At 37.3% G+C, this 72,089-nt stretch overlaps 1 pseudogene; it reads right to left on the reverse strand.

Moving 5' to 3' along the window:
* Window positions 1-14,812: 14,812 nt before the first annotated feature.
* Window positions 14,813-19,351, reverse strand: LOC131067052 (uncharacterized; annotated as a pseudogene).
* Between the last annotated feature and the right edge of the window lie 52,738 nt (window positions 19,352-72,089).

Below are 72,089 nucleotides of genomic sequence, written 5' to 3' on the forward strand. Positions count from 1 at the left end.
AATTTTATTTCATTTTATTTAAAAATCATTAAAATTCAAATTAAATCTACGTGGGGAGCTGTTTGTTTTGTTTTGGGGAATTTAGAAAAAAACATTATACTTTTTTAGCAAATTGTACTTGCGGGTACCACCATGCGGACTCGCATGCCCCCGACACTTTTATATATATATATTTTAAAAAGTTTTTTATAATAAAACTTAAAAAATTAAAATGATTTTTTTTTTAATGTTTTTTATTAAGTTTTTTAATAAAAACTTATAAATTTTTAAATGTTCAAAAATTAAAAAAAATTAAAAATTTCTTTATTGATTTTTTAATAATTTTTTTTTTTAATGAAAAATTGTGTTTTTTCCCTTATTTTTTAATTAAGGTTTTTTTGAAAAAAAAAACTTTTAATTTTTCTTTATTAAATTTAATAAAGTTTTTTAATATTTTTAATAAATGTTTTTAATGATATTTTTAAAATCTTTTAAAAATAAATTTTTCACAAATCAACAAAAATGGGAACATGTTTTTTTTGGTCTACCTATCATACCTGTCTTGCAACATTCTCCAACCAATAGCCAAGAGCGGGGGGGGGGAGGTCAATTTATTCATACATTTTACTTGGCAACATACCAATCAGAGGCATCTTCATCTGTAGTCTTCTACATGGCATCTTTTGGTGGCATCATCTTCATGTTTCCAAATTTGCATCATCATGTTGTATTCTATTGCATGAGCTATGTTGTATCACACTAATATAAAGTGCACACCTCTTTGTACTTTATCATTGATGACATATTTGATGTGATTATCTTATACTCTATATATTAGGAAATATCTTGTGACACTTGGTGCATGGCTCTAGTTGAGACTTAGATTATATTAATTTGTGCATGGCTCCAGTGAGACTTAGATTGTACCAATCTACCATTAACGAGTATTCAGTTGATGCTCAAGCAGGTGTCTCCATGCTTGATCTTCATTTTGTTCTAGTGAGTGATTCATCTGTTGTTCTTCATTGACATCGGTACCTGGTTTTGTCACACTTTGACATTCTTGGTGCAACATTGACTCTATTTCTTCCTAATGTGGAGGAATGTTTGTCAACATCATCAAACCATCTTTGTAGGAGATTCTACATTGAGGGGGGGCTTCATGGTCTCTCTTCTTCTCTCTTATAGGGAGGACTTTTTCCTCATATGAGGTTTTTTCTTTTCTTCTCATACATCATTGAGAGCATTGTGTGTTTTCATCTCTCTTTTAAGGGGGGTTCGTTTCCCATTGGGTTTTTCTCTCTTTCTTCATTTGTGAGAGATTGCAATGTATTTGTACATGGATACCTAACATGGCCTAGTAGCTGGGACCCATCTTGCATTGTTAGCTTGAGTCTTCATTCCCCTAAGTTTCACTTAAGGGGGGGGGGGGTATTAGTGTAAATTAAGTCTCATAATTGAACTTTACTTAAGTTGACATGATAATGCATTCATTGTAGTTTTCATATGAGACACTTAGGGAAGAAGGTTGTAGGAGAAATTCCACCTTTTGTGTTGTTATCTTGTTGTTATATTCCACCTCCAGTGGGCGATCCACCTTTATTGGAATATTCTATTATTTCTCCTACCTACCCCTACCTACCCTTGTATCTCATTGAGCCACATGTCATGACTATGTGCTCTCATTTCCCTATGGCCTTGCCTTTATAAGTAGGCTCATATACACTGTATGGTTGGTGAATCCAGTTGTTTGATCAAGTTTTGCATCTTGATGAGAATATAGTTTGTTCTTGTCTATCTTTGTCTCTCTTGTTTTGTGCAATTCATTGCCCTCTAAAACTGGGTTGTTATTGGTAAATTCTTTCACAATCAATATTTGTAAGGGACTGCCAAATTGAGGAGATAAAACTTACACATCTAATCTTGAATGTTAGGGGTAGCTCCAGAATATGCAATAAGGAATGGCCTTCGTGTAATAATAGATATGGGTGCATTGCTGAGTAATTGGATAATCTAGAAATAGAGAAATAATTCTTGCAAGTATAACACATATACTCTAGCAGGGGATCGAGAACTCTTGAGTTGGTTGGCTAAATCAACCATCTACTCCAAATTAACAACCAATTTATTGATCTTTGTTTCTTCTACTCCCATTTATTTCTCATAACTATCCCTAAGTGCTTGCTTTTCCTTTTCCCATTGATTTTTGTGCCATTCAAATTTCAAATATGCCCTCCATAAAGCAATTCCAAGGGTGAGTGTAGTGAGTGGTGCTAGTGTATCCTTCTCCTTAACATGGAACCCTTTCTTCTATAGTTCCACAATATCCAGATTGGCAAACGTATCCAATCCTAACCATTCTTATTGTTGGAGTGTCAATTGTGTCTCTATCTCTTTAACTCTTCCCTTTAACTCTACCTTTCTCTCTCTCTGTACTTTGTTAGCTGTTGTTCCAAATCCTTTATCTTTTTAAGGGCTACTTGCAGCTCATCATCATTTTCATTTTCTTCCAGGGTGTGCTCTAGACCAATAAATGTGTTAGCCCTTGCATCAGTTTCATCATTGCCACCATAGTCTTCCATTGGGTTATTATCTCCTATTGCTTTGGGCTTGATGTTTTAGTGGCTCTTTTATTTGCAATGGAAGGGTCATCTGTTGGATATCATTGTTGCTAGGATATGTTGTTGTCATTGATGTTAACATATTCCCATGTTTTGGTGTTGCAGAGAAATGTTTTGGTGATCCGGTGATAGTAGTGAGTTGATCTAGTTGGTTTATCTAATTGCTATGTTGAATAAACTAGAGATACATCATTCTTTATTGATTCCATGATGCTATGTGATGATTTGATTGAGTTGAGGATTTCAGTATGGAGATTGGTTTTTCAGTGTTCAGTGTTGCAATGTTCTAGTGTTTGATCCATTGTGCTTCGGTATGATCATATCCCATGTTGCAGATTTGGGAGAATATTTGGGATGTTCGTGTGTATCTTCATTTCAGATGGTTCGTGGTTAGATGCTCTGCAAGCTATCTTTCTTGTCTGAGTTGCCGTTGTTAGGTGTTCTTGAGTGTTGGCACATTGATCGATGAATATTTGATTAAGTGGTGTTGGTGCAGCTATTGTCGATTGTTCTAATGTTCTTGTTGGTGTTTCCTAATCATGTTCTATTTTTTTTGATTATCCGCATTGATCCTTGTGCGTGTTATTGAAGATCTTATGGGTCCGGTGATATTCTTCGTGTTATGCAGTATTTTTGGTGGTGTAACATGTCGCGGTTGATCTTGGCAAGATTTTTGGTGATGGTGCGTGTTCAATGAATTGATTTAGGTCCATTCTATGTTGTTTATGATATTGTATTGGTTTGGTGGTTTATTTATGTATCGTGCGATTTAATTTTATAATTAGGTTTTAAGGGTTTGGCCGACCTTGTAGTCAAGGTTGATGATTTGTATAAATGAGTGTAATTTGTGGTTCGGTGAGGTATGGATGTTGAGTCTGCATTATCGGAAGTGGTGTATGTGTGATCAAGTGAATTCACCTTTCGATGTGGTGTATTGAGAAGAGATTAGTGAAGGGCAGACGTATGAGCTTAACCAGAACTGTCATCAAGCATTAGAAAATGTTATTTTTGCAGTTCATCTTTATCGAATTGTAGTTCACATTTATTTGTAAGGTAGTGAGCCTTCCCTGAGGGTTGCAGCCTTCTGGGTCATTGGAATTTGAGCAGTGAGCTCTAGGTAGTGTTCCTGAATGCATGTGCATTTCCCATTATAATATTTACACATACTACTATAGAGTATCATCTTATTGTGGGTAGGTTCCCACCATGGTTTTTCCCTTAACCGTGTTTTCCACATCAAAATCTTGGTGTTATGTGTGTTGCTATTATTGCTGTTATCTTTCTTTTTGTTGTAGTTAATCAAATCTGAGTTAGTGCTTAATTTTTTTAATCTGGTGAAAATTGATTTACCCCCCCTCTTAGTTTTCCTTGTTGTTGCCAACAAGTGGTATCAGAGCTAGATCCTCCAGAAGAAGCTTAACCGCTTGAGGTGATCCAAGATGACAACCTATGTGTTCAAGAAGAAGAGTCCTAGATTTGATGGAAACAATTATATTATTTGGAAGGATCGGATGAAATTTTATTTGAAGTGTCTTGGAGAGGATTATTGGAGGATTACAAAGAATGTCTACAATGTTCCTCTGAATGGACCAGGAACTGCTAATGAAATCAGGGAAGTTGAACATAACATAAAGGCTAAGGAAGTGTTGTTAAGCTCCTTGACCAATTCAGAAATGACTAATGTAATAGGTTTGAAGACTGCACATGAGATATGGAAAAATCTATAGGTCTTGTATGAAGGAGATGCACAAGTTAAAGCTGCTAAGTTGCAGAGTTTGAAGGGAAAGTATGAGACATTCAAGATGGGAGAAGATGGGAACATAACATCCTTTATGGCTAAAGTAAATGATCCATCCTGATGATGGATCATAGAGTGTGATCCGAAATGTTGATGCAAACAAACTCACACAATCTAATCCAGAAGCTACAAAAAGAACTATTATGGATTATGGAAAACTATTATCTTTAAGTAAATGAACTAGTTATGAACATCAGATGTGCCGATGGAACTCTTGAGGAAGATGAGATTGTTGCTAAGGTGTTGAGATCCTTGCCTTTTGCTTACAAAGCTAAAGTTGCTGCTATTGATGAGATCCAGAGTGTGACTATTGTGACAAGAGATATGTTGGTTGGTAAGCTAGCTACATTTGAGTTGAGCTAATTTGGAGAATCACATAGTAAATCTGAGACTGCATTCAAAGCCTTTATATCCGGCAAGTAGTTGTATGATCTGGGAGAGAGTTTGTTAGTGAACAGATTTGCTCTTTGCATTTAAATGATTAATTGTAAAACTCTGTTACCTTCTTTTAAGAACAAATGGTTCACTGAACAGTTGGGTAGGCGTTTGTTCAAATCACCTCCCTCTGAATTTTTGCCTAGGTACAGCTCCCTATCTAGATTTTTCATAAAATGTGTTTTTGTTTTTACATTTATATCCAAATGAAAAGATTTTAACCAGAAAGCATATAAGGCCGCCTATTTCATTCTTGGATGAAGGCCTATAACTTTCCTCATATCTCATAAATAATGAAAACTATCTTCTTAATTTTCAAAGTATGTAACTACAACAACTGAAACAAAGCTCAATATACTTCCTCCAAATAAAGACGAACAAATTCAAAGAAAATAAATCCACCCGCAAATATGAATCTTTTCCAGAGTAAACAACACATTCAAAGGAAAGAACATCAGAGGAATAATGAAAAACTGCAATGAAATAATCAAATACTGTTACTTGATCGGATGAACATATGCAAAGACATGTTATCTATTCGGATTCAAAATACACAGAACTTTCTTCTCCCCAAAAACAATATGATCAGATTTCATATATATATATATCTTTATGTAATCAAAGACATAATGATACATCTACCAATCTTTTTCCACCACAGATCTCAACCATCTGATTCCTCCTTTGATTAAAAATAGAAAATATCAAAACAAACACATGTCCAAGTTTTTTTTTTAAAATCCGTTACTAAAAATCTATCCCTTCTACCATCGGTTCTACTTAATTTATAGTCTAAATGGGGGGGTCTCCCTGAAAACTCGACCACTCCCCAATAAAACAGTTACGAAACCAATAGAAAGTATTTTGGGACAGTTGTCCCGAAGTTTTTGCATAACTATGAAAAATGTTTTGAAAAATAAAGAAAACTAGCCCAAAGCGGATGCATTATGTCATATTTCATCATCATCCTCTTCTCCGTCTTCGCGAGCGTCATGAGCAGCTGTGAGTTCCTGGATCATTGATTGGCTTGGGACTTTCATTGCATTAAGTTTTGCCTTTGCCACCTCTTTATTCCACTTGTGTTGCACCATCTTCTCTGAGTGCTTTGGCAGTTGATCATTCCCAATGAAAACCATAGATTCGATCCTAGCCACTTTGGTTATATCCTTCAGCGTGAAACTACTCCTAACTCTAATCTTCTCCATGTTCAACCGGAAAGACTTGACTACTTCCTGTGTACTTAACCCGCAGATTCCTAGTTCCCAGTCATGATCGGGATTAACCACTTTATTATCTTTGACTATACTGCTCTGCAATTCTTGGAGTTCATAGACGGAGGTTTTTGCATCCGTAATTACCGACTGAAAGGTGAGCACCCGCCACATGATAGTTTTCTTTAGCATGAAAAGTTGGCATTCATCAGATACCAGCTTAATTGAATGTTCTGTCAGAAATCTGGTAGTTCCATACTCTTTGATTTTGGTAAACAAAGGTAGGACATTTTGCCATTTGTGCTCTTCTTTCTCCCATGGTACAAGCTGATTTTGGATTTCAGAAATCAGGCTCTGTACTTCATCACACAACTTCCGGGAGTCGATAATGTATTTTTCACCATCTTTGATTACTTGTTCAATCCATTTTTCAACCACTTCAGCGATGCTCTTCGCCCGTTGAACTTGATTCATCAACTTCTTGTTTTTTGGAGAAGTTGGGTCAAAATTCTCAGTGGCATGGGATATTGGAATTGCTCCAAGGCAACCGATGCTATCGATGAACTGAGCCAAAACACTTATATGTCTTTTAAGTTCTCTTTTCTCCCGTCCATCCTTCTCTAACCGGGTAAGCATTTTCTTCGCTGACACTTGGAGAAAATGGTTATCTGTATCCCTGCTCATCTTTCCCAACTCTACTTTTGTGATTTCAAAATCATTAGAACCGACCTCTTTGTTCTTGTGTAGGGGAAAAAGCGAGACTAGGACAATGTACCCTAATCCTAACTTTTGACACACATTGCGGAATACGAAAGAGCCTAGAGATATCGCACGGTTGGCTACTTCTTTTGGTGAAAGAGAGAGCCATGAGATATCTATTAGGATTTCTATTCCCTTGTTGAAATTGAAAGCTAAAATGATACAAGTTCAAACCCTAACCTCGAAATGTAAGTATGAACTAGTAACAAGTTTGCAGAATTGAGATTAAACAATGAACAGTTGTAAATGTAAGGATAACATAAGAATGCAGATATGTACCTGGAGTCGAAATCAGACTGAAAATGTTCGGGACGGGGGCACAGGCGCCACTGTCCTGAAAACTACACCGGAAACCACTGTTTTGCACCCTGAAACACTGTCTGGAAACTGTCGGAAAGCTATCTGTTCGGAGGACCAGGGCGCCCAGCGCCTCTGTCCCAAGGACCAGGGTGCCCAGCGCCCCTGTCCTAGCAGGACCAGGGCACCCAGTGCTCCTGTCCCAGTCTTCTGAGCTGCAATTGCACACAGAGTTCTGTCTCAGTCTCCTCTTTCCGGATCTGTGTCCTGCGGCGTCGTCCGAATCCCGTAACCTGCAATAATATCTGAAAAGGGGGGAAGGGCGGCTATATAGGGTTTTGCCTTAGTCAAACCCCCGCTTTGGTGATTTCCACCTCCATGAATAGCCAAGTTGTTTTGTAAAATGTATTGTGTGTGCAGACCTAGTGTGTGTGCAAGGTCCAAAATGCAAGAAAGCAAACTAGAGCAACCTAGAAAGTAAACCCTAATTGCTTGTAAATGATAATGCAAATGCTCTAAATCAAGATGCAATGTGATCTAAAACATGAATAAATGATATATCAAAGCTTATGTAAGGACATGAAAACAATATGAAATCATACCCAACCCTCAAGGGAGGAGTACAAGCCAATCTTCAGTCGATAATCTCCTATTGTTCTTCAATGTCTTCCAAGCCCTAATTGGATGAATGAATGAATTTGATAGATGCTTGATAGAATGATGTTGAGTATTGTTGAAGTCTTCAAAGATCTGCTCTATCGCTGCATATGAAGTTCCTGGAAACAAAAATCCGATCCCTTCCAATGAGGAAAGAGAGCTTTTATGTATGAAACCCTAGGTCGTAAATTCGTATTTTGGCCGACCTAGAGATTGAATATCCCACCAATTTCTTGGGGTTAAGCTTTATTTTATGATTGGATCGTGCTCCCAAAATTTCGGGAAAAATGTCCGGGACCATGTTGCATGGGTGCCATGGTCCCGACAACTTTTCACCAAATTTTCAGGGCCGTCGGATATGATGATTTTAGAGAGAATCCCGAAGTTACAGGTGATTTCGAGATGTTTAGACCCTGAAACCAAGCCCCCAAGTTTGAAATAGGACTTAATTAGGGTTTTTGATTAAGTGATGTATTGGAGGAATAAAATGCGAAGGGCGCGCTTTAGTGAAAGGGCCCTACTTTATGATGTAGAGAATGATGAAATAAGACTTTAGACCTAATTAATTTGATTAATTAAGTGCTTAAGGAGAAATGCAATGCAGAATGCAAAATGCGCTAAGGCGGGTGCTAAACTAGGTGTGAAATTGTACCACCCTAGCGAGTGCGTACAATTTACGACGCTACAGTTCTCATCTTTCGGTTTGTAAGAGGCAATTTCCGCCATCCATTTACCAGTTTCCTTGTCATTGTTTAGGTGTGTAGTGGTCTTGAACCTCTTTGGCTTCGGATTCTTCTTAGAGTACTTGGCAACCATCTCCTAAAGTGGAATGGTCATAGGAAGAAAGCTCCTTTTCTTGTTCACTGAGGTTGTTAACCATTTAGGAGTCGCAGCAGAATGAGAAGTTCCTTCAATCATCTTTGGGGGTGGCGTCATAGCCACAGTCACCGTTTGGGAGTCTAGAGCACAAGCAACTTCACCATCCAAATCTTCAATTTCAAAGATCTAAGCTTCAAGCATGACATCCTTTACTCCCATATCCTTGACCTGGTCCATCCTCTTCTGGGTGACACTACGTGATCAAGTATGCCGAGGGGTACTGAAATCCAGAGTTGGGCTAGGTTTGAGTCTAGGCTGAGCCAACTTGATTTCCTTACCTGCACGAATAAGAGCACTGTTAGAAGGACGTTTTGGTGAAGAAATACTTCTCATAGAAAGGGACTTGGCGTCTGGCTTCTTTCTTTCTTCTTGACTACCCATGCCATGGTTCTGTCCAGAATTCGTTCGGTTCTCAATTGAATGTCATCATTTTCCTCCTCATCCCAATTAATTGGGGGCATTTCAGTCTTTGCGTGGGCTAAATACCTTGGTTCAAAGAGTTCAAGATAATCTTCTTCAAGCCTTTTAATATCTATCTTTATTTGCAGAGAAATAACCTGTTCCAGCACCAATCTCATATTTCCTCTTTTGAAGACTTCAAGTTCATCTGAACAGTCTTCCCAGAAATCTTCTAACTGTGGCATGGGAAGATAAGGCATTAAGGCTAGGCTCCGAGAAAATCCTTTGTTGTCAAACCCTTTTCTTTCAACATACAGAGAGAAATTAAAATTTCTAAGATCTGCTCCTATACTTAGTGCATCAGACATTGAATTATAGGATAACACTCCTAGTTGTATTGGAAAATGACATTCCCACTTGTCCTTAGGATGTGCCTTCTTGACCACGGAAGTCAGTTGTCTGTATACTTTTGCTAGGACAAAACAATCGAAACAGAAATGCGGAAGCTTGAAGGGTTCCTCTTCAAAGCCTCCTACTCGTATATAGAAAAAGCGTGGGAACTGGATTTAAAAGCTTCCGAACTTCTTTATCAAGGACTGTGCATCATCTGAAATCCACTTGGCTTTTGTACCTTTCAGTTCATGACACATATCGCCCAAGAATGCATTATGTATCCTTCTGAAATCTTGTAGGGCATTGTCTTTTTGTAGCATTGGATAAAACTCATACACCAGAACATCTTCCTCAGTGGGCTGCTTGGGTATACCCGTTAACTCCTTGACACAGGCCAGACAATACAAAAGATACGAGGACATGAAGAAGTTTTGTTGAAATTGCTTGGCTAGACTCAACTGCTCTCTCATCGAATCAGCAATTAACTCCGCCCAATCCAAATATTGTTTTCCTTCCAGAACTAATTGTACATAGCAATATATCCAATCATCAAAGCTATAAGCTTCAACAGAACCTCTGGCTCGATGCAATAGAAGGATTACATCGTGGATATGTGGCAACATGTGGTTCTTGTTAGGGTTTTTAGATAGTCTAGAACCACCTCTCTGAGGGACCTTCAACCAGAACTTCGCGACATTATTCCTATGTCCAGCTCTATCTGTATTGAACTCACTAATTGACTGAGCAGGGGAGAAATTAGAAAACTGATAATCTAGTATCTTGAACACTGAAGCAATCACTTCGTGGTTAATGGCAAGAAGGGTTTTGCCATTATCCCTTTTAATAGTTTCAGATACAGGGTCATATCTGGCAATACTCTCTCGAACCAGCTCTGGACAAGGAATTGCTGGAGGAAAGGCTGCGGCTTCTAAAAGTCCACTACTCAAAATCTCTATACAAAAAGACTTATCAACACCCTTGAACACCCTTTCTTTCAAATCTTCAAGGTTCTCACCCTTCAGGTCAGTATCACTAGCTATGGCTTCTGTGGACGCCATGCTAAAGATGTTTCCAAACAAATGCAGGGTGGACTTCATGATTTCAAAACAAGAAACCTAAACTTGATTGCAGTGAAACCTTCTATATGAGAGAAAATGCAAGGGAAAACACAGGAGAAAATAAGGAAAGACTCACCTTCACAGCTGTATAATCAGACGACGACAAGAAAGACTCCTATTCAGGGAAAATATAAACAAAAATCCAGCAGCAAGTAGCAAACGCAGAACACAAATGATTTTCATACCTTATTGAGAAAGGTAATAATACAGACACATTAAATGCAATGATTTCACAATTTCATTCCGAACGCAGCAAATTGGTAGATTAGACCCCCGCACGCATGCATTGGATGCGTGGCGGCGTACTTTAAGAAACTGCTAGTTCCCAAAATGTTCACTTACTTCGAAAAAGCCAAAGAATGACATCACTTTACAATATGGTTATGCCTTTCCATATTTAGCAATAAATGCACTTCTCAAAACATTATAAACCACGGGACCCACCAGCATTGAACCCGTATGAACATCTTGAACCAACTTCTTGAGTGTTCAAGTAGTTCAAGAGGTACGCTGCATCAAACTATTGACCACTTTGCCGTGTTGAACACGTTGAACATATTTGAACCCTTTGAACTTGGTTCAACATGTTCAACACAAATGTTATATCACCGAACAGGAAAAACTTTATTAAAGAGCCGCTGCAAAAACTTAGAGAAAATGTTAGTACGAAGAACCTTTTCTGAACGCCTTGGAACCTATTGAACCAAAATGAACATCTTGAACCCGGTTCAGAACGGTTCGATGTGTTCAAGGAGTTCAATGAATTATCTGAACTTGACTTAAATGACTAGAGAAAGGATTTGAGGCCGCATTTAAAGACTTGAACCAAGGTAATATGGAATGAACTAGGACTCCAACATAAAAAGGAAAAGATGACCCACTCTCGCCATGAAGAATAACTGACGCGGTAATAGAGTTCATCTAGTGTTTCTAGATATGAAAGAGAGATGAGAGAGATGGAAGAGTAGGAAAGGGAGTTGGATGAGCTTAAAGCATTTATTGCTTGGAGATTGTCTAAAGAAGCTTGTAAGTATGATGGAAATTTACCTTTGAAATGTTTCTCTTGTAATAAGATATGACACTTTGCTTCTAGGTGTCCTGAAAGAATGTCTAGATACGATAAGCATGATAAATTTGAAAGACGTGATAGATATGAGAAGCATGATAGATATGAAAAGCATGGTAAGTATGACAAGCCCTATAAGCCTAATCGGAAGTACAAAAATCAGAATAGATGTTATTATGTTGTTGATGAAGGTGTGATAGATGAGGAGTCAGACAATGAGAATTCAAAAGATGAATTTGTATTTATTGCTATCAAGGAAGATGATCCGGTACCAGTGAATCCTACAAGCTGCATTGTTGAGGAGAAAGCCTTGTCTGCTAAGATTGAAGAGAAAGATGAATGGGTAATTGACAACGGTTTTTCACATCATATGATAGGTGATAAAAGTAAAATTGTGAATATGGAAAGGTATGATGGTGGTATAGTAAGATTTGGGGATGATAAAAGCTTGTGTGATTCGTGGGAGAGGTTTAATATCTTTTGATGGTAAGAATAATATTGATGATGTCTTATATGTTGAAGGTTTAAAGCATAATCTTTTGAGTGTTGGACAGATGGTTGACAAGAGATATGATTTGCAATTCAAGAATGGTAAATGTTATATTTTGAATGCCTCCGGTATTGCAATAGGGACTAAAACTAAAGGTAATATCTTTCACTTGAATGTCGGTGAGAAAATTTGTTTGATTGCTTAGATTGATGAAAGTTGGTTGTGGCATAGAAGGATGTGTCATGTTAATTTGACTGCATGATAAGGATAAGTTCTACTCAAGTTGTTAGAGATTTGCCTAAAATTGTGAAGCCCTCTAATCTAGTATGTAAAGAATGTCAGTTGGGAAAGAAAACAAGAATATCATATAGAAGTAAGTTGTATACATCTAATAGACTATTAGATCTTGTGCATAATGACTTGTGTGGTCCTACAAGAGTGAGAAGCATGTAGGGTGACATGTATTTCAAGTTGTTGATTGATGATTACTCTAAAATGACATGGGTGACTTTTCTAAGGGAGAAATCAAAAGCATTGGAGAAATTAAAAATATTCAAAGCAAAAGTGGAGACTAAGACATGATTGAAGTTGAAGTGTCTAAGATTTGACAGAGGAGGAGAATTCACGTCTAGTGAGTGTTGTTCACCAAAAGTGATAACCCAAGAACACCTGCAAATCTTTCTATGAAATGGCCAATTTCAGTCTACAAAACACATTAGGGCTTGGACAACATAACATAGGATCCTAATTGATCCTCCTGCACTTCAAGTTCTGCTAGACCTAGGGGGGGACACCCTCTTGATGCATTGAATACAACAATTACAGACACATAACTGCATCAACATTAAGCAGATAGATCATTTCACAAGCTCAACATATTAGGAAACATTACAGATTGGCTAGATCTGTATAGACAATAGGATGAAATAGAGCTTGGAAAGAATGGAACACACACCCCTAAACACAAAGGGAAATAGATTTATCTTTTAAAATGTTGATCTGAAACCATCCCCAAACTTGCAAGACCAGTGCCTTGTTCATTGGGCAACAGAGTCACAGACATAACTACAAATATGAATCATAGGTGCAAGCTTATTTTCCTTAAACAAGATATTCATGCATCAATACCTTATATTAATGCACTATTTGATTCATTCACAATTTTATCAGATCTGGAAATATATTTCATCATTTATGATTGACTACAGAGTTTAAAACCTTCCTTGAAGGATACCTATAAACAATCATACAATTTCTTTGAAATTGACAAATCTTATCCTCCTTGAGGATTCAATTCATAATAATGAAATACCTACATAGAGACAATACTATGAGGAATTTACTCATGCTTGACACAAGCAAGTCCTGCAACTAGAATCACATTTACAACATTGCCCTGCAATCTCTATACCCTGAAACAAACAAAAAGCAATTACAAATTTGGGTCATGACATTCAGAAATGGAAGCCATCAAATCTGGAGCATTTCTCCAAATTTCTGGAACCCTTACAACTGAGAAGAATCGGGAATAAAAAGAGGAGGGAAGAAAAACAAATTCACAACTAAAAATTGCCAAGTGTCTCTCCTCTCTAACTGAATTTTGTTCCCGTGGAAACTGCTTCTAAAATATCCCACATTTGTCCAAATTAACTGCATAATCGGATTCCTCGCTCCGAGAGCTTTCCGAAAATATATAACACTTTACACTTTGGCCCAAAATTGAGTCCTGGGCGAATTAATTCCCCAATATGCTCAAACATTTAAATTTTTCATTTATTTATATAGTCTAAAACTATATAATAAACAATTTTAAATTTAAATTTTTTGCTTCCATTTGTGCTCTGACGTCTTGCCACGTGGCGGGATCTGATTGGTCGATGAAGTCTACTAGGCGCCACCTGGGATGACACCTCATCCTTTGCCACTTGACCGCCACGTCATCGCCACTGGATTGCTTACTCGTATGCCACGCCATCGCCACTGGATGCCACCTCACCGGGACCCGCTTGCTGAACTGCCACATATCACGACACGTGGACGGCTCACGTTCATTTTCGCTATTTCGCTGGGTTTAAACTTCGTGCATCTTCCTTCGCGAAATAGCGCGAGCCGTCGATCTCTCTCGAACATGCTCGCTCGTTAACCCCGCCTTCGTCTGCAAAATTTCACCTCTTTGCCTCGGAAAGCGTGCCTGCGTGGAGTCCACCTTGGGTTTCGTCCAGTCAATTTTTCATTCGCCTCGGGAAACGTGTTCACGCGTGGGCCCACCTTAGGCGCCCATGGGCGTCTTATGTCAAAAGCCTTTAAGGCTTAGACATTATGATAATGTGCGTTTTTGTATATAAACATTAAAAAAGAACATTTCCCAGTGCATGTGGGATAATGATTAAGCCTGGGACTTCATTTTTTACTTTCCCTGAGTGCTTTCATGGTGATTTTTTGAAGCTTACATTGCTTGGAAAAGCCAGCTCGATTTCCCCTGTTCCACACAAATTGTCAACAATCATTTGCTATTCTTTTCCGTTTCAGTAAAAACCAAAACTCCCTTTGCTAAATATAGCCTCATAGAAGATTCAACACACACAGACAGACGCACAGCGTTCCGTTTCAGTGCGATGTTACGCGAAACTACGACCATAGCAAGTCACACGGTTCAAATTTACAATCACGGACTTCTGCACTTTCTTTGTTTACCCGAGCAGCACCAAGTTCAACGGTAGCCACCCTTATAATGTAGTGCTCTTGTGGGATCTCTTTCACGCAGCCAACCTGCTGAAGATGAATGATTTGGTCCATAGCCAGATTCATTTCCTAGTGACCATGATATAATGCATGAATGGTTTTTGTCTCTTTCCATCATGTTTATTACACGGTCCAACATGGAATGTGCCCAGATCGGCTGTGAGGTAGGATGTGTTTTTTGGCTAAGTGGTATTGAAGAATAAAAACCATGTGTTTCTATATTTGCTTCATCAATCATGTACATTCCAAAAAGGTCACATAGCTCATACCAACGAGGATGCTGTGGATAATGGCTATTTCTTACAGCATTAATGTTATGTTGCTTCATAAGAACCAAGTCCTTAATCATGCAAGATTCGATGTTAGTTTTTCCCCACTCGTGGATGATGTTCATGTCTATTGACTCCACATATGAGAATCGGTTTCCCATTGACAAGTAATTCTTTTGGTCTGAACGAAATCTTCCGAATGCCAACTTGGCAAGCTTCACAGTCTATCAAATTGCCTGATGAGTCTTTCAGCATAACTAGAAGAATATACAGGGCTGGATGTTCTGCAGACCACAGACTTGGGCTTTGAATTGTTCCACTTAGCATACCATAACCCTGAGTACCAACTTTATTTTCAATCTTTTGGCAGGGATTTAACCAAGTAAATTCTGTTGAATGTAAATCAAAATGGTCACTGTCCTTGAACAATTTCCGTGAATCACAAAGACAAGCTTCTGCTGAATAAAGGGCTAGATCACCACTTTCAACAATTTTTCTTTGCGCTTCAACTACCAATTGAACTTGGATGTCTGCAGAAGAAAAATCTTCAGTCACATGTGTCTTAAAAAAGTAATCTGATATAGACACCTGTGGCTTTGACAGAAGAATAACATCACGGTGAATACCAGATAGCCACCAATGATCTTGATCTTCCAGATAAGACCCATCACTCCACCTTATCACTTGAACCGCTAATATATTTTCCTTGGAAGAACCAGGTTCATAACAAATTTCAGTGATCTCAAATTCTGCAGGAAGCCGACTATCCTGGCTGTACCCCACAAGTACACCATTTATCCAAGCATAGAATGCTGAATCAACCGCCTCAAAGTGTAAAAACACACGACGACCTCTCCATTCATCCGGAAGAATGAAAGATTTTTGATTGGCATCCAGTGGTGTTTTCAGTGCTGACAAATGGTGGATTCAGTGGAAATGGATACTCAGTGTTTGTGTAAATTGGAATATCAAAACCATGCATTTGCCAATTTGATGGAACTGGCAAGGTTCTCCATGTAGAGTCGTCAAAGCTGATCTCATAAACTTCTGAGGAGCTTCTTCAAGATTTGGAACTAGAAATAAATTCTAGTAGCCACTCAAAGACATAACATAAGGTAATTCTTTGACCCAAAATGCAGCACTCTCAAGAGAAGCCGAAACAGATTCATCTCCCCATGCTGCTGGCGAATTACAATCAAACTGACATGGAGATGCATATATAGCCAGGAAAAAGAACATTTCGCCATTAAAATTAATGCACGGGCATGAGCCAGGTCGGGCCCTGAAGTGGGTCCGACTAAAAAAATTTCCGTTTTCATGCCACTGACCTCTGGAATGCTTCACGGACCTCAAACATACCTTTGGGAACGATCGGCGTCGTTTTCGGATCATAAAATTGCATTTTACATCCTTCAGGCAATTACGTCACAATTTTCGCATTTAATCGCGAAGACGTAATTTTCAATGTGGTCAAAACACCTTTTTGGAGCTCGCCGTCTGACAGGCGTGTACTCTGATATACAAGGATGACTTCTACCAAACGGTTTCTCAAAATGAGTCCTGAGCGAAGAGATATTAATTTCCGAAAACGGCCAACTGGCTTTGTCGACACTGCGGACCTGATGAAGTCAATGTTCTGGCAACACATGATGCCTTTCTTAAAAATATCAAACGACCTCCGTGGGTCCTCAAATTCGGAACATAGGTACCTTTAAGTACATATTAAATCTTTGAATTCTCAGTTCAGTCACCAGATTGACAGGATGCAAACGAAGCGCTTACCAAAATGGCTACATTAACTGATATAACACTGGAGTGCGGATAACTGAATTTGATGGCAAAATGAGCTCTTTTGAAAACGATCAAACGGATTGATAAAGGCTTGAAATTTGAAATGTAGCTCACCACTTATACTGACATCAACCTGGAAGAAACATTTTGGCATGATGCTTACTGAGGCAATTTTTACACTTATGCGAAACAGGGCTCCGACTAGCTGTCGAAACAGGGACTTGCCAAAACACACAAACTGCAAACGGAATTGGCTTCAAAAACTGAGCAAATGGATTCGTTAAGACTTGAAAATTTGCGAGCTCACTCACATTTATGCATAGAATTGAATCCAATTTGAATTTCTTCATGACGATCAACAGGGCAAAAGATGTAATCGCTCAAAGTAGGCTACTCAATAAAATCTGCATTTGTGCCTAAAGTGCACTTCCAGCTCACCCCTCAAAACAGGTACCTCATAAACTTATCCAAACTGAATTTTGAAAGTTGTACATCACTGAATAGGCCAAATGAAAGGTGTGGGACATGAATCCCGAGCCTTACCCTCTGAAAATCAACCAGCTCTACTCTGCCCTCTCGCAGACTAGGCCATTCAAACTGACTTATTTAGGTATGCAGAGCAAAAATTTGAAATGGGCCTATAAAATTGACTCAATTTTAATCAGTCCCAACAGTGGCTCTGATTGGGGATGGTTGATTGCGAGATCAACACAAGAATCCAGATATCTTTGGTTAAGCAGACCACCCAAAAGACGGGTCATTCTTCTCTTCTCAAAACAAGGCTTCCTTATTCTACCCAAACAGCAGGGCACTTTATTGAAAACCACACAACTGAAAGCAAAGCAACTGTACGAAATATACAACTTATCAATGGCCCCAGGCCATCAAAACTGAAATCAATTCTTACCTCTGTCAAACACTTGATTTTCATTTCCACTAATCGGAGGTAAGTTGAGATCATCATTCCAATCTGCCTGATCAAAAACACTTCCATTTCCAATCAGCTGATCACATAAAACATAATCAGCAGCATGTTCATAATCATGATATCTCTGAAAATCAAACACATGCTGAAAGGACCGATCACTAGGTGACATAAGAGTGTCATACTCTTTACCATTCTTTCCCAGCTGAAATGAAAAGTAGTCTAACTCATTCTGAAAGTTGAAAACATCAGGCACATCTATATTACTAGTTTGCTCAAATGATGAACACTCTTCCACAATGACAGCTTGCAAACTAGAGAGGAAAACTTCCTCATAACATGACTGCACTTCCACTTGCTGATCACAGAAACTATCAGCATTTTGCACACATGAAAGTACATGATTTTTACTTGCCAATGGTTCGTTTCCTCCTTGCAAATCTGAGAAAACTACTTCAAATTTGTCATTCTTTTTAACAGCAAGATCCACACAATGCATACCAAAATCTGAGTTCATATCAACATATAAATCTACATTATCACACCTATCAAGCATATATGCATCTTCATCTTGTCCATCACTCAAATCAAAAATAGGGAAAGAATCAATAGCATATGTATCATACTTCACACCCTCAAAAATATCATCAATATCTAAACAAGTACTGGTTGGGCATGAGAGATTGGGCACATTTTTGGATGCATACCTCTGAAAATCAGCAGCTAAGAGCTCTGAAATTTGTTCACTACTTAGTGAACCTTCTTCATTTCCATTTTTCTTGGCTTCATCCTCTGAGCTGTAAACATTGTCCCAATTTGATAAAGGTATTAAATCAACAGTGCTCACGTCTCTATGCACATTTGTTTCATCATTACAACAACTCACATCTGCATCATCACGGTGAATACCAGATAGCCACCAATGATCTTGATCTTCCAGATAAGACCCATCACTCCACCTTATCACTTGAACCGCTAATATATTTTCCTTGGAAGAACCAGGTTCATAACAAATTTCAGTGATCTCAAATTCTGCAGGAAGCCGACTATCCTGGCTGTACCCCACAAGTACACCATTTATCCAAGCATAGAATGTTGAATCAACCGCCTCAAAGTGTAAAAACACACGACGACCTCTCCATTCATCCGGAAGAATGAAAGATTTTCGATTGGCATCCAGTGGTGTTTTCAGTGCTGACAAATGGTGGATTCAGTGGAAATGGATACTCAGTGTTTGTGTAAATTGGAATATCAAAACCATGCATTTGCCAATTTGATGGAACTGGCAAGGTTCCCCATGTAGAGTCGTCAAAGCTGATCTCATAAACTTCTGAGGAGCTTCTTCAGGATTTGGAACTAGAAAGAAATTCCAGTAGCCACTCAAAGACATAACATAAGGTAATTCTTTGACCCAAAATGCAGCACTCTCAAGAGAAGCCGAAACAGATTCATCTCCCCATGCTGCTGGCGAATTACAATCAAACTGACATGGAGATGCATATATAGCCAGGAAAAAGAACATTTCGCCATTAAAATTAATGCACGGGCATGAGCCAGGTCGGGCCCTGAAGTGGGTCCGACTAAAAAAATTTCCGTTTTCATGCCACTGACCTCTGGAATGCTTCACGGACCTCAAACATACCTTTGGGAACGATCGGCATCGTTTTCGGATCATAAAATTGCATTTTACATCCTTCAGGCAATTACGTCACAATTTTCGCATTTAATCGCGAAGACGTAATTTTCAATGTGGCTCAATTATAATCAGTCCCAACAGTGAGTTTGATACATTCTATGAGGAATGAAATTAGAAGACAATTATGTTCTCCTAGAACCCCTCAGCAAAATGGGGTTGTTGAAAGGAAGAATAAAACAATCTTGGATGCTGCTAGAACGATGTTGATTGAAGGAAATGTTGCATAAACCTTTTGGAAAGAAGTTGTTAGCACTGTTGTTTACACATTCAACTGGGTGCATATAAAAGGAGATTCTGGTAAGACTCCTTGTGAGCTATGGTTTGGTCAAGTTCCTATAGTTATATATTTTAGAGTTTTTGGAAGCAAATGTTATATCAAAAGAGATGAGGATATAGGAAAGTTTGATGCAAAATGTGATGAAGGAATCTTCTTGGGATATTCTACTAAGAGCAACGCCTACTGGTGTTACGATAAGAGGTCAAAGAAGATAGTGGAAAGTGAAAATGTGATGGTCGATTAATGTCATTGAAAGTAGATCATAGCATGCAGATATGATTTTGATGATGAAGATGCTATTTCAAAGCTTGTCCAGACCAAAATCCTAAAGCAGAATGATCCGATGGAGATAGTTGATCTGAATATTGCTGTTGCCAGTGAAGAAGTTCAAGAGCCTGAGAATCGGAATAATCCAAAGACTATGAGGTATGTGAAATTGAATCATTATAAAAATTAGATTATTGGTGATAATAATAAAGGTGTGATGAATAGAAGAAGACTTGTTGCTAAAGAGATATGCCTGATTTCCAAGATTGAACCTAAAGTTGTTGCTGAAGCATGTAAGGATGAGAATTGGATAAAAGCTATGGAAGAAGAGTTGGATCAGGTTGAGAAGAATAACACATGGGAGCTTGTTCTGAGACCTAAAGACAAGAATGTGACTGGCACTAAATGGGTGTTGCAGAATAAATTAAATGAAGTCGGTGAAGTGGTAAGAAATAAAGCAAGATTGGTTTGTAAGGGATGCTCTCAGATGGAAGGTATTGATTATGATGAGACTTTTGCTTCAGTAGCTATAATTGAAGTTGTTAGACTATTGCTTGCATATGCTACTTACAATAATTTCAAGGTATATCAGATGGATGTCAAGTCAGCCTTTTTGAATGGAGATTTGGAAGAGGAAGTCTATAGTGAGCATTCAAAAGGATTTTCATTATCAGATGAAAGAGACACGGTGTGCAAACAAAAGAAAGAATTGTATGGACTGACACAAGCCCCTAGAGCCCGGTATGCTAGATTATATAAGTATTTGATGAAGTTGGGATTTTGAAAAGGTATTGCTATAAGTAACTTATAATTTAAGGTTGAGAATGATAACATCTTGATTGTTGAAGTGTTTGTGTTAGGTCCCGGAGGCAACTGAGAGGGGGGGTGAGTCAGTTGTCTATTAATTTCAACCAAATATAACTTAACCAAACTTAGTGCATAATACCAGTAAACCAAAATTTAATGTTGGTAGACAATTTAGTATTTAATTGCAATACCGGTGAAGTTTAATGCATGAAACAGAAACACAAATAACATACACAACACATAACACATTTATTTGTACATGAAAACCCTGTAAGGGGAAAAACCACGGTGGGAAACCTTACCCACAATCAGATGATACTACTGCAGATAGTATGTGTGTACAAATGGGGTCTGCACATGCAGAAAGGCCAACTGCCTAGAGCTCACTGCTCAATCACAAAATGGGAGTCACACTGACTACAATTGGATGGTTAAATCCAATGATAATGTACTGCTCAAAATAGCATCTTCATATGCTGGATTCAATACCGGTTAAGCTCAGATTGCCTTCTTCAAAAGCCTCCTTGAATCTTGAATGATGTATGCGTGTATATCTCTTCTTATATTCACATATACCTTGTTACAATCCTTTTCCATACTCTACCACAACCACTACATAATCTCATAAATGAGATCTTACATATATACCAAAACCTAAGACCAATTGTGTAGGTTGGCTCACTAAGATATTACAATAAAATCAATTACAAATGAGTCAATATGTGATGCATGATGTCAGCTCAATGCATTTACAACAATAACAAATCATCTCCATAATGTGTCATGCTGATCTTCTTGCCGGTGCATATCCTGGACCTATTTGTCGGTAACAACAAATATGCAAACCCGATTAGACCAATGAACAAATCACCAAAACCAAGTGTCCAAACAATGTCTTCGACATAACCAAGTAATCTCCAGATGTTAATAGATTATCCTCAGTGCCGGTGAACAATATAACCGGTCAGTGAACCAGATACCGATGACCGTGCATAAGTCATTGAACATGCCGGTGAACATAACCAAAGATCTTCAAGTGTTGACATCAATGACAAAACCAATGCAACACATCCATAATACCAACAATTTGTGGATGACATTATTTTTGGAGGTGATGATGATTTGAGTATGAAGTTTGCTGATGATATGCAAAATAAATTTGAGATGTCTATGATAGGTGAGATCAAATTCTTCTTAGGATTGCAGATTACTCAGATCGATAAAGGTATTTTCATTTCTCAATCTAAGTATGTGAAGGAATTGTTGAATAAACTTGGGTTAGCTAATTCTAAACCTGTTGGAACTCCTATGGTGACTAGATGCAAGCTGTCTAAGAATGATGAATCTCAAAAAGTTAATCAGACCTTGTATAGAACTATGGTTGGTGGACTGTTGTACCTAACTCAAACTAGACCGAATATTATGCATGTTGTTTGTCTAGGTGCTATATTTCAAGCTAATCCTAAAGAGACTCATGTTATTGCTATGAAGAGGATTTTTAGATATTTGAAGGGGACTGTTGACTATGGTTTATGGTATCCGAAGAATGATGATTTCATGATATGTGCCTATATTGATGCTGATTGGGCAGGTGATGTAGATGATCGGAAGAGCACTACCAGTGGAGCTTTCTTTTTAGGGAAGAAGTTGATTTCATGGGCAAGTAAAAAACAAGATGCTATATCTCTATCTACTACTAAAATTGAATACATTGTTGCTGCTAGAAACTGTACTCAAGTAGTTTGGATGAAGTAGATGTTGAAAGACATAAGAATTGTGTATGATGAGCCTATTGTTATTTACTGTGACAATTCAAGTGTTATTGATATTTCCAAGAATCTGGTACTGCATTCTAAAACAAAGCATATATTAATTAAGTATCACTTTTTGAGGGAGAAAGTCAGTGATGAGGAAGTAAAATTGGAGTATGTATCTACAAAGGATCAGATTGTCAATATTTTCACTAAGCCTTTGCCTACACATACATTTGTGTATCTGAAAGACAAGTTAGGGGTCTCTGCCCCTCCTAATGAGAACTAGGTGCATTGAGATGCATCAATCTGGTGGACTTTAGAGTCTTATCTTCTTATCTAGGTTGGTGAGTTGGTGCTGCTACTTAGTCCAAGTAGTCAGTGTGTTGTTAAGATCTACGAGTTTATCCTAAGGGGGAGAGTTTTTCCTTCTTAGAGGGAGAGTTTATCTGGTTTGGGGAGAGAAGCTTGATCAGTTTATATCTTTGGCATTGTTGTCAAAGGGGGAGAGAAGCATATGAAATATTGCCTTATCTTTGGTTCTTTGTGTGCATGATCTTAGGGGGACTTTGTTGGTGTTTGTCGTTGTTGATTTATTCCTTTGCATTGATTGTTTTTCATATTCATATGTTGCTATAAATGCCAAAGGGGGAGATTGTTGCTTTTAGGATATGTTGTTGTCATTGATGTCAACATAGTCCTATGTTTTGGTGTTGCAGAGAAATGTTTTGGTGTTTTGGTGATTGTAGTGAGTTGATTTGGTTGGTTTATCTGATTGCTATGTTGAATCAACAAGAAATACTTCTTTATTGATTCCATGATGCTATGTGATTATTTGATTGAGTTGAAGATTCTGGTATGGAGATTGGTTTTGCAGTGTTCTGGTGTTTGATCCATTGTGCTCTGGTATGATCATATCTTGTGTTGCAGATTTGGGAGAATGTTTGAGATGTTCATGTTTATCTTCATTTCAGATGGTTCATGATTTGATGCTCTGCAAGCTATCTTTCTTGTTCGAGTTGTTGTTGTAAGTGTTCTTGAGTGTTGGCATGTTGATCGATGAAGATTTGAATAAGTGGTATTGGTGCAGCTATTGTGGATGGTTCTAATGTGCTTGTTGGTGTTTCCTAATCATTTTCTATTTGTTTTGATGGCCCACATTGATCCTTGTGTGTTTTATTGAAGATCTTCTAGGTCTGGTGATATTCTTTGTGTTATGCAGTATTTTTGGTGGTGTAACATGTTGCAGTTGATATTGGCAATATTTTGTTAGGCCCAATATAGAAAGCTAATGTACTGAGAGGGGAGGGGTAAATCAGTACTCCAAAACTTTTCTTTAATAATAACCTTACTGTTATGCATAAACAGAATAGTGCAGTAACATAAAATAAAGTTAAAACAAACAGATAACAATCATGCATGATTCACTCCATAACACATATATTTTGGTTATGTAGAAACTCTTGGTTAGAGAGAAAAACTGCGGTGGGGATGGCACCCACAACTTCACTACTGCAATAATAAAGATTGCTCAGTTAGAGCTACATTTAGCTATTTCTGATAGCTTACCCTGTTAGGAGTAACAAGATCTGTTAGATCTACCTTGCTAAAGGATTTTACAATATTAATCTGAATGCTGCACTTGGTTAGAGGCTTTACAATTTATAGACTTGGTTAGAGTCTTTTACCTTGTTAAAGGTTTCTCTTTCAACTTCACAATATTACAATAAAATCATTACAAATATCTACAACTTTACATCTGAAATGTTATAGCAGATTCTATGTGCTCAGAATAAGATTACCTTGCTTATAGCATACCTCGGTAACCCATATTGTAACTCGGTAAACCCTTCTTTTTACTCATTCTCTGACTGTTCTCTGATAACCTTCTTGGTGACCTCTCTGTGTCTTTGTAACAATCTTCCTTCATACACACACTCTATTTTTTACTTTATTCCCATGCTGTATAAATAGATCTCTTAAAGCGGTGATCTAATTCATTGCTTCAATCTTACAAACAAGATTCCTCGAATGAATAACTACACAAAATATTTCATTGGTTAGATTGACCTTGCAATCATACACAATATTCTAGTGCAATTTCCAATATAATAATGGTTAGATGTGCCTCGATCTTGTAACACGTTTTCATGTGCATGTCTAGGTTCAATGTATTTGGTAACACGTTTCACTAAGTGAATATCAACTCAGTGTGTTAACTTTACTGCTTGATAGCCATAAAAAGATACTTGGTAAACAGCTCAGTGTATACTGCATTCTGTGACTGCTTTCTTCTGTAACCGACTAGACTGTTCATACCGACTTCTCTGTGTGTACCGACTTCATGATTCGAAAATGCTAACCGACTAGAATATATAGTATGATTTTGAATATAAAAACTAATGGCAATTTGATAAGTAGTAACAATCTCCCCTTTTGACATTAGTTGAGATGTTTGACAAAAACTACTTTCAAAGTCATAACTCAAAAATCTATATACTTTGCAAAATGACTACACTTAACAATATATACAATAGTCAATGAAATAGTATATGTAGATATACTCCCCTTATCATTATTCTATACATAACTCTGAATTTTGCATGCTCAGTTCAGTTCTGTTCTTGTGTGCTCTGCTTTCTCTGTATATTCTGCTCGGTATACTCCCCTTGTATACAATACTCAAAACTGTGTCACTCTCCAAATATAGTATTACTCCCCCTTTGTCCGGTATTACTCCCTCTATGTAGTATTATAGTATTACCCCCCCTTTTTGACAAACATCAAAAACTTAATTTCCATTCGGGGGCGGTAACTGATGAAAATAGATTTATACTTGTTTCGGGCATCAGTGAGGGCAACTGAGAGTGAATCCTTTACACTTTCCATTAATGAATTTTGTGCTTGAATATCAGCTAATAGTGATATTAAGCCATCAAGAGTGCTTCCGTCTTGTGTAGTTGATAGGCGTGTAGCTCTGTTGATCTGTTCCTGGACTGATGAGAGATGAGGAAGGAATAATGTCTGAAGGGTCATTATATCCATCCCGATTTTATGCTCTTCATTTCTGAGTTCTAACTGTTGAGCCATGAGCTATTGAAGCTTGGTATAAAATTTTTGAACTGAATTAGGCTCGATGGTCAACTTAGTTGAGAGATCGGTGATCTCCTTCTCAATTGCATCATTTTTATTCTTGATATCTTTAATGAATAAGGAAAATGTACAAAGTTTCTGAAATAAATAAACAATATGCTTGAGTTGAGGGGACAACTCAGCTATGAATTTGACAAGCTTTACTTTTCCTATAGCTAGATCTTTTTGTACCTCTTCAATCATTTTTGCTGTAAGCTCTTTATCTTTTAGCTTGCTTAAGTACTTAGATGCATCAACTCCAGATGTTTCTATTTGAGTAAGGAGTTCATCCAGTTGAATGTGGATGGCTGCATCGGTTGACACTGTTGCTGAAGGTAGCATTTCTATTAGTAGTGTCTTGACCTTCTGTAGTACTTTATTCTTCTTTTGAATAGCCAATTGTTTTTCCTGTTCGACCTTTGCTTTGTATAGTTCACCGAAATCAGTAAGTGCTTGCCCTTTTAATTTTGAGATATCCACATTGGGCAACACTATCGGTTTAGTCAAATCAATTTTGAAACTACGCTTTCTCACCTTCTTCTCTTATCCTTTGGTCGGTTGCACTAAGAAAAGTGCTTGTGAGGCTTGCTGACCCTCAGTAGGTTGCTCGGTAGATGCAACACTTTGGTCAGTTCCTGTAGCCGTTGTAGTGTCCTTGGGTGTCTCGGTGCTAGGGGTCTTAGTTGTAACATTTGCAGTGCTTGACGGTGCTTGAGACGTCTGATCTTTGGTTGTATCTTCTACTACTTCAGACTTGTGACCTTCTATGCCTTGATCTGTGTCCTTAGGAGCTTCGGTTGAGATAGGTGGCTTCACCAGCAGATAAGGCTGAACTTGTTCTAAAACAAATTCACTAGATACAAGTTTTGCATATGTAGTGCCTTCAATCATTTCCTGCTCTGGTGCTTCTTCATCCATAACATCTTCATCAATTTGAATAGTGTCAGCTGGGTCTGGACCTTGCTGGGTGACATTGGGATCTTGCTTGGTGACATCAACAATTTCAACTTGAGATTGTTCACCGACATCCTTTAGTTTGAAGATTTCCTGCCACTTGGATTTTGTCTCATTTTCCACATCAATGTATAGCCCATTCATCAATTTTAAGGCTCTCTGTTTGACAAGAAATTTAGAATTGTATGTGGTCAAATGCTCCTTGATTTCTGCTACAGACATATCAGGGAATAGATGGACTAGACTTCTTTCTCTTATTTATTTCTCTAATTCCATTGCATATTTCCATCTGTTATCAATATGTAAGTATAATTCACTCGAAAGTGACTTTACTAATTCTAATGGAGCTAGCCGAAACTTTAGAAGTGTGCAGATGACAGCTTCTTCAATTTGTCACTTCTCATCATTATTCCTAGTCTCATACTTAACATATCTAAATCCTACAAATCCACCGTATTCTTTAAGATTGGCACAAAAAATTTCAACACTATGAATATTTACCTTTTTTCTTTTTACAATCTGAAATTTGTTCGCATCATCAGATTTCGTATCACTAGACTCTTTTGCCAAAATGAGTCTCCGAGTTGATTTCTTATAGGTCTTGGTTACCTTGGGTATAGTAACACTCTTTTGTTTCTTACTCGGTGATGCAGCTGATGCTCTAGTGTTGGGTCTCTTTGTTGGTGGTGTCAGTAGGGCCTTTGAAATGTCTCGTTTCTTTCTTTTCAAAACTTTACCCTTAGGCAACTCGGTACTTAATGTTATTGCTGCCTCTTGAGCTTCTAATTCCTCTTCGGAAATGGCAAGATTGCCCTTGATAGGTGTAGAGGAGGATTCTTCTCCGAATTTCTCAGATAAAACCTTTATCATTTTTGTAGCTTTTCTTGTAGCCTTAGGTACTACAATGCTCATTTTTACTTTTTCCTTCACCTCTTCATATGTTCCATATCTTAGTTCGGTAGCATGCCTTGGCAACAATAGATAGGCATCAATTTACTGTTGTGTTATATCATAGTCAATCTCATAACCCATTGGTGGCAAAGATTGAGTCCTCGGTTCAACATCATTCATATAACAATAATCAGTGTCTACCTCAAAACATATATCATCCTTATATTTTTCTACCAGCTGTGGTGGAATCATGTACCTGTTGTGCATCTTCTCTTGAAATTTGCTAAAATAGTCATCCATGATATCATTAAAGTTATCTCCTAGTTTCTTGATAAAATCATTGATGGGTGATAGGTCGGTTTAGCTCCCAAACTACTTTACCGACTAAGGGAAAGAACTTCTCAAAGTAGAAAAACATGCATACAAGAAGTGAACCAAACTTCAGTGTATTTGCTGAGTTGTTCTTCTTCGGCTTCCTTATTGTGTTCAAGTTCTCAAACAAGTTCTTCAGTAGCACTTCACATAAATCTACTTTCATTCCCTTCTTCACTATTTTGTAGGCCAAGTCAACTGCGGCACATGGTACACTATTTTCCCTTGAAGATTGGAAGAAATAGTAACCAATTACTCTAATTGCAAACTTGAGTTCTGCATCAGTGACATTGTTCAATTTCAGTCCTCGGTAATCAGATTCGGCTCCAGTTAGACTGATTAGCTCCTTCTGTGATATCATTTTTTGTGCTCATGCATGATCATAGATAGGATACCCGGTGATTACATGAATGATTTCCTTAGTGATTTTGAATGGTTGCTCCTCTAGCCACATAAAATCATCATGTACTCTGCTCAAGACAAACTTAACCCACTGGTGTTTGAACACACGGGGATAGGCTAGGGCTTCAGTTAATCCCTTGATTTTGATATGCTCGAACTTGCTATCCATTTTTCCATCAGTACAGAGTTCATCATATGTGTCACTAATCTCAATTTGACTGAGTTCCTCAACACGACATTTGGTGAAGAATCTAACATCTTCAACTAACAAGACTCGATCCGGGATGAGTGAAAATGCAGTTTTGTCATCTGGTTCAGAGGCGACTTTGGGAGTCAAAGAATACTTCAACGAGGGCTTCTCCACATTTTTGACAACTACGGGATCTTGGATATTGGGCACCATTGTAGGTTTCAGGTAAAACTTTGCAAACTAACCTTAGGGTTTACAAACAATTGACACTTCACACTCAGTAGATAATAGCAATTTTACTAGATCGGAAACCAGCTTAACAATGTGAATAGATTTGATGTAAATACCTTGAAATTCACTTTGAATGAAGTTTGATCACCTTGTTTCGCTCTGCTCTGCTCTCTTGAAAACTTGGTGAATGAAAACGACCCCGAAAATACCTTTAAATACTCAAAAATACCTTATCGGGCTTCGTACAAGTTAGGTCAAAACATTAAATGCACTTGGTTCATCTTTTACTGATTTACTCCTTTTTCATTTTTAACCGAGTAACCAAATTTCCTTCATTAACTAACTTGACAGGCTTCCTGTATACACCGACTTGACAGGTTTCCTGTAAAGTACTTTTGATAGAATTTCAAACTGACTAATTGCATATTAACTATGCAGATTTTGAATTTTGTACATAATAGAATAGGAACTATTATGATTTAACCTTTAGAGAATGCAGTCCCTTCATACCTTTTCTGACTAATTTGGAATAGGTGCTCATAACTCGGTAGGTAAGGTGCTTTCTTCATCTGACATGATTTCCTTCTTTTTCCAAATCATCTTAAATTTTTTTTTTATCTCTTCAGTGTCTCTTCTAGGTTGATCTCTGCAATCTCCAGCTAAATGTCCAACTTTGTGACAATGAAAACATGCCATACCATGATTTCTCCATGATCTTCAGTTGTTCATTCCAAACCTTATAAAATAGTTGGCACTAATATGTCCATATCTTCCACAACATTCGCACCATATCCTTGTATTGTAATCCCATGGTACTGCTGCATATTGTCGGTAAGGATCTGTGTTAGTTTGGTAACCTCTAGTGTTTGCTCGGTGTGGATACCGCATGTAGTTCTTTTGCTTAGACCAGCACTTCTCGGTACTATGTCCATATCTATTGCAGTTTCTACAAAACCCTTTGAATTTTGCCTTTTGATAGTTGTTAACAGACTTTGTCCTACATTGATTAGATGTGTGACCATATTTATTGCAATTGTAACAATATCCATTGGACTTAGTGATATTCGGTTGCTTACCTTTTCTAATCTGGCATATGTTGGCAGTATGACCTTGATTTCCACAGTAGTAGCAAATAGGCTTCTTCCTTTTGATGTTATTCCTGTTTCTAGCTTGCTTTGATGATTCTCCTCTCTTGGTAGTATGAATTCCTTTCTCGGTTGATTCTTTTCCTTTGTAGTCGAGTCCTGAATCTTTGTTGGGTCTTCTTGTATTCAGTTGCTCATCCAACATCTTTGATGCTTCATAACTCTTCTTCAATGTTTCTTTGGATTTATTCTCTATTTCAAGTTCACCAGTCAACCTTGATACTTCAAGTTTCAATGCTTGATTTTCATCATTCTTTAGAATAGCTTCATGATGTGCATAACCTAGTTGATCTATCATATTTTGTTGAATACCAGTTAGCCTTATGATTTCATCATTCTTATCAGATTCTAAGACTTCAAGTTGTTGTTTCTCTCTTTGTAGATGTCTTGCTTTATCCTCAGCTATCCTTAATGCATCTAGATTTTCAGTCATCTGTGTATTGAAATGTTCATGTTCTCTTTTCATTGCTTTTAGTTGATCAGCCAATGCTTTGTTCTTTTCTTTCAACATTCCAATCATTTCTTCAATCTCTTCAGATATACTGTTCTCAGATGATGTCTCGATTTGTTCTACTAACTCTTGAGAATCCTGCAAGTCATCAGATAATCTTCTTCTTACTTTCAGAGATTTTTGCATTTGCCTTTGCATGTCTGCAATCACTTGATTTGCATGATCCAGCTCTTCTTGTAAATATACAATCCTCCGAGATTGTTTATAGCCTTCCATTGATAAGATCTTTCTCTTCAAGTAGTTAAACCTTTTTCCAAGATTCAAGCTCTGATACCAATTGTTAGGCCCAATATGGAAAGCTAATGTACTGAGAGGGGAGGGGTGAATCAATACTCCAAAACTTTTCTTTAATAATAACCTTACTGTTATGCATAAACAAAATAGTGCAGTAACATAAAATAAAGTTAAAACAAACAGATAACAATCATACATGGTTCACTCCATAACACATATATTTTGGTTATGCAGAAACTCTTGGTTAGAGAGAAAAACTGTGGTGGGGATGGCACCCACAACTTCACTATTGCAATAATAAAGATTGCTTGGTTAGAGCTACATTTAGTTATTTTTGATAGCTTACCCTGTTAGGAGTAACAAGATCTGTTAGATCTACCTTGCTAAAGGATTTTACAATATTAATCTGAATGTTGCACCTGGTTAGAGGCTTTACAATTTATAGACTTGGTTAGAGTCTTTTACCCTGTTAAAGGTTTCTCTTTCAACTTCACAATATTACAATAAAATCATTATAAATATCTGCAACTTTACATCTGAATTGTTATAGCAGATTCTATGTGCTCAGAATAAGATTACCTTGCTTATAGAATACCTCGGTAACCCATATTGTAACTCGATAAACCCTTCTATTTACTTTGTTCTTCGACTGTTCTCTGATAACCTTCTCGGTGACCTCTCTGTGTCTTTGTAACAGTCTTCCTTCATACACACACTCTATTTTTTACTCTCTTCCCATGCTGTATAAATCGATCTCTTAAAGTGGTGATCTAATTCATTACTTCGATCTTACAAACAAGATTCCTCGAATGAATAACTAAACAAAATATTTCATTGGTTAGATTGACCTTGCAATCATACACAATCTTCTAGTGCAATTTCCAATGTAATAACAGTTAGATGTGCCTCGATCTTGTAACACGTTTTCATGTGCATGTCTAGGTTCAATGTATCTGATAACACGTTTGACTCGGTGAATATCAACTCGGTGTGTTAACTTTACTGCTCAGTAGCCATAAAAAGATACTTGGTAAACAGCTCGGTGAATATTGCATTCTGTGACTGCTTTCTTTTGTAACCGACTAGACTGTTCATATTGACTTCTTTGTGTGTACCGACTTCATGATTCGGTAATGCTAACCGACTAGAATATATAGTATGACTTTGAATATAAAAACTAATGGCAATTTGATAAGTTGTAACATATTTTTGGTGGTGGTGCGTGTTCGAGGAATTGATTTAGGTCCATGCTATGTTGTCTATGAAATTGTATTGGTATGGTGGTTTATTTATGTATCATGTGATGTAATTTTGTAATTAGGTGTTAAGGGTTTGGCCAATCTTGTAGTCAAGGGTGATGATTTGTATAAATGGGTGTAATTTGTGGTTCGGTGAGGTATGAATGTTGAGTCTACATTATCAGAAGTGGTGTATGTGCTATCAAGTGAGTTCATCTTTTGGTGTGGTGTATTGAGCAGAGATTAGTGAAGGGTAGACATATGAGCTTAACCGGAACTGTCATCAAGAATTAGTAGATGTTATTTTTGTAGTTCATCTTTGTCGGATTCTAGTTTGAATTTCTTTGTAAGGTAGTGAGCCGTCCCTGAGGGTTGTGTCCTTCTGGTTCATTGTAATTTGAGTAGTGAGCTCTAGGCAGTGTGCCTGAATGCATGTGCATTCCCCATTGTAATATTTACACATACTACTATAGAGTATCATCTTATTGTGGGTAGGTTCCCACCGTGGTTTTTCCCTTAACCAGATTTTCCACGTCAAAATCTTGGTGTTATGTGTATTTCTATTATTGATGTTATCTTTCTTTTTGCTACAGTTAATCAGATATGAGTTATTGCTTAATTTGTTTAATCCGGTGAAAATTGATTCATGCCCCCTCTCAGTTTTCCTTGTTGTTGCCAACATCATCATCATTAGTTTCATGCTCAAATCACACTGTTCTTTCCCCCCTTATACCTTCTCCCCAATGGTTTCCCTTTTTGGTATCCCTTCACCCTCAGTAGCAGTCTCTCGATCCCTAAACAAGTATTCTCTCTCTAAATTGGTATCAACATTTACAAAATCTTGTTTGGAAGTTTTTTGTTTAGATGAAGTCCCCTTCTTTGAGAGACAATAAAACTTCTCTCTAGTCTTTGTGGCTCATGAACCCCTTTTCTTTTAGATTTTTGTGTTGAAATTATTTCTCAACCCTTAGGGCTTCAAGGTTTTCCTTAGGTTTCTCTTTTTTTGACCCTATTTTTAAAACCTTTTTAGATTCCTCTACAAACTTCTACCTTTTTGACACATGCTTGTCAATTTTTCCTTCAATCTTTTGTTTCTTGAGTTTTAATGTCGAAGAGGAGACATATTATTTTCTAATTCTCTTTGCAAGTGAAGTGGAAGATTTAGGGCTTTGTTTCAAGGATGAAACATGGGGTTTCCCAAAGGTTGTAGGTGTCTTATTGATCTTGCAAGTGAATCTATAGCTTCACTATCATTGTCAATTTCATGTTCCAATTCTTTCTCCTTTGACTTCCTAGGGATTTGGATAGGTTAGTTAGGAGGTGTTAAGTTACCCTCATTAACTCTTGATGCTTCTCCTACAAGGGTTTCAGTTTCTTTTGCACCTCTTGTTTATTCTCTATCTTCTTGAATTCTACCATACACTTCAACTCTATCATCTACATTTCCTAAAAAATTTCTTAAGAGCCTATCGTAAATATTGTCCCATTGTTTGAATTCAAGCGAGCTAATATTTGGAAATTGAGAAGACAAACTTCTTTTTACTAGAAGAACAATTAGACAATGAAAGAACAAGGTAGAAGGTTTCAGGTCTTTTCTCTATACTCGATAGCCATTATTGTCAACATGTTATAGAACTAATTTGGCACATTAACTAACCTATTGTGACGAAGATGACTCATTAACATAAAATGCATAGTGAGAATAAAGAGTGCCTACCATCACAAGTAAAATACCTGATAATTTTGGATGCTACCTTTGTCCATGGTCTAGGCAAGGAAAGTTGTTTAGTGTCCAAAGAGGTTGAGTCAGAAGTTTCATGAGGGTAGGTGAATTTCTCTCTTGCTGACATTGCATCTAGAAATGTTGGGAATTATTCTCTAGTCCATGGGAGTAAAAAATGGCGACCTTAAATTCATCAACCCCTAGTCCCTTGATAATAAATTCATTATTACAGAAGGTTGCTACAAATTGTTTTGTCATCTTGTCATTATACTCTATCAGCTTGAAACAATAATGTAACCAACTTGGTCTTTCAAAAAATGACATGATTTTTCATTTGCAAGAAACATGGTATGCTTTGTGGGCTCTCTTTGGATGGGGTTTCCATTGATTTTCACCTTTTTACTCAACTCCTTATTTTTATTTTTCATCTTTTTCATCTGCCTACTACTGTAATTGAGTTATTCATCTTTTGACAACACTTGCTATTATCCACTCATTTAGCTCAATTTTCTCATTAAATCCTTATCTCACCTAGTTCTACAGTTTCTTATATCAACTTCAAGTGTTATTGTCAACTCAAGTCCCTCTACTTCAACAATGCATGGTTAATTGTGTGACTATAATGTGAAAACTATTGGCATTGACAAAACTGGTTAATCCAGAGAACCGGTATATTTGCTGAGATTTGTCATTGATGTCTAACACTGATCGGTGGAGTGGTACCGATGGAGTGGTGTATCTCAGTAGAAAAGGTGATGACTTGTAAACATCATGAAAACAACATAAGAGATAGATGATCAAGGTACAATCAGCTCAAGGGAAGACAAACTAAGCTAGTCGATTTGTCACTCAAGAAGATCGATGTTGAGGTTAGATCTTCAAATTGGTCATTCTTATGATGATGGAGTCACAAAAGGTGACTTAGGAAAGAAGGCTTGAGGTTGTATGCAAGTCAGAACCTCAGTGGCTAATAGGAGAAGAGGCTAGATGGAAGCACTGCAAACCAACATCAAAGGATGAACCGGTAATGAAGAGTGAAGTGGTATACAGGTACATCGGTGAAGCAGAAGGAAGATAGGTGGTCACCATAAATATCGTAGCGCTGATCGGTTACATAGTTGCGATGGAAAAAGGTGAGTTGGTGATCTTGTGTCTATGCCAAACTAAAGGTTGGTGAAGTCAAATTCAGTCATCATGCAGTTAAGCCATGATTACTTGTGGATTTTTCGGTTCACATTTAAAAGACTGAAATTGACCCACAAGTCACTATTTTTGGGGGATGCAGTGGCAGAATTGGTTGAGTAGTTGGTGGAATTGTTGCAGGGGGCGTAGAGAAAGAGTGGGAGATTTTGAATTTGAAATCCTCTGAAATCTATGATTGCTTTGATTGAGGAAACACCTGAAGGCGACGACAGAAAGTGTATAAAGTATTTTGAGTTTATTCAAAATAATCTTAATCGTAAAATTTGCAAAGAGCAGATCCTGTGAAAGGCGATCCAAAGTGTAGAGTAGAGTGAGAGGAAGTACTAAAATATTTAACAGAGAAGAGAGTGTATGAAGTAAACCGACAGAGTGCAGATCCTAGGGTCAGAGGACTGACATAGTGCAGAGGAATGACTGAGTGCAGATTTGAGGATCAGAGGACCACCAGAGTGTAGAGCCAAAGGTTTAAATAGAAAACTGGTGTTGTGCAGAGCAGACACAATCGGTGCAAATAGAGTATGATTTTCATTGTAATCTGATCAAGCTATTAGTAGCAACTCTAGTAGATCATCTTTCTATTGTTTTCTAACCATTACAACTCAAATCCCTTAACCAGGTGGACTTTAACAGGTCCCTTTGTAAAATCTCTTAACTGGGTGACATCTTAGTTGATGTTCCTAAGTCCTTTAACCAGGATACCTTTAACAGGGTAAAGGCACTGATAGGCCTTAAATAAAATCCCTTAACTGGGTGGCACCTAACAATGTCTTTGTAATCTCCTAATAGGGATAGCTCTTCACCAGGTGTACTCTAGAAGAGTACAAATTTTGTGAGTTCCTACTCACACCGTGGTTTTCTCCCATTTGGGTTTCCACGAAATAAATCTTGGTGTCACTATGTATCTTTTGATACATGCATATTCTTTTGCAGTAATTGTTTGTATTGATGAATATTAAGTTAGTGTAGACTTGAGTTAAAAGTTTCAATTGTGTAAAACTAGTAAAGTGTTGATTGACCCCTCCCCTCTTAGCACCGGTTGGGACTAACAATTGGTATCAAATATTTGGTCCTTAGATTCAAAAGAGCCTAACAACTTAAGGAAAGGTCCTAAGTTCTCTAAGGAAAATTACACCTTATGGTGTGGTAGAATGAAGCTCTACCTAAAAACCCTAGGAGATCAATACTGGAATAATGTAATCATAGAGTACAATAAACCTATAGGGGTTCTCACTGCAAATCAGATCAAAGAAAGGCAAGACAACACTGCTACTATGGATCTGATTGCTAGCACTCTATCTAATAACGAGTATGCCGAGGTTCAAGATTTGAAAGCAACCTATCAGATGTGGAATAAGTTGAAGACTATCTATGGAGGAGATCCTCATGTTCAAAAGGATAAAGTGGATAGCTTGAGAGGAAAATATGATGAGATGAGGATGCAAGAAGGAGAAAATATAGAACAATATAGTAAAAGAATAAAGGATGTAGTAAACTCCATCAAAAGTGCTGGAGGAAATCTTGAAGAAGATGATGTGGTTAGTAAAATCTTGAGAACCTTGCTACCACAATATGCCATAAGAGTTTCTGCAATTCAGGAACTCAGATACTTGGGAATAGTTAGTGTTTCACTTGACTCACTGATCAATAAGTTGACTGCCTTTGAATTGAGCAACTATGATAACAATGTACCAAAGTTTGATGCTGCCTTCAAAGCTTCCATGATGTCTGCACCAAGAAGAAGAAGAAAATAAACTGGAAATAGTTATACTATAAGAACTGATCATTCTCATGAAAGTGACAACCTATTATCTGAAGAACAGGAACCAAATGAGATTGAAGCTCTATTGGAAAGAAGACTGCCAAGAGGAAAAGGAAAGCATAAAGGTAAAATTCCCTTGAAGTGCTTCTCTTGTAATAAGAGAGGTCATATTGCATCCAGATGTCGTGACAATGACAGAGATAGGAAGGATAATTTTAGAAGCTACAAGGACAAGAGAAAGAAGGAATGTTATCTTGCAGAAGGAGTTACCAATGAAGAATTAGCAGGATCTGATGGAGATGGAATTGCATTTATAGTGGTAAAGGAAGATAACATGGAGGAAAGTGACATGGCACTAATCTTTAGTTCAAGCCAGTGTGGAGGCTGGGTAATTGACAGTGGTTGCACTCACCACATGACCAGTGACATAAATAAATTCCTCAGCATGGAAGACCGCAATGGAGGAACGGTGAGATTCAGCAATGATGCTCCTTGTGCAGTAAAAGGTAAGGGATCTATAGCCCTAAATGATAAAACAAATTGTGAAGATGTTTATTGGATAGAAGGGATAAAATATAGTCTTTTAAGTGTTGCACAACTTAACAATAAGGGTTACCAGTTAGAATTCAATGAAGGAATATGCAAAATAAATGACAAATCAGGAAGTCTAATTGCTACTGGTAAACAATCTAGAGGTAATCAGTTTCACCTAGACACCACCATAGGTAGTTGTCTAATGGAAAAAGTAAAAGATAGTTGGTTGTGGCACAAAAGACTGTGTCATGTTAACTTTGATAGCATAGCAAAAGTTAGTAAAATGAAGTCTGTTAAAGGTATGCCTAATATTGTGAAACCTGAAAATGCTATGTGTAAAGAATGCCAGCTAGGAAAGTTGACCGGGTCTAGTTTCTACGGAAAATCTTTTTCATCTGAAATATGTGCTGGACTTGGTTCATACAGACTTGTGTGGTCCTATGAGAACCAAGAGTTTCTATGGAGATCGATATTTCATGTTGTTTGTAGATGACTTCTCAAGAATGATGTGGGCTACATTCTTAAAACAAAAATCTTAAGCCTTTCACATGTTTAAAGTCTTCAAGGGTCAAGTAGAGAGAGGAACCGGTAAGAATTTGAAATGCCTAATATCAGATAGAGGATGAGAGTTCACCTCTCAAGAGTTCATGAACTACTGTGAAGAATAGGGGATTATGAGATAGATGTCTGCACCCATAACACCTCAGCAAAATGGGATTGCTGAAAAAGGGAACAAAACTCTTATTGATTGTGCGAGGACTCTGATGATACACAAGGATATTCCACATATCTTCTGGAGAGAGGTAGTAAGCACTGTTGTGTACACCTTGAAGCGGATACAGGTGAAGAAAGGGACAAATAAAACTCCCTATGAATTATGGTGTGGATACTCACCCAATGTCTGCTATTTCAAAGTATTTGGAAGCAAGTGCTATATCAAGAGGGATGAGTACTCTGGAAAGTTTGATCCCAAGAGTGATGAAGGAACCTTCTTAGGTTACTCCACAAAGAGTAAAGCATACCAGTGTTTGAACAAAAGGACCGGTAAGATTGTGGAAAGTGCAAATGTTAGAGTAGATGAGTTCTTTGAGAAAAAAGTGCGGGATAGCGAAAGTGAACCAAAGGATTATCAAGAATTCAAGTACACTGTACCGGTTGAACCTATTAAAGAAAATCCTATTGTAGCAACAAATGAAGAAGCACGTGAAGTACAACCTGCACAACCGATAGACAAAGAAGCTCCAAGAAATGAACCGATACTTGCAAGTTATGTCAGAAACAATCACTGCACTGAAAATATCATTGGTGATAAAGATGCAGGAGTATTGACAAGAAGAAGAGCAAGAGAGAATGCCTTTCTTCTCTCCAAAATTGAGCCCAAAACAACAAAGAAGGCTCTAAAAGATGATGATTGGATCAAAGCCATGGAGGAGGAACTGGAGTAGATCTAGAAAAATGAAACTTGGACTCTAGTGCCCAGATCGGAAAACAAAAAGTGATAGGTACCAAATGGGTGTTTAGAAACAAAATGGATGAAACTGGTCAAGTAGTAAGAAACAAAGCAAGATTAGTCTACAAAGGATATGCTCAAAAAGAAGGTTTTAATTATGGAGAAACCTTTGCACCGATGGCCAGGTTGGAAGGGTTCAGAATTTTGCTGGCCTATTCTTCCTACAAGAAATTCAAAGTTTACCAAATGGATGTCAAATCAACATTCTTGAATGGTGTTTTAGAGGAAGAAGTATACATAGAGAAACCGAAAGGGTTTGCATCAGAAGATGGAAGAAATATGGTATGTAGGCTACAAAAGGCACTATATGGACTAAAACAAGCACCAAGAGCTTAGTATGAGAGGCTGCACTCATATCTATTAAGCATAGGGCTCAAGAGAACCAGTGATAACAGTAACCTGTATCTGAAGACCAGAGAAAAAGGAAAACATCTGATTGCAGAAATTTTCATTGATGACATTATCTTTGGAGGAGATGATGAGATGAGCAGAGGTTTTGCAAAACAAATGAAGCAAGAGTTTAAAATGTCCATGATCGGTGAAATAAAATTCTTTATCTAACTGCAAGTCTCACAGCTTAAGAATGACATATTCATTAGCTAGGCCAAGTACATTAGAGAAAATTTGAAGACTTTTGGAATGGAAGATTGCAAACCTGTTGGAACTCCAATGGTTACAGGTTGCAAGCTCTCCAAAAATGATGAGGCTCATGAAGTGAATGAGACACTTTACCAATCCATGATCGGTAAGTTGCAGTATGCAGTACACAGTAGACCAGATATAGTACAAGAATGCCTTCTTATTCTTTATAATCTCGTCTACGGTTTTAGTTAAAATGGCTTCTTATTCTTTATAGTTAAATTCTAGTAGGCCATTTAATTATGGATGATAGGGGGTGGATCTCTTATTTCTGATTTCAATTTCCTTTACCAATTGTGCTATTAGGTCAGAAGTAAACTATGGGCCTTGATCAGTTACTATTTCATAAGGGATGCCATACCTAGTAAATATATCATTATATAGGAATTGAATAACTTTTGTATCTCTAGTACTCTTCAAGACCTTGACTTCAACCGATTTAGTTAGGTAATTAGTGCAGACTAGGATGCAAGCTTTGTTATTAGATGTAGGTTCAATTGGTTCAATAAGATCTATCTCCCACTTTTCAAATGGTGCAAGTGCTAACTAAGGCTGAATTAGAATTTCATCACTTCTTGTAGGTCTTCCCATCCTTTAGCAATGATCACAACTCCTTGTATGTTGGACAACATCTCTATGTATGGTATTCTAATAATATCCTTCATTGATTATTTCAATAGCTATCCTTTTGGTTGGAAAATGGCCTCCACATGGTTCATCATGACATGCTTTGAGGAGATCAAATGTCTTGTCCTCTCAAAGGAATCTACACATGAAATTGTCAGGCCCTATATAAAATAGGTACCTAGCTATCCAAGAATAGGAAGCATTGTAGTACACCAAGTGATATAAATCCATGGGTGATAGATGTGGAGGCGTTTGACCTAAAACTAATTAGTTAGCAATATTAGCATGCCATGGGGTATGCAAAGAGATGTTCATTTTAGAAAAGAGTCATCCACCATTGGATCATCTATTGAGGTTGTCAATCTAGAAAGAAAATATACTACCACATTAGCCTTACTAGGCTTATTGATAATAGTGAAGTCAAAATTTTGTAGCAAGAGTGACCATCTGACAATTCGTCCACTTACCACCGGTTTATTCATCAAATAATTTATTGTTGCATGGTCAATGTGAATGAAAATAAGGTATCCAATGATATAGTGTCTAATTTTATTTATGGCATAAATGGCAACGCGCATATTTTTCTAGGTAATTGTATAATTGACCTCAACACCTTGCAAATTATTACTAATATAGTAAATTTAATATTCAATATTACCTTCTTTTTGACCTAGGCCCGATCCAACTACAAAGCTAGAGGAATCAGTGTGTATGTAAAAAGAAGATTCCAATTAGGTCCTTTGAGTATTGGTTCTTTTGTGAGAGAAGACTTGAGTGATTCAAAGGCTTGTTGGGAATTTGCAGTCCAATTGAATTCTACCTCTTTTGTAAGTAATGCAAATAGAGGTGCAACACTCATACTAAAATATTTGATGAAGTACCTATAATATCCAACATGCCAAAGGAAGCTTCTAACATCTCTCTATTTTTGTGGCACTGGAAGTTCTAAGATGATTACAATTTTTGGTAGATCAACCTAGATTCCATTAGCTGATATGAAATGTCCAAGAACAACTCCTTCCATCTTCATGAATCACTTTTCATAACTAAGGGAGAAGTTGTTGTCTTGACACCTTTGAAGTACCTTCTCCAAATTTGCTAATGCCTCTTCATAATTATTACCATAGGTTGTAAAATCATCCATATAGATCTCCATGGTATCATGGAAAAAGTCTAAGAAGAATCTCAAAAAAGTTCTTTAAAACATGGTTGGCACATTACATAACCCAAATGGTAGATTTGAATAGTTATATGCCCCCTAGGGATATGTGAAAGTATTATTATCTTAATCTTCAAGGGTTATTTTGATTTGATTGTATCCACTAAACTCATCTAGAAAGGAGAAATACCTTTTGCTAGCCAATAAATCCTATACTTGATCAATAAAAGGCAATGGAAAGTGGTCTTTCCTTGTGGGTGCATTCAGTTCCCTATAGTCTACATACATTGGTCACTTTCCTCCTTTGTTTGGCACAATCACCAAGGTGAAATCCATTCATTGTCTGATATAGGGTATATGAATCTCGCATCAAGGAGATTTTTTAGTTTAGTCTTCACTATGTCTCTGAGTGATGGATTCATTCATCTTTGTGGCTGCCTCATTGGTCTACAACCCTCATTGATGTATAATCCATGCATGCATAATATTGGATCAATACCCTTTATATCATGATTGTCTCATGCAAATGCTGCAATATGAGCTTGTAGAATCTACAACAAGTTAGCACATTGTGTTATTATGAATTTGTTACTAATATTAAGTGTCCTACTTGGAGACACTTCTATGAGACTGGTGGTTGTCATGACTGAGGCAATGTCTATTCCATAAATATTGAGACTACAATCATGAGGTCAAACATCATAAAATATATGTGAATTAGATGGATATCCACTGGTCAACATACTATGAATTAGACATGTTAAGCCTGATAAAAACTCCTCTTCCTGCAGGTCTAGACCATAAGAATTTTTCATGATTTGAGCAAGAATGACATCCTCATCCTGTATTCCCATTATAGGGATCCTTTCTATTGTCATAAGAGTCTGCAAGGAGTATTGTTCTTCTTCCTCTAGGATTGGCTAGATGGACTATTCTAAATCAAAATGAGGTTGAGCTGGAGGGTAGAGTACCAATTTCTTAGTTACATCCCCATTAGAGATCTTCATCTTACCTAACCCGCAACCAATGAAAATGTTGACAGTGGCCAACCACGGTCTTAAGAGAATCAGTGGATAGCTATCCAGATTGGCCTTGGGCTGTAAAACCATGAAATCAACAGGGTACTCCCATGAATCTATAATTATCATCAGACCTTCAATTACTCCTGATTTTATACTAGATCTATTTTCCAATTTTAGCACTGTTGGTGTTGGTGTGACATTAACTAGTTGTAGGCCATTTATTGCTTCCTTGGTCATGACATTGATTGTTGCACCAAGATCTATCAATGTATTTTTAGTAAGCATCCCATTGATGTTTACATTCACCATAGGATTGCCTGGGTCTAAATATTTGGGAACTACTAGAGTTCCTAGCATGATATCAACAAGTTGTCCAATTACATGGATGGTTTTGGTGTCCTTCCTCTTTCTTCTCGGATGTTTAAGACATAGTTCTTTAATAGTATTGATATAAAAAGGAGCATTCTTGATGGCTTGAATGAGAGGTATCTTCACACAAGCATTGTTTAGTTGTCCTAGAATGTCAAACTTAGGCTCAAGGTGATATTTGTGTGTGGGTAATCTCTCTAAAAATGGTCATTCCTTGTTTGAAATTTTAACATGTGTAGAACTTTTTTAGATGGTTCATTGTCAATGATGTCTACTAGTAGTTCCTCATTAGATAGCTTTGTAATATGCAGAGATGTAGGACTAGCAAGAGTCTTGCCTGAATGGAGATGGAGATCATTGATTTCAACCATATAGATTGAATATAGTGTTGGCTCATTAGAGTAAGCCCGTTGGATATGATTATTGTTAGGATTGGGTGTACATTGAGCAGACAAATATGGTTCTCATGGTTGAGCAAAGGTAGGCATATTTTTATTGGGCATAATAGCTAGCTATTGAGGAAGTGCATTAGGTATAAGCATAGGTGGATGGGTTGAAGGTTGTTGTTATTGTGGGTAGGAAACATTAACTATTGCTATTGTTGGTTTCCACATGTAGTGTCATAAAATTGTGACCCTTGCAATTTTTGACTGCATTAGGGTCCTCATGCATGCGAATCAAATCCCTAGGCCTGGTCGGAGACTAGAGACTTGCTCGACACCTGAAAATTGCATCTCTCTTGCCCTCTGCACTACCCAAATTGCATCCTATCCTAGAAAAAGGGTAGGATAGGGGCGTGGCACCCCTGTTCCTCCTAGGACAGGGGTGTGACCCTGCCCCACTTTGGGACAGGACCCATTTCAATTATGCTTTGGTGGTTGTACATTGAGTGGGAAAACTCCCCCAGTGTCGGCCTGTGAAATAAAATCGGTCAATCAACCCTAATTGACAACTATATAAGTCGCATTTGCCCTCTCATTTTGCATAAGTTCAACAAGCAGAAAAATTGGATAAGCAATAACACAAATACATGAGATCATGCATTCAAGCATTCAAGAGCATTCAAGCATTCCTTTCCAGCATTGAGAATTCTCAAGTCTCCTTTCAAGGCTAGGTGTTGCATTCAAGTCAAGGATTCAACCATTGAAGAGGAGATTCATTCCAACATTCAACTTCATACAATCAATTCTATCAACATTTCTATCACAACCTCCCTTGAGTTGATTTACAGTTCAGTATTTTATTTCCATTTACTTGCAAGTACTTTCTTTCATCATTTGGTTAATTCCAAAATTGGGGTTTGCCCTGAAGGCAAACCCCCAATCCCAACACCTTTTCCTCTCTTTTCCATGTGTAAGTTGCAGGTGCGCAGCTGTACTTTCAGATTTGGACTCCACTTGCAGAGGTGGAAAAACCCTTTTCGTTTCACGGATTTTTCGGAGGACTATGTACACTCCCACCATGGTCCGAGCAACTTTTTATCAAATTGGCAGGGTGGCTTCATCTTGACAGATTATTGCCAGATCCAGGTGCACAACTTCATCCAACGCTTCTATCTCGAGTTATAATCAGATCTTTGTCACTTTTTCACTTGGTTATAAGTACATAATTCAATCAATTCAATTCTCATTCCAGAAGAGGGGATTGACTTACCATTCTTATATCACTTAGAATTCAATCTCCTTCTCTGGAAGTTGAATCAGTATATTTTCCCCCCTCTTCTAATGTAATGCGTGAAAAGTGTTTGGAGGGAAATCCAAAGTGAAACTTTCATCTCTCCTCGGAGGGAAGAAAAGCTTTCCTCTTGATCTCTCCATCATTCACCTTTTTCAACATTATATTTTGGTGAACCCGATGTCTAATATGCTTTATTCTGAAAATCATTGCATATTTTTCTTTTACAAGTTCAATTTTTCTGCAAACTTAGTGGTTAATTCATTCAAAACCCTAGTTTTTAAAATTGAAATTGAACTTGTGTGTTGTAAAAATTGATTGTTATTGTCTTAGATATGACAATTGCTATGTTTGTCAAATTCAATTTCTTAATTGCCTTGTTCAATTTTGTTGCCCCATATTTGACATACACAAAATTTGAACTGCAAATTGGTCCCAATGTTGAATGAAAACCCAAATGTGTGTCTATGCGTAACGAATGAGCATGTGATCCAAGGTCGTTATTAGTGAAAATTTCAAAAATGGATGAGATTTGAAAATTACCAAGAATTGAGGAAAATCATTTGATAGACATGTTCTAAGCATCATTTTGTGTCATGTGGCTAATTTTCGCCTGAACCCAGTTCATAGTTTATCATATATTAAACTTCCAAATTTTGATGTCCCTCACCCAAAAATGATTAAAATATCTCATCCTAGGTATTGTCATGAGGAATAAATGATGATGTTGGCTTGTTTCCCTACCATCAACGTGTGTTTAAATTTTAGAGCCTAACTCCCTACCGTTTGGAAGATATGGCCGCCTTTCCTAAGTTTGGGCATTAAATTTAAAATATTTAAATTATTTTTCAAAAGATAATTTAATATTGTGGTTATTTATGGGAAAAGTTGTCTAAAACTATCATTTTCATTTCTCCTTTATTCTCCTTCATAGTCGATGGTTTCTGGAGGTCGAGATCATAGTCTTTTAGAGAAATGGTTAAAGATGCTTTGTTTTCGAGCATTTTTAACCCATATTCATAACCTCAAAAAGAAAAAAAGGAAAAAGGGTAAGAATGCTCCAAAATGGAGCATCTCTAACCTTATTTCTTAACCTTGTGTGGACTCGCTTTTCATAAAAAGGTTAGAAATGCTTTGTTTTGGAGAATTCTTAACCTTTTTCATAAGAGTTAAAAAGAAAATGCACAAATGAAATGCAATCTCATGGCTTTTTGTAAGTGAAGACAAAATGAGTAACAATGCAAATCTACAATGCAAGTTTGTCATCCTTCCATTCCATCCATGCAAAGTCAAGAGCTTATGAACAGGTTATGAACATTCATCAAAGCTTAAAAGGATAGAGGGATTTCATCTGATGTTGTAGCTACAATTGCTTTGGAAGATGTGACTGCCAAACCTGAGAATATCGCCTACCGTGAGGATTGATTACAGGATGTATACGCTGCAATTGGCGAATGTAAAACCAAACTTCGTGTATTTAATTCTTTGTAATGTTGATATGCATGTCGTGGATGTGGGAGATATAATAAAGAACATCAATACTGCACATGGTTCTTGACAAAATGCACAGGCAAATCGTGGAAGTATGGAGAAAGCAGATTAGTGAACTACAGACAATGCACGTGAACTATTTGATAAAATGTGTGCATGATAATTGTTTGACAAAATGCATTGGATAATTGTCATCTTGCAATGCAATGATTGTAAAGAAATTATCAAGCACAGATGTAAGGCCGAATTCCACAACCTTTAAATGGGAGCTTTTGATCAGCAAATGGACATTCATCAAAGCATAAAAGATAGAGATATTTCGGCAGATATTGTCGTTGCAACTACTTTGGAAGACCGAGTACAAACCATACAGGCATGATAAAGCTGCTAATTACTTTGTAATGGTGAAAACCTTAGTTTCATAACAGAGTTTAGCATGGCTTTGTAAAACATAACTGCAAACCAAAGCTGTAAATTGTCTGACGACTTGAATACAAATCGTAAATGCATGATAAAGTCGTTAATTGCTTTGTCAAGGTGTAATGGCTCTGGTAGACATGAACACAGATCATGGAAGCTTAGCTAATGCCATGAATGTTTGACAAGATGTCGCAGCCATAGATCGTGGAGGCATAGACAATACAAGTAAAGTGTTTGAAGTGTTGCGTAATGTGGAAGTATAGACAATGCATGTGAAATGTTTGATAGAATGCCATGCATAACGTAGATCATGGAAGATTAGACATGACAAGTGACCTTGGTTGAAGTGTACCAATCAGTCAAGTGGTGATCTGGCATCATGAGCAGAATTTGATAGAGGAACGAGGCAGCCAAGACCAACTCTTTGATGGGGAGTTTATTCAATTCAACCTAGAGCTTCTATTCGAGGAAGAACAACCAGATGAGTATGGTTATACCTGAGCCAAATACCAACGTTCAATTGATAACGTACTATGTGCGGGAAAAGTGGGTCTATGAAACTCAAAATGTGAAAAAGTGGTCTCAAAGAGGCTTGCTCACACACCCACAGGACTTCTTGGTGCAAGTTATGGAGCTATGAAGGATAGCTCAACTTCCCAAGGTTGGTTCCATGGTTCTCTATCTCACAAGGTCCCTCAAGCCAATGCCTTTGCTCTCAGATCACTGAGAAAAGTGACTTAGGGATGGCTAATGCAAGAATGAGGGATGCTTTAGATTGATTTAGTTATGGAAATGCATCCTAAGCTATGCATGATTCTACAAATGCAACAAACTAGATTATAAGATGACAAGATTAGTAGAAACACTATCCTAACATGATATACTAGTTGATGTTCTAAGATAATGATAAAGAAAATACTCTAAAAATATTTAGACTATTTCCTAATACAAAAGAGGCTAAATGTGTTGATAAAATTGAGCATAAATGAGATACTAAAGCTTGCATCGATCCTTAAAATGGAGGAAGGAGAGCTCTATTTATAGTGAAAATAGGGCAATGGATGGCCAGGATTGAAAGAGTTAATCAAGGGTCAAGTTTGAAAGTTGGCAATCCATGTTTACAATTTTCACCAATGAAATGGTGACAATTGTCAACATAAGACCAGTTGAGAGGAGAGGTAGGAAGCATTAAATGCTTGAGAAGACCTCATGGTTACCCTAGGGGGTAAGGGTTAAGGTTAGGTTAAGATTACACATTGGATAAAGCTTTTACCCAAAGGATAAACTCTTGTGCAAGGGTTAAAGGGATAACCATGGTCAAAGCAATGAATGCTTGATGAGACCCCTGGGTTAGATGTGGGTTGAGTTAACCATTAATGGTTTGGAAGACTTTCAAAGTTAAGTTGTTGAAGCCTTTAATGGTTTTCAAAGACTTTGAGGGTTTGAGAAGTGACTTCCCCTTTCTTAGGGATGTGACAATATTTAGGAGATGGGTTAGGCTAATTTAGAAGTGATTAGAAGAGTCTAGAAGGGGGTTTAGGAGGCAAGTGGGAGATGTAGGATTTTGCAAGTGGATGATGAATAAAAGGATTTAATTAAAATAAAATGTTTTATTTCAATTTGGGAATTTGAATAAATTAGATATATTCAATTTGGGGGAAAACTATTAATTAAATATAAATTTAATTAAAAGTAGAGAGAAGGGGTTTAATTGAATAAAATGATTTATTCAATTAAATGACATAAGTGAATTTAACTAAGTAAATTGAATAATTTACTTAATAAAATAGAAGAATGTAGGTAATTTAATTAAATTAGATTTAACTAAATAGAGGAATGAACATAAAATATTCATTTAGGAATATGGTCATTTTTATACGTCTACATTTTGCCCCTCTTTGAAGTGATGTGTGTGCACATTTTAATTCAAAGAAAATGATGTGTCGTCAAAATTTGATTATGATCAGTGTGATGTCATTTTAAGATTTTCATGTCGTGCCCCATATTTGATAAGTGATGCCCCAGATTGATAAATGATGTTTGATAATGCCCCTTCGGGAGATGAATCAAAATTTGGAAAATTTGATTTAATTTGATAATTTTGTTTGCATTTTTAAAATTTTGTTAACGTGGAATGCGAAAAATTGATTCATCTCCTGATAATAATGTTTGTTAGGGTTAGATAGAGACCGCGAGTAAGATACATGCCCCATCTCCAAACCCTAATTTCAGTTCACCCTATAAAAGGGGAAAAGTGCATTGTTTTGTCTCATTTATGCTTGTTGACTTTGGAGATAGTGATATTTGGAGAAGAGTCAACATGTCAATTCTGTATTCTACTCATCGATTCGAGCACGTGCAGAGGTATTGAAGGCCTGCCGTGTATGGACCACCGGTAAGTCAACCTTTTTGACCCCTTTTTGATTTTTGATTTTGTCATTTTTTATCATGTTTTTAATTTTGTCATGCGGATTTTACGTTTTAGCGCGTTGGGGTTGTTTCGTAGCACATATGATAAATTTCATAGTGCGTAGGGTTGTCAAATTAGGTAGCATCTGAAAGATATAGGGTAGCGCATATGTCAACTAGATTAGTGCATAATAGTAGTTTAGGGCATTAGGTGCATAGGGTAGCGCATTGGGTAAAACAGGTAGTACATGAGATAGACCTAGCGCATAGGGTGATGAGGAGGTCACATGGGTAGAGCCAGATAGCGCGTAGGTGTACCCTAGTGCATAGGGTTAGATAGGTAGTGCAAAAGCAGGATAGGGTAGCATGCAGGGTTTGTCTAGCGCATAGGGTAGATTGGGCAATGCATTGGAAGAAAAGGGTAGCGTGTAGGGTTTGTCTAGCGCATAGGGTAGATTGGGTAGCACATTGGAAGAAAAGGGTAGCGCATGAGTATATTTTTAGCACATAGACAAGTTTGTTTTAGCGCATGGGGAAAATTTTTGTGGTAAAGTGTGATTTTTTGTATGAAGAAAATTGGTAGGTTGAGGTTATTTCTGCCAGGATAGGTGCAAATTTTTTCGTCTCTGTGTCTGCTGTCATAAGTTGTCTAATATGAGTTCTGACATAACTTGATTGGATTTGTGATGTTTCAAGTTATTATAGATTTGATGTGGATTTTGATATGATGTGAAACTTGATTTAGATTTGTTCAAAGTTTTCAAGTTTTGGATATGGATTGCGGAGCTTGAGTTGTGTTACAAGCTGATATGATTTGAAAACTTGAGTTGTATTACAAGTTGATATGATTTGAAAACTTGAGTTGTATTACAAGTTGATATGATTTGATGGATTGATATGATGTGAAACTTGATTTAGATTTGTTCAAAGTTTTCAAGTTTTTGAGATGATTATGATTTTGATATCCATGTGTTGATAAGGGAACTGATATTGGACTTGTGTTGTTTTGATAGGAGCATCTTGGAGTAGTACAGTCGCGTGAGCGATTTTTGAAACCATGGTCATTGATACCACGATTGACACAGGGAGACAGAGATATTATTGATAGATGTGGTTTGAACTCTTTGTTAGAGATGCCTCGGTTTATTGTAAACCACAATTTATTGACAACATTGGCAGAGAGGTGGTACAGTGATACGAACACCTTTCATTTGGCGATAGGCGAGATTACAGTGACACCTGAGGATTGCTACTAGATTTTGCAGATTCCTGTAGTAGGTGCATTGCTTCCCTACGAGCAGATGGAGGAGGGTGGGACTGAGGCATTGCGCCGAATTTTTTAGAATGACACTATTTACGGGTATGAGATCCCCTGGCAAGAGTTTTTGGATTTGGATTATGCTCCTCTGCCATCAGTCTTAGCAGGTTTCATTGGTGGGTTTCTATGTCTCGACCGTAGGTCGAAGGGATTGTTAGTGGGATGGGGATTGATGCTGGATGACATGGTGATGTAGGGTCGCCGATTTGCATGGGGGTCAGCTATGCTGGCCCATTTATACAGGGATTTGCATGAGGTAGTGTACCTGGGTTACAACAGTTTATCAGCTGGTGTGACATTGCTTCAGGTATGCATGTGGGAGCATATCCCTGCAGCTAGGCCACTGGCAGATAGAGATAGGCCTATTGGATGCGTGTATGCCTATGGATAAAGAGGGATAGCTATCCACTGTAAGCTAGGCAAACTAGAGCATTGGAGGAGAGTGTTGGATGACATTGATACGGTCGTCTGGCAACCATATATAGGGTGCGAGGTATGGGCTGAGGATGAGATGGAGATTCCCTATGTCTTCATGACTAGATATCTGATAGGGTGGATGCCCTTTTTTATAGAGAGGTTTTTGCATAGCTTGATGTTGTGGCAGTATGGTCGATACCAGGGGATGCCACAGGGAGCATGTTTTTATGCTCGACGAAGATAGGATATCCCAGATTGGGGGCCGACGATTGATAGCGGAGCGGTAGTGGAGGAGTTCTTTCACAGAGCCGTCCAGATTTAGGATTATGCCTCAGAGATAGTAGATGCAGGGATGACAGACAAGTTTGCAGCACCCTTCGCAACACGGGTAGTGGCTAGGATATCTGATACCGCTGAGATGATTCCCATGTTTGATGATAATGAGGAGGTAGATGAAGGAGGTGGTGATGGAGGTGGAGGGGATGGAGGAGATGATAGAGGTGGTGGTAGAGGTCGGTGAGGAGTTAGTGGGAGATTGGAGATGAGGAGGAGAGGAGAGAGGGGTGGAGATGGTGGTGGGAGAGTAATACAGGCAGAGAGAGTTGCGTGGTGGGTGGCAGTGGATAGAGGGAGAGGGGGTTTGGCAAGCAGAGCTGGGGAGGAGGTGATAGCGGTGGTGGGAGGTTATGAGGATGTGCGGCGATCGACCCAGAGGAGGAGGTCAAATGTTTTACCTCCACAAGCACCGAGGACAGGTAGAGGGATAGGTGGTATCCCTTCACAGGTACCCCTACAGGTGCGGATTCCTACACATGTGGAGGACGTATAGATTAGATCGCTACAGTTGTCAGTGCAGCATTTGTAGACATAGATGTTGGCTTAGTAGTGTCAGATTACATAGTTGACTACAAAGCGAGATACTGCTTTAGAATGATTGGTTCGAGCTGAGGCTCAAGCAGAGGTTATGGAGAGAGCGATGGTAGGTGGCCTGATGAGAGACACCCTGAGAGACCTGGCTTCGAAAGTCAGGGAGGCAGAGTACTATAGGAGACATTACGAGGATGTGGTGCCTAGGGAGCGTCGAGTACAGAGTTTCACACAGTTGAGATCCAGTCAATCCCAAGAGACTGTGTCGAGGACAAATGCAAAGGCGTGACAGGGTCATCTAGAAACGATCCACCTGAAGATCCAAGTGCTGGGACATCTGCTGCGAGACCATCACCATCTGGAGATAGTCACACCTGAGAGATGTTATCTCTATTGTATTTTGATCATTTTGTTGTGTTGGGCACAGACATGACATATTTTGTACATTTGATCACTTTGATATTGTAGCATAGGAAATAGGAAATTATCACAAGCATATCAAAATACTAATCATTAGCTCAATCACAAAAAGCTAGAATGCAATGAATCTATCCTAAGCACACTCAATAGAGACATGAAATCAAAACATTCAAAATTAAAGACATATGCAAACCAATGGTAGATTTGAATGATTCTTCATGCGGCTCCATTGTCCTTGTTTCTTCTCCAAATAGCCTTTGTTTGTGGATCTCACCTTCAAGTGCACAAAACCTAATGTGAAAGCAAGATTGATATTGGCACAAGAGTACTAGAAGAAGTGATTATTTCTCATTATTTGATTCTATGATTATGTGATTGCAAAAGTGATTACCAATTAGCCTTGATTGAAGAAAAATCATCCAATTTATAGATAAATTGGAGAAAATATCAAATTAGTATGAAATGGATATTGGAAGCAATTAATTTCAAAAATGGCACAATTGAGTGGAAAGAAGAAGGTTATGACACCTTCTATGTCATGAATTATGACATATTGCCAATGCAAAGACTAGAGAACTAGAACCTTATGACATCTTGCTATGCCAAGAGTATGACAAGAAATTGAAATAGAAATAGACATTTAGGAATTTAGGAGAAATTAGAAAATTAAGTTGGAAAATAATGACTTGGAAATTAGAAAATTGATGAAAAATAGGTAAATTAATTAATAATTTCTCATTCATTAATTAATTTACAAAAATAGGAGGAATTAATTAGCCAATTAAATAAACATTTAATTGTGACAAGAAGACTTAGGATAAATAAATAAATTATTTAACCTAGAGGGAAAATGCCAAACAAGATTAAATGAATAAATCATAAAACCTAGAAGATGAATTAGAAATGCGAGAATGACAATTAGGTCTTGATGTAAGATTGATTTGATGTCAATTCGATCATGATTTTGAATTAACAAATGATTTGATTGATAAATGTGCCGAGGAACAATGAAAAATTGATCCAAATTGACATGATTGAAGAGGACAAGGATCGATGACAAATCGATCATAAAATGACGAGATTGACAAGTTGATAAGAGATTGACAAGATCGACCAAAATCATGATTAAAGATTGTTATCGACAAGACCAAATTCGAAAGTGAGACAAATGAAGAATGCAGAAGAAAGACTCAATGCTCGCAAATGATAAAGACCAAGTGCGTGACATAGGAGAAATGTTAATTCTATGCAAAAACCTAAAATAAGGCAATGCGCAAATGTTAAAGTATGACTCTGCAAGCGTTGACCATTTTTAGGTGTCTACATTTTGCCCCTCTTTGAGACAATGCGATTTTAAGCGTTGTTTCAAAGAACAATAATGAACATGCCCCAGACACTAACAATGACATATGAAAATGCCCCAGACAATAACAATGACATATGCATGCCCCCTCGAGGAATTGGCCGGAAAAATCCAGAAAAGAGGCCAATTGATCGATAAGAATGATAGAAAATGATAGGAGCAAACAGATTGCCAAGACTGACGGAAGAAATGTTAGTAAGCAGAAATTAGACAGAGAACAGTTAGAGATGAAGGAAAACTTGCTTTTAGTAATGCACTTTGTAGGTGAGAACCTTTATTTTAATGTAGCAAAATGGATGCGTAGCATCATGGCATTGAAGGCCAGAGCTAAAATGCAACCCTTATTGCAAAAGACAGACACATCATAGATAAATAACAATCACAACCAAAAGGAAAAGAACCATGATCCATCCCGGTCACTCTAAATCACTCAGTGACATCATCGAGCAACATAGGAACATGATCGAAGCCAAAGATAAATCAATAAAAAGATAAGATGCACAAATTCCAACAAATCAAACAAACATCTTGATCTTCATTGTCAAAAGTTGAAAGTGCTGATAGGACGATCATGCTGTCTGGTTTCAGGACATGCGGTACCCCGTCTAAGACAGGACACAGTCTGGTTTTGAGTATACCACACCCTGTATAAGACCCATGATAGTAGAGACAAGGACAAATGATATTGATGTTAACATTCGATTGATATGACAATTGTGATCAGTTTGAATGTCTGGTTTGATGGAAAGAGTTCATCTGTTAACGCATGATTTCATTAAAGCGCAGCGTTGGATTGCTAGTCGTTGGATGTATACTTAGTGAGTTGTCTATGCACAAAGGGGTTATTTATTGCAAAATGCTTTTCAAGTTTTTTACCAATTTTTTTGTGTTTCATTTTTTTCAGGACTTTATTTGACTTTTTAGGGATTTTTTTCAGGACATTATATGATTTTTAGAATTATTTCAGAACATTTTTCAATTTTTTTGTTTGAATTTTTTCAGGACATTTTTCAATTTTTATGTGATTTTTTTCAGGACATTTTTAAATGTTTTTGGAAGATTTTTTCAGGACGTTTTTTGATTTTCATGATCTTTTTTCACGACATTTTTAAATGTTTTTGAGATTTTTTCAGGACATTTATTTTATTTTTTTGAATTATTTTAGGACATTATTCAATTTTTATGATTTTTGCACCCAGTGTCTAGCAAGGCAAGGAATATGACAGGTGAATAAATAGGCTTTCTGAAATGTTGGTGGATAGAGGGAAGACAAAGGCCTTTTATCATGGAGACAACGCGGATGCAATTTTCAAGGGCTATTGCATGATGGGACAAGAGATTGGATATGACAATGTAAAGCAGTGACATGGCATGAGGGACATGTCAAGAGGTTTTTGAAAAACATGTTTAAATTTTGCGTCCTTATGTCAGATCAAGATCAAGGGATGAAAAAGAGTGTATGGATAGTGATAGGATATGGATAGGATAAGCAAGACCAAGAATGGATAAGGGACATGGACTGAAGGTCGGGGTAGGATACGGGATAGTGGCAGAAAGGTGCAATAAGCCAGGGAATATGGATGAAAGGTTGTAATAAGCAAATGGATAAATGACCAAAAGCTATGATGGACTAAAATCTGCAAACAAGATGCATGATGCTCATGATGATTCTCAGCCTTGTCAAGATCAAAGGTGGAAAGGGAAACTGGACATGAGGGACAATAGGATATGAAGGGTAATGACAGGGGTTCGATAGGATAAGGAAGGGCAATAGGATATGAAGGAGGAAATCTGCCCCCAAGTGTGGTGTGCAAGAAGTTCAAGGATTACACATGACGCCTATTTGCCAGGTTTTCATCATGGTACTTGCCCAAAGCGCCTGTTTGCCAGGTTTTCACCAGTGGACGAATTATTTTTCTTTACTTTTTTTTTCTTTTTTTTCTTTTTGATTTTTTGACTTTTTTTTGTATTTTGACTTTTTCAATAGAAGATGGACACATGATAGGGGATGGAAGAAGGACTCAAGCGTCTTTTTGTTTGGATAGTAGCCTTGAAAAAAAAATGGACCATGACCTTTAAAAGCATGCTAAAAGACGTTGGTAGGATAAGGACATGGAAAATGAGATGAAACTAAGGCAAGGATCTATGTAAAGGATTGGACCAAAGAGATCGAAGGATGGAAAATATGCATTGGATAATGGATAGGGTATTGGAAGAATTGGGCTTGAGTGGATGGAGATGAAGGCAAGATCAACATTGGCACACACCTTGAGGGGTGATGGACTGATGGAGGGAAGATGGATCTCAGATTGTGAGATTTGGATGGAGGAATAGCTTGGGTTTTTGGGACATAAGGGCCCAAAATGGATGAAGAAGGTGATGGAGGAATAGACTTGGAAGGTTTGGATGGAGGAATAGCAATTTTAGATGCCAATTTTGATGTTTCTTTAGGCTTTTGTGCTTCAAGGAGCCGCTTAGGGATCCACATGGTTTTTGATTTTTCATGCTTTTGTGGTTCCTTGGAGTGCATTGCTTGCATAAGGGATTTAGGAACCCATATATATTTTGACTTTTCTTTATTTTTCTCAGTGGGCCTTTGTGGCCTTTTGGATATATTTTTTTCTTTATAGATCATATTGTTCTTTGTTTTGACATGTCAATTATATTGGACATGTTGATCCTTGAATACATGTGGATTGCTAGACTTATGACATTCATACTTGGCATTCAAATTGCTTGGAGGGGGAAAGGAATGCATGGATGGATATGATTGAAATGGAGTTCTTTTGGATGGATGAAATTTACTCAAGGATTTGTGCCTTTGCTGACCTTGCATAGAGGACAAAGGGATATAAGGACCTAAGATGGATGGAAGGTATGAAGGGGAAGGGATATGTTTGGATTTTGATGGAGGGATACCAACATCTTGAGAGTGAGTTGTATAGACATGACCCTTAAGACCTTCTTTGACATGAAGGGATTCTTGCTTATGGAGATCTACTCCTTTGCCTTTATTAATATCTTGACTTGTAGGATACTCTTTTCTTTGAGAAGAAGACGCGAGTCCATTATGAGGTGGATATGATATGAGAGAAATAATGAGATCTTGAAGTGGATCGGATTTCACCAAAGTGGAAGAACTCATTATGCATGTCAAGGGTTCATGAACATCTTGCACTGACACATTAGAATCATGAGGGGTATTAGTATCACTAGGGGGACTAGAATTGTGTAGTGGACATGGTTCAATGACAAGCTCTTCAAGAGATGGAATGGGAGAAATAATGGGATCATCAAAAGAAATGCGATCTTGGAGTGGATATGCTGGATTAAGACAAGGAGATGGAGGAACAAATGGATCTTGTGGAGGATTTAAAGGAATAGTTTGATCTTGACAAGGAGGAAGATCATTGGAATCCTCTTTAAAGTTTCTTTGCTCTTGACTTTCAATGGGATCATCATAAAGGATGGAAAGGATATCTTGATCTTTCTCAGGAAGTGGAATGTCAATGGGATTTGAAAGGACATTGTGTTCATGAAATGGAAGGGGATCGTTTGGGATTGGATGGACTGGGATATCTTGATCTTGCTCGGGGAATGAAGTGTCAATAGGACTTTGGATAGGATGGACAAGAATAGGGGAATCATCATGAGTGTCTGGGAATATGGGGTCCTGGTCAACAATTGGATGGGATGATAAGGTTTCAGGATCTTGATCTTCATCTATTTCAAGACACATTTCTTCATGCTCTAAATTATCCTCTTGACATGAGGTTGGACTTTGGATATGCATGGAGGATTCTGACAAGGAATTAATGTTTTGACATGAGGGAAATGCACTTTGAACATTTGTGATGGATTCTAGCAAGGAATCAATGCGTGAACATGAGGAAGAGGGACTTTGAATGGGGTCCTCTAAAACAGGTAATGTCAATAAAGTGCATGGTGGCATTGGGTCTTGTATTTCTGAAACATGACAAGGATGTGCATCATGAATTGGATTATCATGGCAATCAATTATGGATAGCCCTTGGGTAATTTCATCCTTGGGTGTATTGTTTGATGAGGACAATATAGAAGATTCTTGTGAAACTTCTAGAGGTGTAGGGATGGATGCCATTGGAGAGTCAATTTGTTTGTGGCGGGATGAGGCATTGCTAGACATAAGTGTATTATTTTGATCTTCCTCAAAGAATTCACTTGGTAATTTCCTTAAGATCATCACAATAAAGCCACCTTTCTTTTGAGGTTTTGACATAGTTGTATCTGGAATTTGAACTTGTTTGGCAAGGAGTTGGTTTTGGTTTGATGTCATGTTTTGATATTGGACTTGGTTCAATTGTTCTGACATGTTTGAAACTTGGCTTGGTATGGGCTGCAACCTTTGTTTTTGAATGTTTGGTGATTGTGGTTGTTGACATTGATATTCCACCATTGGTTGAACCATTTGTGGACATTGTATAGTTGGTTGGACATATTGTTGAAATTGGACCATTGGTTGTATTGGTTGTATATGTTGAACAATTGGTTGAACCATTGGTTGTATTGGTTGAAAATCTGATTGATAGTAAACACCTTCTTGTTCTTGTTGTGGAGGCACATAATGTTGAAATTGATGTTGTCTCTTTTCTTGAAATTGTTTCATCATCTCTATTTGGGAGAGGAGAGCTAGTATGTCTGATTGTTCAAGAAGAGATCTTACATCAATTGGCTCGATATTTGGATTTCGACCTGGAAATTTTTGAAACATTTTGGACACTTGTGATCTATTCTTCACAATATTTTTCACTTTTTGTTCCAATATCTCATTTTCTTGAGCTAGCTTCTCCTCTAGTTTTTGTATTTGGACATTTACATCATCATGATAAGTTTGATCGATATTGCCTTGTTGTTGGGTTGGATATAATTGTGATTGCCTTGGATTAAAATTTGATTGCATTGCCGGTTGATATGTCAAACTTTGTTGCATCATTGGTGCTTGGAACCTTGTTTCAATAGACATGTCACTATGCAATGCGATATTTTTGGAATTTTCCAAGGATAATATATGATATGAAACTAAATGCAAACTAAATAGATGAAAATGCAATCTATGGCAAGAATGCAATCTATGTTTTTGGTTGTTTTCGAAGATTTTGACAAACTTTTGAAATGCAAATCTAAAAAGAGACCCTTAGGAAATTGAAATGATGTCTAGACCTCAAAGGACAAAAGGACCAAGTGACAAAATGACAAAATGACAAAGTCTCCCCTATATGCTTGGATACTAAGCTAGGTTTGACCAAATGACAATAATGACAAAAAGACAAAAGTTTGATAAGGTCTTGACTTCCTAACAATGACTTAGGGTTTATCAAAGATTTAGATTACTCAAGTATGACAAAACCTAGTTTTGACACTATATGCTAAGGGACAAATAATATGCAAATGACCCTAATATGATATGATAATGACTTAAGCTTGATGAAGAGACCTAGTGTATGCAAATGCAAATGTATGACAATGGTATTACTCTAATGCAAGAGGACACGTGCAAATGGATGACCCTTATTGAAAGGAGTATGACTTAGGTGAAACCTAACCTTGGTACTTGACAATGAACTTTTTGCAAAATGAAACCTAGGATGAACCTAAATCTAAGTGGCATGAATGTTGAGACAAGATTTTGAAAAATGTTTGACAACCATGTTTGAAGGTGTTGTGAACTTTGTTGAATGAAATACTCTTGTGTTTAACCTTGTTTTGAATCAATTTGCCTTGTTTTTGAAATGAGATGCAATTCAACTTTTGATAAGCAAAGAAGACAAGATACTTCAACTTAGACTCAAGACAATCATGCTCATTCACACATTTCTTATGGTAGGCAAGGACATTAGGTACTTGAGAGGTAGACTCATTATGGGATTCAAGGAGAATACATAGATGCTTGACCCCACGGGCTCCCCTCCATGGCACTCACTTCTCAGAGCAGCCAAGCATCAGTACCCATGGAAATCTCCCCATGGTGAACTTAGTATCTCTTCCAAGTGTCCGAACTTGTCCTTCTCAAGCAACTAGAAGGGTTTTTGGCCTCTAAAAACAAGGTGTTTAGTAAGGATTTCTGTTAAGTGTTACTCCTTGATGTCACGCAAGCATGATTGAGACATTAAGCCCATCAAGATACCAAAAAAATGTAGTCGCGCAAGCATGATTTAGACTGTGAGGCCCTACTTAGATGTTGATATGAGAAAGAGTCCAAGGGTCATCACTTCCCAAGTAACTGCAATTCCCACGTAACACTTCCTTCATAGCTTTTGCTCATCGGGTATTTTTTTATAGTGAGTTAGAATGCCAAGGAATTCTAGCCGTACTCACTTTGGGTCATCCCCTTCTCATGATTATCACTTGCTTGCAAAAGCAAACTGGTTGGGAAGGCAGGCCCTCTAAACGAGACACACAATCAAAGACACGAGCATGGTATCGAAGATCTGGATTTCTGATCACCCTAAGAAGGATGAGAGAATACTCTCCTACTCCAATGTCACACTCAACAATCAAAGAACAAACACATTCATTCCAACCTATTTAGAAATCACTAAGTGCCTAATTAAAAATCACAAACACAAAGTTTGGTTGTTTCTCCAAGGCAACCTGCAAAACCCAAGTTAGAAGTTTGATTTGTTGTCTTTGACTATCGATTTTGCATGAAACATGTTAGTAATTTGATTTGTTGTCTTTTCCATGTGTATGCCAAGATTCTACACAGATAATTAGTACCAAAAACCAAAACACAGAAAACAGAATGCAAAAACTAAACAAATTTCAAGTAAAACACTGCATTTTTACCTCTGTTCTGGACTTTACACAGGCGCAGAACTCATGACATAGGCATAGAAGTCATGACACAAGTGTAGAATGTCTTCAACACAAGTGTAGAATGCTTAACACAGGCACAAGTTGCTTCACACAGGTGCAGAAGTCTCCAGAAAACCCTACACGACCCTGTTTTTGGGTTTTTGGCCTGCAAAATCAACTTGAAAGCACTCAAAAACACCATAAAGTGGTTAGATGGTTAGTGTTCATGTTGGGTTCACCAATTAATGTAGCATAGAAAATAGGAAATCATCACAAGCATATCAAAATACTAATCATTATCTCAATCACAAAAAGCTAGAATGCAATGAATCTATCCTAAGCACACTCAATAGAGACATGAAATCAAAACATTCAAAATTAAAGACATATGCAAACCAATGGTAGATTTGAATGCTTCTTCATGCGGCTCCATTGTCCTTCTTTCTTCTCCAAATAGCCTTTGTTTGTGGATCTCACCTTCAAGTGCACAAAACCTAATGTGAAAGCAAGATTGATATTGGCACAAGAGTACTAGAAGAAGTGATTATTTCTCATTATTTGATTCTATGATTATGTGATTGCAAAAGTGATTACCAATTAGCCTTGATTGAAGAAAAATCATCCAATTTATAGATAAATTGGAGAAAAGATCAAATTAGTATGAAATGGATATTGGAAGCAATTAATTTCAAAAATGGCACAATTGAGTGGAAAGAAGAAGGTTATGACACCTTCTATGTCATGAATTATGACATATTGCCAATGCAAAGACTAGAGAACTAGAACCTTATGACATCTTGCTATGCCAAGAGTATGACAAGAAATTGAAATAGAAATAGACATTTAGGAATTTAGGAGAAATTAGAAAATTAATTTGGAAAATAATGACTTGGAAATTAGAAAATTGATGAAAAATAGGTAAATTAATTAATAATTTCTCATTCATTAATTAATTTACAAAAATAGGAGGAATTAATTAGCCAATTAAATAAACATTTAATTGTGACAAGAAGACTTAGGATAAATAAATAAATTATTTAACCTAGAGGGAAAATGCCAAACAAGATTAAATGAATAAATCATAAAACCTAGAAGATGAATTAGAAATGCGAGAATGACAATTAGGTCTTGATGTAAGATTGATTTGATGTCGATTCGATCATGATTTTGAATTAACAAATGATTTGATTGATAAATGCACCGAGGAACAATGAAAAATTGATCCAAATTGACATGATTGAAGAGGACAAGGATCGATGACAAATCGATCGTAAAATGACGAGATTGACAAGTTGATAAGAGATTGACAAGATCGACCAAAATCATGATTAAAGATTGTTATCGACAAGACCAAATTCGAAAGCTAGACAAATGAAGAATGCAGAAGAAAGACTCGATGCTCGCAAATGATAAAGACCAAGTGTGTGACATAGGAGAAATGTTAATTCTATGCAGAAACCTAAAATAAGGCAATGCGCAAATGTTAAAGTATGACTCTGCAAGCGTTGACCATTTTTAGGTGTCTACAGATATATATATATATATATATATATATATATATATATATATATATATATATATATATATATATATATATATATATATATATATATATATATATATATATATATATATATATATATATATGACACCATTTTCTTTGATCCTCATGTGATGTGTTATGGATGATGCTTTTTATATGATGATGTAATGCTTATGCGATTTTAGATGTGATGAATATGATGTGATAAGGCAGGATGTATGAGATGTATCTTGAAAATGAGACGTATGATATGATGTGATGTGAGATGTATCTTGAAAATGAGATGCATGATATGCAAGTAATTTATAATATGATATGCAACTAATTGTAAAATGATATGCAACTAATTGTAATATGATATGCAACTAATTCAACATCCTCATTTTGCATTGGTCATTCTGATATAGTCATATGTTTTGCTTTCTTTTGGAGGTATCATCATTGAGCATTGGTTTGTTGGGATATGTTGAAAATTTATACAAGCATAATGGTATAATTGAACCATAATGACCTGAGAAAAATTTACATGATTTTTGATATTGCAAGATAGCATAAGTGTCAAGGTATAAGTGAACCAGGATGACTTGAATGTTGCTTGCGGAGAAACAGACAAGATTAAACCATTTGTATGTGCAAAGTGGAATCATGTCTTCAATGATGTGCTTTGAATCACGTCTCAAGACAAGTCTTTGTACAGTACAAGTGATCACCTCACAAATAGAAGACTAAAAAGATATTGGAGTCCCCGTTACTTTCTCTAGCTCAATGCATTGTTGAGAAAATGTAGAGGATCCAATAGTTCAAAACGAGTTCAAATGCAAAAATAGTGAAAACTTCATGCAAGATGCAAACATTTGTTACTTCAGAAAATCATCCATCATGTGTTGTGAATCCGTTAAATGTCTCTGTGTTTGATTCTCCTCATGTTTTGTTGAATTTTGTTTTTGACATGATTTGCCTAGTCTGCTGCAATGCGTGATATGTTGATAGGACAGGATGTAGATCGATGTTGCCCCTAGCTAAATGTATTGCCTTAACTTGGATATGTACAATGATTACCAAGCCATGGTGGGATATGATGAAATGATTTGTGATAAACAAGGACAGTGACTATGCTAAGTATGTCCTGGATAATGCTTAGTTTGATAAAGGTTGGTCAATGGCCAGTAGTACTTGGATGTATGGATACAAAAGTTTGATAAGAATAGATGGAGGAGCCGTCCTCTCACAATAGTGCCTGTTTGCTAGGTTTTCACCATTTGTTTTTATTGCATCTTTTTCTTTTCTTTTTCTAATGTTTTGATTTTTTTGTATTTTTACTTTTTCCGTGCATTTAGACTGCTCAAGTGTAGTATTTCTTCAAATGGATGTTGTTGGTGGGTTCATCGAGGACATCTCCTTCTGAGGTAGTTAGTTGATAGGCGCCTAATCCATAGGCTGAGATGATGACATATGGACCCAACCAGTTAGGTTCAAACTTCCCTTTCTTTTCTCGATCCTATTGATTTCTAGGATTTTCTTTGAGTACTAGATCACCTATTTTGAAGTTTCTAGGGATGACCTTGTGGTTGTAGCTTCTGCACATGCATTGCTGATATGCTTTGAGATGAGTGTAGGAACATTGGCATCTTTCATCTATAAGTTCAAGTCCTTGCAGTCAGTTAACTCGATATTCTTCATCTGGGATTAAGCCTTTCAAAGAGATTTTGAGAGATGGAATTTCTACCTCCAGGGGTAAAATTGTTTCTAATCCATACACCAATGAATATGGCATAGCTCCTGTCGGTGTGTGGATGCTATTTCTATATGACCAAAGTTTTGGATTGAGTTGTACATGCCAATCTTTGCCTGCATCGTTGACTGTCTTCTTTAAAATTTTCAATATCCTTTTGTTGGATGCTTCTGCTTGACCATTTCCCTATGGGTAGTATGGTGTAGAGAAACGATGTTGGATTTTGAATCGTTTACATAATTCTCTCACATCCTAATTTTTGAAAGGTCGCCCATTGTCTGTGATGATGGAACTTGGAATGCCATATCTGCAGATCAGATAATTTAAGGATACAAGAGGCAATTTGTTTCCCAGTCACTGTGGTCATGGGGACTGCTTCAATCCACTTGGTAAAATACTCTATTGCAGTGATAATAAACTTGTGCCCATTTGACAATGAAGGATGAATTTTGCCAACTAAGTCTAGTCCCCACTAACAAAAGGGCCAGGATGTTGTGAATGGTTGTAGTTCCGGTGCCAGTGCATGTATAAGATTATCATGGATTTGGCATTTAGGACACTTCTTTGCAAAGTGATAAGAATCTTTTTCCATTGTAGGCCAGTAATATCCCATTCTTAGAAGCTTTTTAGAAAGAGTAGTACCATTGGAATGTGTGCCACATATGCCCTCATGAAGCTCATGTAAAGCGGAGTCAGATTCATTACGATCAAGGCAACGAAGAAGAGTACCATCTAGCCCTCGACAATACAAAGTATTAGCAGTAAGGGTATAACGGGCAACTTGTCGGATAAAGCTACGTTTTTGGTTTCAGGACAAGTCAATGGGTAGGATATTGGTCTTAAGATACTCATATATCATTCCATATAAGAAGGAGTCTGAACTAGTTAAGGTGTAGATGACTTGGGATGCAGAATTGTCATAGGCTAGGGAAAATAGTTGCTCTACCAGAAATTCATAACGAGACTGTTCCTCTGGAATTTGTAGTAGTGAAGTGATAGTAGCCATTGCATTGGCTGCTCTATTGTCCAACCTTGGTATTTGTGCAAAGCTGATGTGTACAAAGTATTGTTTGAAGTCATCCACCATTCTTTCATAGGGTAGCAACTTGTCATCTTTCATCTGATAGTCATCATTGATTTGATTGATAACTAGTTGTGAATCTCCATAGACCTTTAGTTCTATGATTTTCCATTCTACAGCTATCTTGATTCCTATGACCAGTGCTTCATACTCAGCAACATTATTTGTGCACGGAAACATAAGTCTATAGGATCTTGGTATGGTGTGTCCTTCTGGAGTGATGAATAAAATGTCAGCACCCAAGCCGTGTTGGGTAAATGATCCATCAAATTATAGGGTCCATTGTTTGGTAGAGATAGCAAGAACGTCCCTGTCTAGAAATTCGATCTCCATTGGTTGTTTACCAGGTAGTGGTGCTTCTGCTAGTTGATCTGCTATTACTTGTCCCTTGATAGCTCTTCACTCCATGTAGTGGATATCAAATTCACTAAGAATCATGACCCATTTGGCCAATCGGCCTGTAAGAGCTGCTTTGCTGAGTAAATATTTGAGAGGATCAATTTTTGCGAGTATCTTAATTGTGTGAGCTAGCATGTAGTGGCAGAATTTTTGAGAGGCAAAGACCACAGCTAAACAGGCTTTCTCAATAAATGTGTAATTGAGCTCATAGCCGTTCAATGTCTTGCTAATGTAGTATATTGCTTGTTCCTTGCCTTGTTGATCTTCTTGTGCTAACAGTGCCCCCAGAGATTTATCTATTGTCAAAATGTAGAGAATAAGTGGCTTTCCTGCTATCAGTGGTACCAAAACTAGTGGGTTCATTAGATATTGCTTGATTTGATAGAAGGATTCTACACACTTGGCTTTCCATCTAAATGGTACATTTTTATGTAGTAGATGATTGAATGGTAGACTTTTATCTGCTAGTTGAGCGATGAATCGCCTGATTGATTGGAGCCATCCTTGTAGAGATCTGAGTTGGCTGATATTCTTTGGTGGTGGCATTTCCATGATGGCTTGTACCTTTGCTGGATCCACTTCAATTCCCTTTTCTAAGACTATGTAGCCTAAAAATTTGTCTGATGTAACCCCGAAGACACACTTCTTAGGGTTGAGCCTGACTTGGAATTTTTCCAATCATTCAAAAATCTTTTCTAAGATGCTTAGATGTTCTGCTCTGGTGAAGGATTTAGCTAGTAAATCATCCACATAGTCTTCCATGAAGGTATGCATCATATCATGAAATATTGTTGTCATTGCTCATTGATAAGTTGCCCCAACATTATTTAAGTGAAAAGGCATGACATTCCAACAATATGTTCCCCAAAGACAAGTAAATGTTGTTTTATCTTGATCCTCTAGAGTGATCTTGATTTGGTTATATCCTAGAAAATTGTCCCTTAGTGATAACATTGCATGGCCTACTATGAGGTCTACAATTATGTCAATACTCGGCAAAGGAAAGTGGTCCTTTGGACAGGCTTTGTTGACATCTCTGAAGTCGGTACATATTCTGATACTACCGTCTAGTTTTGATACTAGTACGATGTTGGAAATCCATTCTGCATAGTCGATGGGTTGGATAAATCCAACATCTAATAGTTTCTTTAGTTCAGCTTTGACCATGAGTGCCACATGTGGATTCATCTTTCACAATTTTTGCTTAACTAGCATAGCTCCTGGAGTAATGGACAATTGATGCATGATTAATTGTGGATCAATTCCGGGCATATCTGCATATGACAAAGAAAATTTGATTTTCTTTTCTTTAAAAAATTTTATAAATTCTGATCTTTCTTCCTCTGTTAGAGAATCTGCTAGGTGTATGTTTTTGGATGCTTCTGTAGTACCAATGTTGATTGATTGAGTGGGCTCAATCAATATGGGTGATCGCTCATGATAATGTTTAGGAAGAGTGTCAAGTATCCCATCTTTAGGTTCCTTAAAAAGGTTTTCACCCTCAGATGCGTCCTTTATTTTTACTTTTTTGTGTTCCATAGCTGCCATTGACTGGTTTTCAGCAATAGATCCCTTATTTGGTTTATTTTTGCGACTGAGAAACTTGGAACTCCCTTGGTTGCAGACATCATTACTTTGTTTACCGGTAGAGTTTGTTTCGGGGTTAACGGTAATAAGTAATGGATAATGGATTCATCATTCGGGAAAATTGGTATATCATGAATTTCGGGTTTGTCCCAGTCTATGAGATCCAGAAAGACAAGTGGTAAGGAATCGTTAGGTGGATCAAATTCTGCTATTGTTAGTGTTAGGACAAAGGTATCCTTGTGATTGGTTTGGGTGTTAAAGAATTCAAGGATTCTGTTGAGGTCTCCGATGGTATCATCTTCCGTATAGACTTGTTCATAATGTGGCTGGTCGTTTTCCTTAGCGTCATAGTTATTCTATGGTCTAGATTCAAGTAGTCTATTTTTTGTGCTATGTTCTTCTTGAGAAAGGGATATAGAACTAGTATTTCCAGTGGTATCTTCAATAGCATTTGAGTAGCTACCCCATTCATATTCATTGGAATCAGTCTCTGAGGTTTTATCCCAGATCCTTTCAGTGTTGTGAACAGGTATGTTGAATGGCGAAAATAGGTCTTTGATGATTGAGACAAGTTTGATAGTTTTCTTTGATTCTGTGTCAGATCCTGCTTCGACCTTTTGTATTTGTTCATATATTGTCCCTCCTTGGGGAGGAATTATGTTATCAGGAGATGATACTACTTTGTTGGATATTTGTTCTTGAATATGATTGACTTCTATAGATGTTGTCTTCTTGTGAATGATGGACTCCCCTTGATGTTGCTTCCTTTCTTGATGTTCACGTTCCTTACGGATTGTCTTTGCTGACTCAAATAATGCTTCTTGCCAGGATTCTTCTTTGTACTTCTTCTTTGCTTTCCATTGAGGTTTTTGATATTTGCATGGTACCTTCTTTGGTAGTAGAGTGAGTTCAAAGCCCAATCCCTTTTTGTCTTTACTAAATTGTGAAGGAGGATCCAATGGTTCTGTGACACCTTCCTGACACTTACCAATAGGTCCTTTTCCATTGTATCCTATTTGTTGCATGATTAAGTAGCTTTTTCCATATAGGTGTGTGGGTATAGCTACTTCCATAGTAGTTGCTCTATCTTCTTCCTCATCTTTGTATAGCCAACTGAGGGTATCCTTTTCCTTGGATTCATGTGCTAAAGTGCCAAGTTGGATGAATGTGCCATCGAACTTGGTGATGGGTTGAGTTTCTTGATGTGTTGATGTTGTAGGTAATCCATGAGATCTAGGTGATGTGGGTAAGTTAGTCAAACACATTGGTTCCAAAGAGTATTCCCCCATGCCTTGTTCTTTGATTTTCATTTTCTTCTTGAAATCTCTAGGTAATGATTTAGACTTCTCTTGTTGAAGATCTGGTGCTGAGGAATTTTGTTTCTCTATATTATGTGGAACCAAACTATCCTGGGCTGCCCCCATTGCATTACAATGTTGAAATGGATTGTGATCAGTAGATATAGAAACCTCCTGCCCATTATAGGGGAATTTGACACACTGGTGATACATAGAAGGCACTGCTTGCATTTCATGTATCCAGGGTCGACAAAATAAGATATTGTATGTGAGGTCTATGTCTAAGACCTAGCACATAGTATCTCTTTGTATCGATCTGACTTGAATCGACAACACCACTATTCCTTTAGAGGATCTTTCTTCATCATCATATGCCTTTATAGTAATCCTTTTGCGTGGATCAATAGACTCCTCTGAGAAGCCTAATGCACGAATAAGTTTTAAGGTACATATATTAAGTCCAACTCCTCCATCTATTAATACTCATTTTACTCAGTGTTTATAGACTATGACTTCAATATGGAGAGGATTATTATGTGGATGACTCAATGAGATATTATCGTGCTCAGAAAAAGTGAGATTATGAGGCCCTATCATATGAATGACCATGGCTTGGAATTTGTCAGGATCCAAATCTTGAGGTACATTCGTTTCTAATGGCACTTTCTCTAATATGTCTTTGTGTTTTGGTGAAAGTTTCAACAACTTCAGTATAGATTTTTGAGCAGGAGTTTTGCGCAGTTGGCTAACTAGATCATATTGAATTTTGGGTACGGTGTTGGTTGTTGATGTATGTCCCTTTAAGACATATTTTTGAGCTCTAGTTGTTACATTGACAGATTCATGATCACGTTGATCTCAGATTGTGATGACATTGACTTGATTGTCCTCAGGTGATATATGATTGATGGTGTTATTGTAGATGTGATTGATATGAGCTCCACGTGTATCATTCAAGGTTGAAGCTCCATCCTTGTTGTAGTTTGGAAGAGGATTCTTAAAGGCTCCATGGTCACCATTTGTCTTGAGACCATCCACCGTTAAATCACCTCTATCAATCATGTCCTGAACAATGTTTTTCAGTCTCATGCAATCATTTGTTTGATGACCTTTGTTGCGATGAAAATCACAAAAGTGCGAGTCATTCCACCAAGGTGGTTTGATTTGTGGTTCATAGTTGTTGATTGTTGGTAAAGAGATAATTTTGTTTGCCAAGAGTTCTCTGAATGTTGATTCTAGTGATTGCCCCAGTGGTGTGTAAATGCATTTTTGAAAGTTGTTTGTATTGCCCCTTGAGTTTGGATTAGGTCCCCGATTAGTGTTATTATTTTGAGCATGGTTGGGGTTGTTTGTGTTATGTCGATCTTGATTGGTATTCGGTGCATAAGTGTTAGTGTCTGGGTTAGCACCTTTGGGATTCTTTGTAGCTTGAGGATTACCTAATAACGCGAGCACGGGCTGCTTGGATTTTGGATCATTTGATTCATTTCCTCCATCATTTCCATTGTTTTTGTTTTTGGTCCAGAATCTGGATTTGTCTAAGTTGTTATTGTTTTTATTGTTGTAATTGGATGAACTTGTTCCTTCTTTGAAGAACTTCAATGTTCCTTTCTTGACACATGCCTCTTCTACTTGGATGCCATTTTCGATCAATTTGGCAAAAGATGGTATATATTGGAGCTTGAGTATGTAACTCATCTCACTATTCAAGTTGTCGATTAAAATTTCCATCTTTTCTTTTTTGGGTACATCTCAAGGATATCTCAAAACCATCCGTCGCCAATGTTGAAGGAATGCCATGAATGTTTCATTGTTTTTCTATTTGATGTTACAGACGTCTAGCATGGTGATAGCATGTTGAATGTTATAGGAATATTGAGTTATGAATTTGTTGACTAGTTCATCAAATGATCTGATAGGAGGTGTGATTTTGGATAACCATTCCATTGTTTGTCCTCCCAAGCTTCTTGTGAATAACCTTATCAAATAGGTATCATCATGAGCGAATTCAAGACTCATTGTGCAGAATTCTCGAACATGATCATGGGGATCACTTTTCCCATCATACTTGTCAAATTTGGGAACATCTGAGTTTGGAGGAAATGACACCATGTTCAATCTTCTATCAAACAGATAAGGACAAATTTCATTTAATGAATACCTTATTGTTGTCCCTTGTTGTATGTCTTGCATTTTTCTTTGCAACATTTGCATTTGTTGAGTAAGGGAAATCAAAGGGGCATTATTTTACCGAGGGAAGAGTTCTTCCCTTGCATTAGTTCTAGGTTGAAATGGTGTATGGAACGGCATGTTTTGCTCGAGGATGTGTTGTTCAGGGATGTTTTGTCCTGGTGTATTTTTTTCAGGCATGTTTTGTTCAGGGATATCTTGCTCAGAGTCACGTGCTTCGCGTTGTCATTCTTGATATTCGTAATGTTGAGATTTTGTTCTAACCATGTCTGTGTCAAAGTCTTTAGGAAGTTTAACCCCTTTACTTGTGAGCATGAGTAGGTATTTCTCTTTGTCATTTTCCATGAGTCTTTCCACAAGTTTTTGAAATGAAGCACTTTCTTGAAATTCTTGAAGAAGTTCTTCAAAAATTTCAATGTCTCTAGATTCAGATGCTCGAAAGGATTTGATAATCTTTGATTCATGCTGGATTCTGATTGCATTTTGCTTTGTTTGTTTTGTTGAGAGAAAGTAACAACAGGCATCTAGTAGAAGCTTTCTGTGACAAAAGGAATGAACTCTTCTTCAATGTTTTGTTCAGGTGTTTGTGGTTCAAATCGGGGGATGTTGTAAGTGATGCACTCGTCGAGAAAGAATGTTGGATTGATCTTTCCTCCATGATTTATTTGTTGACTGAATGCATATTTTTGATAGAATGCTCTAGTCTTCAAAGGTTCCTTGTCAAATTCGTTTGACTTGTTCTAAATAGAAAGATCCTTGAAATGGAGGAAGGAGAGCTCTATTTATAGTGAAAATAGGGCAATGGATAGCTAGGATTGAAAGAGTTAATCAAGGGTCAAGTTTGAAAGTTGGCAATCCATGTTTACAATTTTCACCAATGAAATGTTGACAATTGTCAACACAAGACTAGTTGAGAGGAGAGGTAGGAAGCATTAAATGCTTGAGAAGACCTCATGGTTACTCTAGGGGGTAAGGGTTAAGGTTAGGTTAAGATTATCCATTGGATAAAGCTTTTACCCAAAGGATAAACTCTTGTGCAAGGGTTAAAGGGATAACCATGGTCAAAGCAATGAATGCTTGATGAGACCCCTGGGTTAGATGTGGGTTGAGTTTAGAGAAATTCTCTAATCATGCTGGAGGGTTGAGTTAACCATTAATGGTTTAGAAGACTTTCAAACTTAAGTTGTTGAAGCCTTTAATGGTTTTCAAAGACTTTGAGGGTTTGAGAAGTGACTTTCCCTTGCTTACGGATGTGACAATATTTAGGAGATGGGTTAGGCTAATTTAGAAGTGATTAGAAGAGTCTAGAAGGGGGTTTAGGAGGCAAGTGGGAGATATAGGATTTTGCAAGTGGATGAAGAATAAAAGGATTTAATTAAAATAAAATGTTTTGTTTCAATTTGGGAATTTGAATAAATTAGATTTATTCAATTTGGGGGAAAACTATTAATTAAATATACATTTAATTAAAAGCAGAGAGAAGGGGTTTAATTGAATAAAATGATTTATTCAATTAAATGACATAAGTGAATTTAACTAAGTAAATTGAATAATTTACTTAATAAAATAGAAGAATGTAGGTAATTTAATTAAATTAGATTTAACTAAATAGAGGAATGAACATAAAATATTCATTTAGGAATATGGTCATTTTTATATGTCCACACGCACAAATGTACATAGTCAGCCCTATCTATCTATATTTGTGTGACTAAAAGGTTTTGGGATTCCAATTGCTATTGGGATTCAATCCAACCGAGATTCCTTTCAACTCGCCAATGGATCAACCCGACACCAAGACCATGTCATAGGGTATGCTCTCAAGTGATTTGTTGAAAAGGTTCTTTGTAGCAAATGCAATCGACATGGGTAAAGATGAATTCTATAAAGTTTTAGTGAGCGCCTCCAAAGAAATGTCATCACATGGAATTCAACTATTTTCAGGATATACAAAAATTGATTTTGTTATAAAGACTTTAAAAACTTTCAAGCAAATGCAATTGCCTCGCGAACATGCATGCAAAATATGGGAGGATAAAACAAGGCATGTGAAATGTTTGATAGTGATTCAAAGAGAGTAGTACTTGCAACCATGGTAGTGGTCATGCTTTGTAAATTGTGGAGTCACTAGCAATACATCCGAATTGTTTAACAGAATCCATGAAGGAATGTGGTCTCATATTCTTGCATGGAGATGTTAGGACAAGTTATGTGCATTGGGGATGAACTAAGAAGCATTCTAGAATAACAAGAGAATTGTTCTATTCAGAGTTATTTACTTCTCTACAAGAAGCTTATGTGAACTCAGAGGAGTGGACGAAGATGTATTGGGAATTGTTGAATTCGTACACAAATTTTTCATTTGTGTAACGATATCATTTCCTTTTACTTTATCAAATGAATCTTGAGACATCATCCTCGATGAGACCATGTCATCGATAACATCTCTTATATTTTCAAAGGGTACAAGATATTTTAGAATCCCAATCCTAAAGACATTTATTTGTTTGTTGGTGAGAAGACGTATTATAGTAAACCTGGAGTTTGAATGTAAAACTCATATTATTGGGGATA

The sequence above is a fragment of the Cryptomeria japonica genome, chromosome 8, assembly GCF_030272615.1.
Source record: "Cryptomeria japonica chromosome 8, Sugi_1.0, whole genome shotgun sequence".
NCBI classification, from domain to species: Eukaryota; Viridiplantae; Streptophyta; class Pinopsida; order Cupressales; family Cupressaceae; genus Cryptomeria; species Cryptomeria japonica.